At 36.7% G+C, this 53,778-nt stretch overlaps 4 protein-coding genes across 4 annotated transcripts; all 4 read left to right on the forward strand.

Annotated features, from left to right (window-relative positions):
* The first annotated feature begins 625 nt into the window (after window positions 1-625).
* Window positions 626-18,457, forward strand: pias1b (protein inhibitor of activated STAT, 1b). The gene is made up of 14 exons (XM_056254414.1): window positions 626-733; window positions 8,255-8,699; window positions 11,168-11,252; window positions 11,573-11,620; window positions 11,995-12,085; window positions 12,549-12,683; window positions 12,792-12,897; window positions 13,473-13,546; window positions 13,919-14,079; window positions 14,812-14,942; window positions 15,105-15,285; window positions 15,526-15,665; window positions 16,962-17,002; window positions 17,191-18,457. The coding sequence occupies exons 1-14, from the start codon at window positions 710-712 to the stop codon at window positions 17,506-17,508; spliced, it is 1,980 nt and encodes a 659-aa protein (XP_056110389.1). The 5' UTR covers window positions 626-709; the 3' UTR covers window positions 17,509-18,457.
* A 4,546-nt stretch (window positions 18,458-23,003) lies between these two features.
* rxfp3.3a3 (relaxin family peptide receptor 3.3a3) lies at window positions 23,004-24,104 on the forward strand. Its single transcript, XM_056256539.1, has one exon. It carries the CDS (start codon window positions 23,020-23,022, stop codon window positions 24,061-24,063), a length of 1,044 nt encoding a protein of 347 aa, XP_056112514.1. The 5' UTR covers window positions 23,004-23,019; the 3' UTR covers window positions 24,064-24,104.
* Window positions 24,105-26,427: 2,323 nt separating this feature from the next.
* morf4l1 (mortality factor 4 like 1) lies at window positions 26,428-32,352 on the forward strand. The gene is made up of 12 exons (XM_056254464.1): window positions 26,428-26,586; window positions 27,399-27,445; window positions 28,169-28,236; window positions 28,389-28,475; window positions 28,640-28,720; window positions 28,846-28,871; window positions 29,128-29,216; window positions 29,339-29,440; window positions 30,695-30,783; window positions 30,946-31,118; window positions 31,755-31,839; window positions 31,924-32,352. Exons 1-12 carry the CDS (start codon window positions 26,547-26,549, stop codon window positions 32,006-32,008), a joined length of 972 nt encoding a protein of 323 aa, XP_056110439.1. The 5' UTR covers window positions 26,428-26,546; the 3' UTR covers window positions 32,009-32,352.
* Window positions 32,353-34,165: 1,813 nt separating this feature from the next.
* uacaa (uveal autoantigen with coiled-coil domains and ankyrin repeats a) lies at window positions 34,166-48,783 on the forward strand. The gene is made up of 16 exons (XM_056254478.1): window positions 34,166-34,490; window positions 35,558-35,685; window positions 38,444-38,532; window positions 39,429-39,493; window positions 40,209-40,266; window positions 41,442-41,512; window positions 41,639-41,745; window positions 42,420-42,601; window positions 43,168-43,205; window positions 43,765-43,833; window positions 43,948-43,975; window positions 44,093-44,133; window positions 44,642-45,832; window positions 46,388-46,516; window positions 48,125-48,190; window positions 48,292-48,783. Exons 1-16 carry the CDS (start codon window positions 34,455-34,457, stop codon window positions 48,352-48,354), a joined length of 2,361 nt encoding a protein of 786 aa, XP_056110453.1. The 5' UTR covers window positions 34,166-34,454; the 3' UTR covers window positions 48,355-48,783.
* Window positions 48,784-53,778: the final 4,995 nt, after the last annotated feature.

Consider the following 53,778-nt stretch of genomic DNA (forward strand, 5'->3'; position numbering starts at 1 on the left):
AATGGGATGAAATGGGATAAGAAGTATACAATTAAGTAGCCAATAGCAGAACCGTTACGAATAACTTTCTTGCCTATATTAGGCCTACGTCTTGATTTACAACATATGATTTTTTTTATTTTTTTTAACTCAGCCAAAAGGTGTAAACGATTTAAGCATCGTTTAATATGAATGCTTATATTTGGGCTCAACATTGCAAGGTGAATCATGGCTGCAACAACTAACTTAGACACGACATAGCTATGCAATTACAACACTAAAGGAAAATGCTTACAGCATGTAACAGGACTATAACACGTTGGAATGCCAGAGTGCACGTAATTACAAATGTAAAAACGCGAACACATGACACAATCTGATTTGTTTACTCTTGTTTATTGAAACAAATTGTTCGAAAGAACCGATTCTTGGAAATGACTCATCAGCTGACAATTTTTCTGGGAAATGTAACGTTAGCTGATATACCATTTTGTTTAGTCAATAAACACATTTACGAATTGTATTGATTGATAAATCAACCAAGCGAGTGCGTTTCGTTCCAGGAGATCTTGTCGCTGATGTGTGATGCCATGTATTCCATTCAAGCAGCGTGAAATCCCGTAATCCTCGCGCTAATTTTTAAACTACAGAGGGATTCCTCAGCATTTGAACAAACACACGTTCTGGTCACGTGCCAAGGCTCAGATCACGCTTGCGCCAGAGAAACAAGATGGCGGAGAGTGCGGAATTGAAGGTAAAGTGTAACCCACAAATTACTGTCAATTAAGCCTTTATAAAAGACCTGTTCGGCGATGCTTTCCGTCTGACCTGTTCCTGTGATTGACTTTTGTACGAGGCGTCGTTCGGTATTTGATTTAGAAAGCGCTTTATGAGCAGTTTTGAGCCCGGTTAAAGGAACAGTGTTATTGTTGTGATGGATCCAGCTAGCTGCCAGCTAACCCGCACAGCTGTCTGCCTGCTGGTGTGAAATTACCCCCCTTCCACCTGAATTGATATATTAATACGATTAATTGTTCTTTTAACGTTTAAATGAGGTGTAAAATAATCCATGGGCCGTCAGAGGAGTCGGTCGTAAGTGTGAAGCAGCATGTGGGTGGTGCGTAGGCTGCTAACAGGCTGGAGATTCGGTACTTTGACAGTTAGGACTTCTGCTAACCCGCTGCATTTATAAAAACAGAATTACTGCTTAGTCTCATAACATAGATAGCTGACAACCAAGACTAAATTTTGGGCATCATAGAAACGTTTGAATATTTGTGTTGAGTCTGTGACGTCCAGAATGCTCTGTGTGTTTACAGAACACAAGATTTTGAGACCCAACCATCGACCATGGCCTGTTACTTTTAGTTTCTGGATGTTTTAGTAGGAAGTTCGTGTAACGTTATGTTTAGCTAGCTAGTACTTACATGAGTGATGTCTTAGGTTTGAGATGTCCTGCATTGAGACAAGACATGAAGACATTTAATTGTGAAATCTGTTATTGTTGTTAATTTTGATGTTATTGTTTCCCCCACCTGTGTAGTCTTGTTTTAATCACGATATGGATTGCTAGTGATCGGTCAGTTGTTATACTGTAGTGTTACTTATGGAGAGGTCTAAACTGACTGTGACTTAGACAAAATACTGTCAAAAGTAGTTGGTGGTTATTTTTAAGGTTTTCCGAAACAGATAAAATGGGCTCTTGTCTTGTGTACTGTGTGTAGTAGAAGTTTCCTTCACAAAAGCTTTATTTGGTAATAGGACATTGTACCTTGATACTCTTGTTGGCAATAAAAAATAGTAATTTAGCAGGGAGAAAAACAGGACGATAAGCATTATTGTTATGTTTTATGTTTATTAAAGTAGATTTAAGCTGTACATTTTAGGTGTGTGTCAGTAGAGGAGGCATTTCCTGGGGTTTTGCCATTTAAGACATGTATTTGGAGGACAAGCTTGCTACATTAGAAAAAGGACAATTTGCTGCTAAAAGGCAAATATACAATATTTAATGGTAACAGGCAGTATTAGCATTAACTGAAAATAATTATTTTTGAATCAAGTTGATATGAATTATTCTTTTTTTAATTAGTTTTTAAATAAATATCAATTTGCTATCTTGGATAGTCTTTTAACTTCTAGAATCCTATAACACTGTTAGTCTTGCCAATGTTGTAGGCTAGGCTATATATTTAAACCAGAAACAAGCTTAAAAAGAAATGTATGTTTTTTGTCTTCATCGCTGATTAAAATCAAGAATGTTTTATTTGCTTTCAACGGTCACCGTCTGAAATAACTCATCAAATGAAATCCAATTTTGAGTTGTTTAAGGATTTAATGATAAAACATACACTTGTAATACTTCTAATATAATATGTTTTTGTGAAATTTTAATTCTAGCTTTGACAATTGCATTGGAGACCTGCATCCTTTGTTAAGGGTAGCGGTCAAAACAAAAGGTTCACAATTTACACCAGATAAACCACTTCCTGATGGTTTTAAAACATAAATTAAAAATTTCTATTGTTTGTGTAATTATTGGGGATGGGGAGGTAGTTTATTATCAAGAACTCTGCCTAATTTTAATTCGTTATCAATTATTATAATTAGATTTATTTTAATGTTATTGAGCATCAATGCATTTGTGGGTTATGCAGATCGGAAACTTGCTTTACGCAGTTACCAAAATGACATCCTTTCAGAGAAGTGCTTCCTTTAGATTATGTCTTTGTCATAAATGAGTCAAGGCTTATGACAATAACCACACTCATTACAACGAAATAAACTAAATCAGTAACCACATTGTTGATTCAAGCAGTTGTTTTATTAAATGCACCTTTTTCTGTATAGCCTACTATTCAGTCTGTTCTCAGCTCTTTGCAAGGAGATCAGACCATAGAACAGAGCCTATTATTGTCTTGCTTTGATGTTTTTGGAAGTAGTGCTGGAATTATCTGAGGGCCTAAAGAGATGATCTGTCGTCATTTACTCACCCTCATGTTGTTCTAAACCTGTATACAGTTTTTCTTTTTAAAAGAAAAATTCTGAAGTCTGCGATGGTCGCTCATTTTCCAATCCAGTCATAATAAATGTGTGCTGAAGCTTTCTAGCTTAAACAGCTAGAAACCAACCTGCAGGGTTTCCTCGGTCATGTAAAGCCATGAAATAGCAGGAAACTTAAAAATTGTGAAATGCTAATACAATCTTAAAAGGGTGGTGACATGAGAAATCAAATTTTTGGACATATAAGGCTATTTTTTACCTTTGAAGCAACATTATTTAGGGTTAAAAGTTTATAAAAAAGCATTTATGTAACCAAGCTTCAAAAACGGTTTGTTTAGATGATGTGGGACGGTCCTGTGACGTCAGGTCACACAGGCAAATGACACATTTGCATATGACTGCCACTAGAGCATGACATCAACAAACAAGGCCATTGGCGTTCAGTCACTTAACGGGCCTTGTGTCAAAAGCAAATAGAACCCATTATAATCACTGAAGCTGTCTACAGTATACAAATGCCTGTTCAATTTCTGATGTACCCCATTGTGCTTGAGTCTGCTGACAACAGGACAAATTGGAGAATAAAAGAACATTTGCTTTGACTAGTCTTGTTTAAACAGCTTGTTTGAGTCTCTTGCTGACAAGCCTTAAAGGAGCCTCCCCTTAATAACCAATCATTTCAGAGAGAGGGTTAGAATGAGGGTTGAAAATAAGAATTTTTCCACATATATTTGCTTTTTTGCGCAAAAAAAACTGACATCAAATGAACCTCAAGGAACAAAGTAAAATAATAGAAAAAAGCCATGTCGTGACAAAGGTCGTGTGAATTTTTACAAGTTAAGTCAAGTCACCTTTATTTAAATATGAACTTTATACTACAGATTGTACAGCTATACAGTAATAGAAGGGCTTTTTTCATCACCTGTAGTACTTGTGTCTTGCTGCTTGTGTAGATAACCTGTGTGCAGCATCCTGTGGTTTGCAGTGTATATTTATTAAATGTGTGTGCTTACAGACACAAGAGCCCATTTCCCAAAGGGTATATTATCAGTATCATTGAGAGATTACATTGGTCAGTTTGAAAGAAATGAATCAATTTGACCAAAAGTAACAGTGAAGACATGTTACAAAAGATTTTTTAATTTTTTTTCCAATTAAATGCTGTTCTTTTGGACTTTCTATTTATCAAAAAATCCTGAAAATCTCATGATTTATATATATATATATATATATATATATATATATATATATATATATATATATATAACGTTAAGTAGCACAGCTGTTTTCAATGTTATTTTTAATAATAAAAAATGTTTCTTGAGCATATTAGAGTGATATCTGAAGGATCATGTTACACTGGACTGAAGGCTGGAGTAATAGCTGCTGACAGTTATTCTAAATTATTTCACAGTATTACTGTTTTGACTATTTTTGATCAAATAAATGCAGTGCCAGTGAGGATAAGAGACTTCTCATTTTTTGCAGAGCACTGCATGCAAACTGTCAATCACGCCGTCACACACACACCGATGCAAATCAGTAAATATTGCTTTTCTTAAAACTCTGCCATTCTTAAAGTACCGGTACTAGAAAAGTAAGAAAGTATGATAACATCAGAATTTTCGTTAACATTGCTGCTGCTTCTCCAACTGGGTGCATGTACAGAGATAAACAAGGATCGTCTGCTGTTGGTACGGCTAATTCCTGTAGCCGACACCACCATCTAGCAGTGTGGTTGTGTCCTTGTAGAACGAGACAGGCAACAAACCCTGTGCATTAGCTGATGTTATCACTCCGAATGTCTATTTAATGCTTGTTTTCTTTGCAAAACAGATAATCCATATGTGTTGTTAGAACTAAGATTAATCGTGTTTTTTATTATTATTTATTTTATGTATTTATTTTTTTACAGAGAACTGTTACACCCCTAGTTTTTACACAGCTCAAGGTCCACTTATTCCTTTGTCGTCACAGGGTTATAGGGCCCTCAGGAGGATGAGCTAATCCTAATAACAGTTTAAACTAGGAGTGTTTGCTCCCTTCACTCTGCTCTCTGCTGGCTGTTGACTGAGGATTTCAACTGTTGAACTTGACAAAGAGTATAGGGTTGCACGGTATACCGGTACTATATTGCAATACTAAAGCTTCAAAATACTGGCGACGCCATTGTGTTTTTGAAACGGTAGTATCGTCAATACGATAGTACAGTAAGGAATATTGTATGTGTGGCAGGTACACTATTTAAAAGTTCATTTGAACACACATGCCTGGAAAAACATTGACGACAGGGTTTTTTTGAGTGCTGTTGCTAAATGCTGTGTAGAATTAGCGCCTTTATGTGTGGTTTCAGGCTTTCAAGCCTTTAGCAAAAAATAAAAAATAATAAAGTTAAATGCTTTATTGTGTGTGATTTGCATGTTTAATTTATTTTAAGACATTGAATGTACTGGAGCAGTGCAGTTAGCAGACCAATAGCTGAAGATCTAAAATAAATTAAAATGGTTGGTTCAACTCATTTAATTGTCTTATTTTTATATACAAATGAGCTTAAATGTTAAGTTAACAGAACTAAGATTTGTTTTGATCTCACATGGCCTGCACTGTGTTGGATTTACTTAAAATGTATATGCACCATTTTTGCATCATACTTTTTAAGTAATCCCAACTTGGAATAATTTTACATAAAATACCGGTAAACAAGAAAAATATTTAAGTACATATAACAAAGGTTGAGTTCACGCAACATTCTTTACTTAAAAATATATGCATATATTTTTAAGTAAAGAATGTTGCGTGAACTCAAATATTTAAGTACATATAACAAAGGTTGAGTTCACGCAACATTCTTTACTTAAAAATATATGCATATATTTTTAAGTAAAGAATGTTGCGTGAACTCAAATATTTAAGTACATATAACAAAGGTTTTCTTGTTAATTTTAAGTAAAATTATTCCAAGTTGGGATTACTTAAAATATATATGCACCATTTTTGCATCATACTTTTTAAGTAAATCCAACACATCATTTTGCCGTGTTCAGACCCGGAACGCGCGCTGTGTGAACAAAAGCCAGAACCAATGCCGTATAAGGGGTGTGTCGTAGTGATGATTCATGAGCCTTTGCAATGACGTAGTTATCGTGCGACTCAGTTACTCTAGAAGAAAGTTTGTGTTCGTCATCGATACAAGAAAGAACGAAAAAATGTCTGCAAACTGGACTGAAGTAGAGACCCGTCACATCCAACGTCACGCGTCTTTCCGGAACATACACGGGTTGTGTGTGAACGCGCTCTCTGATTCCGGCAAATCACTGGCAGTGTGAATGAAGCAAAATCAAACGAACCCGGGTCACTTTATCCGTGTATTTTCCGGAATCTCTGTGTGAAAGGGGCTTTTGAAAGTTTGGTTTATTTTGCAGATTTGCATGGTAGCGCAATACTACTTTGTATGGTGATACTTCAGCTGGTATAGTATTGTAAGACATTTTTTATGGTGTAATGACAACCCTACAAGAGTATACTTTTAGGGATGTTCATTTGATCTTACAAGTATAAAAGGAAAAAACTTTCTGAAATCATGCTGACTAGCTATATGATTTACCAGAAAGTTCAGGCTTTCCCATGGGTTCTTTTTGAATCACCAAACTTCTGATCGCTCTAGGTTTACATTGGGGGCCGTTCCTCACTACGATAGGACGAGCAAGAGTCTCATCATCTGGCTATACCGGCAGTGAAGCCGTTTATTTGTGTTGGGCGGTGGGGGGGGGGGGGGGGTGGAAATTAATAAAGAGTGTTTGTGTAAGTATTTGTGTGAACAGTCCAGTTGGCACTTGGCAGTAAACTGGGGAGGGGACTGTGGTCTCTCCGAGGTGAAGAAATATGAGCTTTCGCTGGTCTGTGGTTCTCTTGTTTTCCCTGGAGCTGTTCTCCACTGCTTTTGTTATGAAAACTCACTGGCCCAGGCTCAGGCTTGATTTTCCCTTCCCCCACTATCTCAGCCTCTTCACCACTCTGCCTGCCCATAGATTTTAATAGAATCCAAATGCCGGTACCACCAACACAGCCCTTTATAGTCTCAGAATATCCAAGAATGACAGGGGAGGTAAAGTCTGCTGTTCTGCACATGAGAAGTGGCTTTGATCCCACACATGTAGGTGTTAACGTTTGCACATGTGCTCAAACTTCGTACATGGGGGTCATCACAATTACATGTCTGCACCAGAAACTAAACAACACAATACAGACGTTACAGCCTAAAAATCTGATATGATCTGCGTTTGGCAAACCGAACTGATTGTATTCTCACTGACAGGCCTTTTGGCCAACATAACAATGTAGCCTATGACTTATGGCTTATAATGAATGCTCGTCCAAGACTGAGCCTGAAGCTAATTTAGTCCTAGCCGGCCTACATGTAAGTGTATGTGTAAGACGTAGAAATCAGCTCTTGCCATACAGACTGGATAACCATTTTAAACCACCCTCATTAAAAGTGAGGCACCTAAACACTAGTTAACCTGAGTTAGGTTGACAAATGTTTAAATAGAAAATAAACGATGACTTGGAACTGCCTACTGTTAGTCAGTAATTGCAACATGAAGAAATGGGTTGGAAAATCTATTAAAAAATACACTAGTGATCAATAGCTTTTTTTTTTTAAATGAATACTTTTATTCTGCAAGGATGTATTAAATTGATAAAAAGACATTTATAATGTTTTACATTCTTTCTATTTCAAATATGTGCTGTTCTTTGTAACTTTCTGTTTATCAAAAAATCCTGAAAAAAAAATCAGTTTCCACAAAAATATTAAGCAGCACAACCATTTTCAACATTGATAATATAATAATAAATGTTTGACAGCTGAAAATTCAGCTGTCATCACAGGAATAAATTGCATTTTAAAATATATTAAAATAGAAAACTTGTATTTGTAATAATATTTCACACTGTTTTTACTGTATTTTTTTAACAAATAAATGCAGCCTTGGTGAGCATAAAAGACTTTTTTCAAAAACCAACCCCAAAGTTTGAACGGAAGTGTGTTTTAACTATTTATTATTACAATTTCAATGCTTAAGAGCATTGTTTGAATTTTAAAAGTTTAATTTTCATTTATTTACTCAACCTTAGGCTGTACCAAGCGTGTATGCTGTCTTCATTGATCATCATTTTGGGGTGAACTATTCCTTTAACCTAGTTAAATGCTCTCTGAATTATTTGTTTTGGCAATTGCATAATTTCTCTGCTGTTTCCTCTCTTTTAAAAACAGCAAATGGTGATGAGCCTCCGTGTCTCAGAGCTTCAGGTTCTTCTGGGATATGCAGGCCGCAACAAACATGGAAGGAAGCACGAACTCTTGACCAAAGCATTACATTTGTTGAAAGCCGGCTGCAGCCCTGCCGTGCAGATGAAGATCAAGGAGCTTTACCGCCGCCGCTTCCCCACAAAGATGGTGTCCCCGACAGACCTGTCCCTCCCTGGCATACACTCCACCTCTGGAGGAGCTCACGCAGGCCTGCCCACCAGCCTAACACAGCTGGGATTTGATGGGCACGGTTCACCGTCTCTACTACCTGTCGCACTGCTTGGGCCAAAGCATGAGCTGGGCCTGCCCCACCTGCCCTCCGCCCTTCACCCAGTCCATCCAGACGTCAAGCTACAGAGGCTGCCCTTCTACGATCTACTTGATGAGCTTATCAAACCCACCAGTTTAGGTGAGTATGAGGAATGATCTCTAACAGTCGTCAACGAGTTGATTAAGGTTAAATTGTGCTTCTACAGTAATGAATTTAGAAACGTAGCTTGTCAGAGAGTGTTTTTTTGGACATTAAAGCCCTTTCCAAGAAGTTTTCTCTAAATTCATCTCTTCTCAAACATAATTCTTCGTCCTGGTTGCACATAAACAGTTTTGAGCAATTTCAACTGCAGCCGTTTTAAGATATTTAGCCCAGGGGTTTTTAAACTTTCTAGAATAACCCACAAATATGGTGCACCCCTAAAATATAAACTTAGCTCCATATTTTTGTGTGTTATTTATACTGTGTGAAATAAATATTTTTTATGGTTATGCTTTAAGGTTACGTTGTTACAGTGTAATTACACAAATAAGTACTGACTAATATTAATTAACTGCGTTCACTTATAGGGTTACTGTTAGACTTAGGGTTAGTTACTTGTAATTATGCATCATTTATTGTTATTACTATAGTAAGTACATGTAACGTTACGTGTAACAACGTTACCTTTAATAAAGTGTTATCTTAATTATTATATTTTAAAAACAACAACATAGTTTTGATTTAATAATTCACTTTTATATTTATGTTTGCATCAATATATTGCTAAGAAAAGCATCTGTTCGGAGCTTGTGGACATGATGCTGCCTTAAAATTAACTAGACATTCGGACAACCCACTGACTAATCAATTTTGCAAATCTTTAGATTTGTACAACCCTTATGGGATGTATGGGCCTCTCTTGAAGACTTCTCCTCCCCCACTGATACAAACATAAAGGTGCTCTTCAAGTGATTTATGGCTAATCAGATTGAACAGAGGCCACCTGTGCTATATTTAGTCATCCAGCTCAAGCTAAGAATAAAAGGCCAATATGGAAAGGAAGTTTCATTAAGCCCGAAGGCTGTGTGTTACTGCCTTTGTCCTTTGATGGTTTAGGTGTTATATTTTTTCTCTGGTTTTGGTCTTTGAGATGTTTAGAGAACTAGTCTTAGTGATCTCACTTTGGGGATTTTTCAAATCCAAGCCTGTCATTGTATTCTTTCAATGGAAATGACTGCCAAAGTGGGTCCTCAAAATCAATGTATGGAGCCAGTCAGGCCAAACTCCATCAAAAATTGAGTTGCAATGATTCCGTTGCTGAGCAGATGGCAGCTTGAATCAAATCTAGGTCCTTAACCAATGCTTAACTGCTCATTTTGGAGTGCGGAAGCATGCTACCTTATTTCAAGTTTCATTTTCTTACAAGGACTCTTATAGAGTTCATTTTGAGTGCAAATTGCTAAATAATAACTGCTTTTTGCTGTGCAATGCAAAGGACCCTGGAACATTAAATTGCTTCTCAAGCAACTTCCAGGAAACTAGATGGTCCTTCTTCCATATTGAGTTGAAGCCCCTCGGACTGAATATTCTTTCTAGGTCAATGTGATGAATTTTGAGTTGTTTGAGCTGAGAGTGCAACCAGTGTTGATGGAGCTTTAACACAGCCGAGAACTGAGTACAGATTAATCATCTGCCAGCATCTCACTGTTAAACTCTCTCCACTTCAATTGCAATAGATTTTCCTCTTCACATGACTGCTCAAGGAAAGCACACCTCTCATTTCAGTCTCGTTCATTGAGTTCAGCCACCTATGTGTGCCTGTAAAGGAGCTGATAGAGCTTCCTCTTATCTCTCTCACTCTCTCTTGCTTCTGAAACCCTTGCTTCATTTAAGGAGATTGGGTTATGTAACCCGGGTTATTTTTGGATCTGTTGTGTAGAGTTTGGCTTTGAACTAAACTGCAACAGTGTTTAAAAGTGGTTCCACTGGAAAGGACCAGCAACCTTGTGTCTGAAACTGAGATGCTGCTTTGCTATCAGTTCGCGATAATTCACTTTACGTACTGTTGGATTTTTCTTCATGATGTTAACTGAAGTTCACTTTCAAATACTATTGTTCGCTGCTCGGTCAGGGATGCTGTCACAAAATGAGCAAATATATATATTATAAATAACCAAAAGTATGTGGACCAGCAAAAACCATTACAAGGAAGTTGGTCCTCCCTAACAGTTTCCTTTTGAGTAAACACCCCAGACTTACTGAAGCATTTCTTTATGGACTGTACGATACAGAAAAGGCCCTCTCCAAATATTTGCTAACTTGGAAGCACACAATTCTCTAAAATCATATTATAGAATAAGACTATTCTTTGTGTTGCCTGATCTGTGCTGTTTTGTAATAGAGAGTCATATTTGAATGTTTAACATGATTAAATTCCTTAAATATTTTTTTTATGTTTTAAAAGAATTTAATTGTAGAAATATATTTTTTACATTTTTGTATCAATATTATTATTTTGATTTTATTACTTTTGATAGTAAGTGTCTTCTCTCTGTTTTTTTATCGATGGTGATGTGGTGGTTTCTCCATCTTCTATAATAGTCTCCTCTCTTATTGTTTTACAGCCTCAGACAGCAGTCAGAGGTTTCAGGAAACATGTTTTGCGTTTGCACTAACGCCTCAGCAAGTTCAACAGATCAGCAGCTCAATGTAAGTGTGTGTGTGGAGGGGGATATCAAATTACATGGTCGGACAAGATAACATGGTGCAAGTGTTTGAAATGCCTTAACTAATTTTGTGCTTCTAATAAATTTTAAATAGTTATTTCAGCCAGAACTGAAAACCAGTTGAATTTAAAAGCGGTTGTGCCGTTTACCTGGTCTTGTTAGATATCTTCATCTTGTAGTTACATAGCCGGCGATAGTGCTTATCAGACGTGCCAAGCGAGCGGTCCTGTAGAATGTTTGGTATGCTTTTCTCTCCTACGCTCTATCACACATTCCTTTACTCCCACCCTCTTGTCTCGACAGGGACATTTCTGGGACCAAATGTGACTTCACCGTGCAAGTACAGCTAAGGTATGATAAAACAAGTTTCCAACTAAAGATCTATAAAACTCAACTGGATCTTTTTGACAAACTGGAAACATGCTGCTAAATAATTACTTGGTGTCATTTTTCTTGCCACTATTGTTTGTTAATGTTTTGTGTTATCACAAAATCTTATGATAATGTGAATTGTTGTATTTCACATTAAAAATAGCTAATTCTTTGCTATTTAAAGTGCTGTGCAGTTGAATATTGTGTATTTTAATGTGATGTCTACTTTTTGATTTTCTCTTTCGAGGCTAACATACTCCCATCTTCAGAGCTTTCTTTTGTTTGGATTTCTGAGAGAGTCTTGGAAATCTTTCCCACACATTCCTAAAAGAATCTCAACACATATTTTTCAGGTTTTGCTTATCAGAGACAAGTTGTCCTCAGGAAGATCATTTCCCACCCAACCTTTGTGTAAAAGTGAATGGAAAACCCTGTAACCTCCCTGTGAGTCTGGCTTTATTTTTGGTCACAAATCAGCAAGAATAGTTCAGTCCTTCTGCCAATGACAGACAAATTGTTTGAAACAATGATTAACACATGTATGTTAACAAGTAGATTTAAAGGGATAGTTCACCCAAAAATGAAAATTCTGTCAGCATTTACTCACCCTCATGTTGTTCTAAACTGATAATATTTATATTAATCTTCGGAACACAAATAAAGATATTTTAAATGAAATCTGAGAGATTTCTGTCCATCCATTGAAGTCTGTTAACCCAAAACTGACACTTAAAAACATTCAAAAGGAGATCATAAAACCAACACAAATACAAAGATTACATATATTTTTTTTACTTCTTTAACATCTTTATTGTCAACATCTTTGACTCTTATAACAAATTAAGGATTCATATACAAACTTTTGTGCAGGCTGTTTAACTGAATGTCTTTTTGTGGTTGTCCTCAGGGATATCTTCCTCCAACCAAAAATGGAGTGGAGCCAAAGCGACCGAGCAGACCCATCAACATTACCTCCCTGGTTAGGTTGTCTACAACAGTTCCCAACACCATTGTTGTGTCATGGACGTCAGAAATCGGAAGGGTAATGAAAGTGCAATCTGTTTGAAATTGTTTCTTGATTGGTCTGAAATTGAAACACCACTGTCATGTTGCTCAGAATGTGTTTCTAAAAGCTGTGTTGTCCATACAGAGCTACTCCATGGCAGTGTACTTGGTCCGACAGCAGTCCTCCTCAGTTTTGCTACAGAGACTACGATCAAAAGGCATTAGAAACCCAGACCACTCAAGAGCACTCAGTAAGTTTACTCTGAACCCAAATGGTTGAATTCGAGTTATGTGTAACAAACTTCCGTATTTTTAAAAACAGGTTGCATCGCTTCCCGTTCAGGTCTTTTGTATGTGCTTCATTAAATATAGAGATGTTTTCCTCTAGATGCCTTCAGAGGAGCTACCAAAGATGTCCATCGCATATGCAGAAAATTCTTCTCAAAATCAAATAAAACGCCAACAATAAAAATAACTACTTTAGGTTAGCTGATTACCTTAAAAGTCTATAGATGTAGTTGTCAGTTCATATTGGTGTAACACTTTCTCAGACAAGCGGATGCAATAATTCCTGTTTGTTCTTGTGACGTTCGAGATAAAGCCTATTAAACCTTTACATTCTGAATATAACACAAATGCGAATTTTTGGCATGTTTTCTTTGGATTTTCCGACCTTCACTTACCAATGATCCAATTTAACATTGGCAACTATTGTTTTAATAAAGTGATGACCAAAATAAGTCTTATTTAAGCTGCCTGTTCACTGTAAGAGAATATTGCCTGTAAAAAAGACTGATTGGTTTTGCGTTCTGTGCCCTCTCTTCAGTCAAAGAAAAGCTTACCGCCGACCCTGACAGTGAGATTGCCACCACCAGCCTGCGAGTCTCCTTACTCTGTCCGGTATGTAATGGACCCTCAACCCTCAATAAAGTTTTTATTCCTCTTAAGGGATTCTGGTGAACCTTGTGACATTCCTTTGGACACAATTGCATTAACCATTTTGTTAATAAGAAATAAGAAATAAGTTTGCAATAAGAAAAAACTGCTTCCTTTCACCAAGACCACCAAGCCCTGCTTATGACTCTCTGACCTTCCATATAGTGTTCGTTTTCATTTTAATAATTTTGAGTGTTGGAGAATAAACAACAAGCCAGCAGTTTAGGAACAAGATAGAACTGTATAATCATAATTCAGTTATAAAGTTTGAAAGCAATATGTGGCCATTTAATGTATTCTAACATAATGTGTGTCCATCTGTGTGTAAATGAACAGCTCGGAAAGATGCGGTTGACGATTCCCTGTCGAGCGCTCACCTGCTCGCACCTACAGTGCTTTGATGCTACGCTCTACATCCAAATGAATGAGAAGAAACCCACCTGGGTGTGTCCGGTCTGCGACAAGAAAGCTCCATACGAGCACCTTATTATTGACGGGTCAGTACTGGTCTCACCTTTCACACCTGTGATTGTGGGCCATCTAAAATCTACAAAAACTCTTTGTTTTGCTTTAATGTACCAGTCATTGCCTAATGTGTATGAGCATCTATACACAACTGTTCAAAAGGCTGTTCAAAAACTGTTAAAGGTTGGTAATAGTTTTGGTAATAGTTTTTGAAAGTCTCTGAGGCTTACCAAGGCTGCATTTATTTGGTCAAAAAACAGTAAAAAAAAAAAAACTGCACTATTGTGAAATGTTATTACAATTTGAAATGTTCTTTTTTCTATTTCTAATAATATTTTCAAATGTAATTTATTCCTGTGGTTCTTTTTTCTAGCAGCCATTACTCTAGTCTAGTTTATCCAGTGTCACATGATCCTTCAGGAATCATTCTTATATGCTGATTTGCTGCTCAAGAAACATTTATAATTTTTAATGTTGAAAACAGTTTAAGTTCTTAATATTTTCATGGAAACTAATTTTTTTTCAGGATTGTTTTGATGAATAGAAAGAAACTCTTTTGCAACATTCTAAATATCTTTACTGCCACTTTTGATCAATGTGCCATTGCTTTATGAAAGTATTATTTTCCTCTTCTTCAAAAAAAAGTAATCTTACTGACCCTAAGTTTTTGAACAGCAGTGTGTGTTGTCAAAATTGAAGTATCTGCAATGTTGTTGTTGTTGTTTTTGTATTGTATTTTAAGTTTTTTTGTTGTTGTTGTACAGGTTGTTCATGGAGATTCTGAGCAGTTGTGTGGACTGTGATGAGATTCAGTTTAAAGAAGATGGCAATTGGGCTCCTATGAGATCCAAGAGAGTGGTACAGGAAGTGTCAGCATCGTCAAACGGCATTGATGGTATTACCACAAAGACTGTTATATATGTTATGAGTAATGGAGACAATAGACAGTTGTGTCTCAGTCCTGTAGTAACATGTGTAGATATTTGCAGGGTACCGTACTAAACATAAAATGAGATAGTCTTGACTTGCTTTTTGAAGATGACTTACTCTCTTGTAGACTCGTGTCGGTCGGTTGTATCGGACCACAGAAACAGTTCGTCCCATAGCAGTAAGAAAGTGGAGGTAATTGACTTGACACTGGACAGCTCCTCGGATGATGATGAAGATGATAACGACGAGCCTCCACCTAAAAGACCCTGTCCATCTCTATCTCCCACCTCCCCACCTGCCAACAAAGGGTGAGAATTTATATTTCAGCATGTCTATTGAATTATCATTTAAAACCCAACAAAAGTTTTGGTGAAACATCTTAAAGCATTTTTTGAAAAGTGTGCTATTTATTTCTTATAAATTGGCACTTGGATTCATATTTTGTCGTATAATGCGAAGATGTTCAGACATTTTGAAATGTGGTTTAAATGTCTAGATCATTTTAAAACCTTTGTATGTTACTTTTATTTATTTATTTTTTGCTGTAGAGTGTTAAATCTACATCATCAGACGTCTCCTCTGGCACGGGCTCCCAGCATGCCGGCAATGGAGACAAACTACATCCCTCCCCCTCCTCCTCTCATCCAGGATTATCGTCACTATTACCACACAGCCAATGACCTGTCAGGTACCGCTTCATTCCACTGATGGAATATTTTTCATTTTTAATACGAGCGTGCCTACTAGCTCAAACGGCACAGTTCATCTTGACCTCCTCGTTTGTTCGTGCTCAGTTGAATTGGTTGTCATTCAGCTACACTTCTGTTCAAAGGTTGGGGTTGGTAAGATATGAAAACAATTGAAAAGTTCTCTTATGCTCCCACTGCTGCATTTAAAAAAAAAAAAATCAAAAATACAGTAAAAACAGTAATATTACTGTAATATAACAGTAATATAAAACAATTAATTTCTATTTTATATATATATATATATATTAAGATCTAATTGATTTCTGTGATGGCAGAAATCATTCTAATATGCTGATTTGGTGCTCAAGAAACATTTACTATTATCATGAACTTTGTGTGTAAACCGTGAAAAAAAAAAGGTTATTTGATGAAAAGAAAGTTCAGAAGAGCAGCATGCATTTGAAATGAAAATTTGATTACATTTTAAATAGAGCTGCATGATTCATGATTTTTTTGTTTAAAATGATCATGATTCTCCCATGATTCTGAGCAGACAACTAAACAAAATAACATGTCATTTTCTAGAGGTTCTTAAAAAAGGTTAATTGCTGCAGTCTATTAAAAATATTTAATTAATTTGTATTGTTTTTTAAACTGTTTGAATGAATAATTCAATGACTTGATCTAAAAGACGTCACTTGTTTCATTATTGGATGAATCAGCGTTTTTGAATGAATCTCTTGAATTAATGATTCAGTGACATACATTTTTGGTGTAACGATGTAATTGATACAATCTTTATTTGATGCTTCAAGTTATTTTCCAAAGATGATTTACTCTATTTAGATCATCACTACCGTAGTTTATATCTGTACAAAAAACTTTTATCCCAGTACTTCTGTGATAATTTGAATTATTTTAAGATACTATGTAGTTGAGACTGTGAAGCCTTTTCATACATGACAACTGCTCTCTCTAGATCAGCGACAGCGCCAACGCAAATCTGAATGTTCACTGTGGACAAAGGTTTAATTGACACAGGCGAATCGTTGTCATTTAGGAATGCGATTTCATTGTTTCTGAATCAAGATTGTGATCTTTCAATGATTAATCGCGCATCTCTAATTATAAATATAGTTTAGCAAAATAATCTTTGTATGTACATTAAATCTGGGATTTCTTTTTATTTAATCCAGTGAACAAAGTTTTAGGATTTTAAAATGTTGTCTTAAAATTAAAAAACAACAAAATTCTAGGCACATTTATCCCAAGCAACTTTTTTTCTTGTTCTACAGATCTGAATTTCTTCTCATTTTTACAAGGGGACAATCACCAGGTAGGTTCACTCTCTGAAACAGCAGCACATCACAGCTAGAGGGCAGCATTGTTCTTAAACAAACGTCTATGTTTGACCACATCTGGTGCCGAATTACATGGATTGAGGACCCAGAGCTGACTGAGAGAATTAAAATACAAACTTTTAATATTAAACATCAACATAATCTAAAGTTTTTGTTGTTGCAGCATTACAACATGGTCATGGCCGCTGCAGCCGCCGCCTCGGCCTCTGCGTCAGCATCAGAAGACCATGAGCTGCTGCTGAACCGTTTCATGCCCTATGGTTCGTCACAGCTCTTCCTGGAGCAGTCGGGGACGTCGGCGAACAGCTCGCTAGTGCCTGCCAACGGCAGCGGGGGCAGCAGCAGTGGAAGCAGCAGCAGTCTGGTGTCCTCCAGCAGTCTGAGAGACAGCCACACACACACCAGCGCCTCCCGCTCGCGCTCCGACGCCGCCGCCTCCGTAATATACGGCTCCATCCCCGATGTCATATCACTGGACTGACCACACTGGGGCGCCCTGCAAACGGACAAGCTTTTATCACAAACAGCTGGAGGGCGGAGAAGGAGCTTTGTGCACTCGTGATAGGATTTAGACATGAACGGGATCGAAAGTTTGGATGGAAAAAAAGAGAGAACAAAGACTTTTGTAAAGAGAAGAATAAAATTGCTGTGTACAGAGAAGAAAAATCTATTTTCAGTTTTACTTTTGTATATAAACAATAGGACGCTGCCTACCCAGTGAGTGACTTCAGTTGGTATTTTCTCCATGGATACTGAAGATGTTTTTCACTGCTCTGTGTGTTGTTCCTTGATTATCTTATTCTGTACCTTTTATACTTTTTTGCTATTTTATTTCACTTTAAATAATTATTTTAGTCACAGTAATAGAATGGCAGTCATCTTCATCGTTTTTATTTCTAAGACTCTTTCCCTCAGCCATTGTTTGATCAGTGAGGGAACATCACATTATTTAATGCCATTATCCTGTGCAGGTAATTTATTATTGCTTTAAGTTATGTAGGATGTATGCTGTACAGAAGCATTCCCTTATGCCAATACAGAATCTAGCCACGACATGCTTGAACAGTCGACAGAGGTCACATCTTATTCCAGTTGCACACTCTTTCTCATTCATCACCACATTAATTATGTAAGAAGCGGAGTTTAAAGACATCAGTGCCCCGATTTGCTAGTTAGTAAACTCTTGTACTTTTATTCACCGTCTTATATCCTTTGATGATTTTTTTTTTTCTGAACTAAACCTCAAAAGATGAGGTGAGGTTTGCAAAAACAGCGCTGAGGGTATCAGACACTTTAGTATACCTCATTTAGTGTGTTGCAAAGATGACTGAAAAATAACCAGAAGGATGTTGCAGTAGCCGTAGTGCAGACGAGTAATTATTTCCTTAAGACATGTGATTTCCCATACTTAGCAAACCTATCAAATGGCAATTGATAGCTTTCTGTAAAAATGGCTAAACGCACTTGGCACATTTTAAAGGTCGAGAACACCATGTATGAAACGACATTTTCTCAAAGTCTGTGTTGTTTTGGGCTACAATTAAAATTGGAACCAACCGTTCCAATGCAACCATTATCTAGTTCTAGCTTTATAGGTTTTGAAAGTGTGCTTGGAATTGCAACATAATCTGTGCTGTCTATTTTCATCCGTGTAAAACTGAATTTATTTATTTTATCTATATATTATATTTTTACTATTTGTTTGATCATGCATTTCTTTCGTGATTATTTCAAGAGCTCTTAACACTTGCTTTGCATCGTACAAGTAGCTAATTACGTGTCCTTGTCTCTTCTTCTCTCATATTTGTACTATATATGAGACTTCTTCTGAGGCATTAATTCCACAATCGTACTCGCTGTGTCAGATTCAACTTTGGTTGAAATGAAACTGTTTAAAGGATAAAAGCCAGCTGCGTGTGCACACCCTCTGGCTTAGTTGTGAAGTGACAGCTGTTTTGGATTTGTCATTGATAGTCCTGCATTAAAGAAAAGGTTGTGGAACAGCTAATGTTGGCCCTGGAACGTTAGCACATGCTTTTAATCACTCGATGACAGCCAGTGCACAGTTCGCTAACCTTTCTGAATGAGTGATTTTTGTATTCAAAGTGTTGAAAATTAACAATTGGATCGATGAACCCATGCTTGTTTAATTTATATATTTTTACATTTGCACTGAGTTACATAATAGCACACAAAATTGAGACGGCCATCATTCTACACAAATCTCCCATTTGACATTGCACTGAAATCATACATTTCATGTGCCCACTGAACCGCTACGTCCTTGAAGTAAACCACTAGACAGTCAGTCTGTTATAGCTGTACCAATAACTGGCAAGTATGAACTCTCTGCCTTAAGTTCTTCTCTTACTGTATGGTACGCTATGAGAGAAACCATTATGTACAGGAAACCAATACCAGTTTGTACAAAATATTATATGAATTATTTATTATTTGAATTGGGATACATTGTTTACTTAATGAATGTTACTTGTTTATGTAGAGAGCGGTTTAGCTGTAATAAAACAAATACATTAAATCTTTTCTATTTCTGTCTTATCTGTATTTTGGTCTTTATTTGACCTCTGGTTGCAGAATGCTTAATCCCTATATCACACTCATGAGGTGACTAGAAATTGTCTGTATTTTTTATTTTTTTATTACAGAGCAACAACAACAAAAAAAGAGTTAAACTTCACTTTTGTTTTAGAATTTGATTTACAAAGAGCTGGTCTGATATATTATTATTACTAGTATTTTTTATCACAAGTGAATGCAAAAAATACTCAGAGTTTAAATACATTACAGTTTATGGATTAACGGCAGGGTAGGTTATTTGTTGCAGAAACATTTTTTGTTATGCTGGTTGAAAGTCTCTTAACATCCTTATAACAATCAATAGGTTAAATGGCCTAAATGCATTTATATGTACGTAAACATCATCTGTGGAAGGTGTAGGACCATAAAATGTTCATCCAATCAATGGTCCAATGTCCTATCTGCCTGTCAACGTGTGTATTTCTACCTACACAACACACCTTCATGCTATGCAGAGTTAGACAGACGTCAGTCACAGAGTACAGCAACAGAAACAGCCGCCGCCTTTTACAGTTCCTCCTGAACCAAAACAACGAGTTTATGCTGCTTTCACGCCATAACTACTGTAATTTGGAAGAGATTGGAGAAAAGGAAGTTGCATATATGTGTTATGCTGTGGATGACTAAGCCTTGTGTTTTGAACTTTATCCTTCTTCATTGTCTGTCTGAGTGACACTTGATGACAATAGGGTGATGTAGGCCCAAAAACATTTGAAAAAAATCTTTTTGTTTAAGCTTGGGTAATAAATATAACCATTTATTAAACAAAATAATTACAAAAATCTCCACCCTAGGGACAAATGAACAACAGTTTCAAATACTTTCTAATTGCTGTGAACATTATCTTAGACAACTCATGCACCGTTGTCCCTTTAAAAGCTTATCAGTTAATAAATTATCAGGAAATATAAATATTGAGATTGTACTTTCTCACAAACACATCATTTTACATTTTTCGTTTTTGGATACAAATGCCTTTAAGGCATTTTTGTTTACTTTTTAAAGTACTGCATTATTGATACTTCAGTCAATTTTAATTGTCACTGAATTATTAGTATGTTATTTTTGCTGATTTTAAAAAGAAATGCTTAACAGGGTGGACAAGTGGTATAAAGAATGGATGGATGGATGATTTCCTATCTCTCAAATACAACCACCTTATTACTTTAGTTAACTGGATTTAGATGGGAAACAATATGTAAAACATTGTCAAAGAACTTAAAATACACAATTCTTCAACTTGAAACATAAATTACTTTCACAATCACTATATGTTCACTCTCAGTGTCCACTGATTTAATAGGGTGGATTCTAACAGAGTAGACGTCCTGACCTAAAATCAGCCACTGTACCGTGTCTGAGCAAAAAGAAGCTATAGAAGGTTTATCTAATTAGGAATTGCATGGTCTTTAAAATTGTAATTCTAAAACTATGATTCTTCTTCTAACCTTTTTTCCCTTAACATTTAACTTAAGTGAAATTTAAAAAAAAGTGAGAAGTGTAAGTTTATTATGAAAAATCCACAAAATGCTATTTTCAAATTTTATATATGAAATATACTATATTGCCAAAAGTATTGGGACATCCCTCCAAATCATTGAATTCAGGTGTTTCAATCAAGCACCTAGGCATGCAGACTGCTTCAAAAAACATTTGTGAACAATTGGGTCGCTCTTAGAAGCTCAGTGAATTCAAGTGTGGTATGTGATAGGTTGCCACCTGTGCAATAAGTCCATTCGTGAAATTTCCTCACTACTAAATATTCCAAGGTCAACTGTTAGTGGTATTATAACAGAGTGGAAGCAATTGGGAACAACAGCAACTCAGCCACGTAAAATCATGCTGAGGCGCACAGTGCGCATAAGTCGCCAACTTTCTGCAGAGTCAATAGCTACAGACCAGCAATGGCCTTCAGATTAGCTCAAGTTAGCTTGTAGAGAGCTTCATGGAATGGGTTTCCATGGTCGAGCAGCTGCATCCAAGCCTTACATCACCAAGTGCAATGCAAAGCGTCAGATGCAGTGGAGTAAAGCATGCCACTGGACTCTAGAGCAGTGGAGACATGTTTTCTGGAGTGACGAATCACGCTTCTCTTCTGGCAATCCGATGGACGAGTCTGGGTTTGGTGGTTGCCAGGAGAACGGAACTTGGCTGACTGCATTGTGCCAAGTGTAAAGTTTGGTGGAGGGGGGATTATGGTGTGGGGTTGTTTTTCAGGGGTTGGGCTTGGACCCTTAGTTCCAATGAAAGGAACTCTTAATGCTTCAGCATACCAAGACATTTTGGACAATTTCATGCTCCCAACTTTGTGGGAAAAGTTTGGGGATGTCCCCTTCCTGTTCCAACATGACTGCGCACCAGTGCACAAAGCAAAGTCCATAAAGACACGGATGAGCGAGTTTGGTGTGGAGGAACTTGACTGGCTTGCACAGAGTTCTGACCTCAACCCGATAGAAGACCTTTGGGATGAATTAGAGAGGAGACTGTGAGCCAGGCCTTCTCATCCAACATCAGTGCCTGACCTCACAAATGCGCTTCTAGAAGAATTGTCAAAAATTACATTAAGCACCCCTAAACCTTGTGGAAAGCCTTCCCAGAAGAGTTGAAGCTGTTATAGCTGCAAAGGGTGGGCCAACTCCATGGATTAAGCCCAATGGATTAAAAATGGGATGTCATAAAGTTCATGTGCATGTAAAGGCGGACGTCCCAAAACCTTTGGAAATATCTAAAAATGTTTTGCTTTTAATAAGATTTTGGGCGCAGTTCCAAACGCTCATTTTTGATGCAGGAGTAGCTACAAGTATGACTATTTTGGGGAATTGGGAGATATGAACTCGCAATTGCGAGAAAAAAAGTCAGAATTGTTAGCCTATATGTTGTTAAAAATGTTATATGTAAATGTTATATTTAATGCTGTAAATACAGGGCTAAAACATTATTATGTCCCCAATGAATTGCATATGTGAATATTATTGTTATATATTATTACATTTTATTAATATTATTAAACCTATTGTTTACATCAAATTCATCCTTTCATAGTCGACTAATCATCCCAGGTTTCATAAGTATGTCCGTTTAGGCTTGCAAGTTGCAACCAAACGTCGGTTGGCATTCACGATTCCCGCGTTACCAAGGGATCAAACCCCAATCATTCCCACCCTGGGTGACTGAGCCGCAGTCATAGGCTACATGTCTCTAGCCAATCTTTGCCCCGCATGGGCGGGTAATACTAATGCGCGTGTACATCTGGATATATTAGATTAGAAGAAGCTCACGGCTGGTGGTCAAACCGCTGAGAGAACCTCTTCAACACAACTCAAGTAGCCTAAACACTGGCTGAGCGCAGCGCGCGCGCATGTCGCAGGTGGGACGCGCCATTGGATGCTTAACTATGGGTGACCCTTTCAACAGCAGCAGCAGGGTGTTTAACCGAACCCTTCAGGGTCATGTCACATTTGGAAATCTGGAGGACATTGACGTGACTGCGGACAGGAGTCCGGTCTTGAGGATCATGATCTCCGTGGTGTACATTCTCGTGTGCGCAATAGGCTTAGTTGGGAATTCGCTCGTCCTTCTCATCATGAGGGTGAAACACTGCAAACAGAGGACCACCATTAATGTGTTCATCATTAACTTAGCTGTCACAGACATCCAGTTCGTTCTGACATTACCGTTTTGGGCGGTGGATACCGCTCTGGATTTCAGCTGGCCGTTTGGAGACGCCATGTGCAAGATCATACTCTCCGTCACTGTGATGAACATGTACGCCAGCGTCTTCTTCCTCACTGCTATGAGCATCACTCGATACTACTCCGTTGCCTCAGCCACCAAGAGCAGAGTCCGTCCACCAGCATCATGCTCTGTCAAGTGGGTTTGCGCGTTATTGTGGGTCGTTGCTACAGTCGCCACCGCGCCAACATCCATTTTCTCCACTGTGACAAACGTGGCTGGAGAGAAGCTCTGTTTACTAAAGTTTCCCGCCGGACACTACTGGCTAGCATTTTATCATTTGCAAAAAATTATGATCGCTTTTATTCTGCCCATGTTGATCATTTCCGTGTCCTATTTGTTGCTTCTGAGATTTGTGAGAAAACGAAATCTGAATAACACTCATTCAAACCGCAAGATTCATGTTACCAAATCTATCACAGTTGTGGTTCTTTCATTCTTTCTTTGCTGGATGCCGAACCACGCAATTACATTTTGGGGTGTGCTGGTCAAGCTGAACGTGATTCACTGGGATGAGGCTTATTATATTGTCCATACTTATGTATTCCCTGTTACTGTTTGCTTAGCTCACACTAATAGTTCCTTAAATCCTTTTATATATTGTCTTACAAGAAAGGAATTGAGAAAGAAACTGAAAAATTGTCTGTCAAATATTGCCCCTTGGTTATTAAAAAGGTCCCTTCAGAAATCTAGGAGGCCTGCGTGAACCGAGATGCGGCACAAACGCATGGAAATTAAAATTGCAGATCGACTAATAATATTTTATGCTGATGCAACGTTTAATTTGTAATGTTTAATTGACACAATTATTGTAAAATCATTATCATAAAACAATGAAATATTAACCTATTATTATTATTATTATTACCAATAATATATTATTATTAAGTTTAGTTGAACATAATAATTATTGTTGGGTGCTATTTTTTAGAGACCACACTGTATTGCTTTAAAAACAATATCGATTAAGCTGAAAAGTGAATATTGGTTTAAAAAATGGTCAAACTAATGATTGCTATCTGTAATTTAAACAATGTCGCCCTTTGTTAAACTGAGAAGTTCAAAAAAGCATGCATGATTGAATATGACTATTAAAACAACAACAGGCTAGTGCTAGTCTGTCTTTACAAATATTAAATCATATCAATTGTAAACATAAGCAACCTTACCCTGTTGTGATTAAGGTTGACATAATATGAATAAATCATTATTGATGTAAACAGTACACTTCTGACCACAATTTCAATTTCGTACTGATTACAAATTACATGACTAGTTAGTAATCATGGCTACTCATTTTAGGTGATGTATTCTGACTACTTTTTGATTACTTTTAAATGACTTTTGACCTAACTTGTTTATGATTTAGATTTGAATGAGAATTTTGAATTTTGAAGCCCTGCATCCATCCATCAGAAGAGTAATCCATACTCCAGGGGGTTAATAAAGCCAGAACTAGACTCAAGTACAGCCGTTACCGGACGCCAGTGATTAGAGAATATATATTTGAATGAGATTACCATTTATACATGTATATGGTACACGCAGGGCTTCAAAATCTATGGTACCATTCACTCTCATTATAAAGCGTGGAAGAGCCAGGATATTTTGATATAACTCCGATTGTGTTTGGCTGAAATAAGAAAGTCATATACCTAGGATGGCTTATAGGGAGTAAATTATGGGATAATGTTTGGGTGAACTAATCCTTTAAGCATTACATTATGCCAGGATTTCCTCAATTTATTTCTCCAAAAAAAAAAACTGCAGGTGGATTGAGTTGATGAAAAGATAATGATGAATTCATTTAAATCATAAAAAAATCAGAATAAAATGAATAAATGATTTGAAAATAAAAACAATCAACATAACCGATTGAACACTAAAAATATTTATATTTTATTTGTTCACCTGCATGTCAATGTGACCATTATCCGACATCAGAGAACTGTGAAGCCTACATGTGTTATTAACCCTTAATGCACACATAGAGGTCTCTACAGTGGACAGCTATTCTAAAAGCAGTTTCTTATATGCATGGGTTTTGATGGCTAAGTTGCACATCAACCTATACAGTGGACAACTATACATTGCCCATTCAAGTTTTTTTTTTTCAAACCAAGGTGGCCGAGAGCCAGTCAGAAATGCCTCTGGAATATCCATTCATTCCTTTTATCCTAAGAGACTCTAGCAGGTAAAAAAAAAAAAAAAAAAAAAGTAGCATCAATCAAGTAACATCTGACTCATTGTTAATTTTTCCATGTGCTGATTTTAGATTGGGACGGAATTCTGATTAATCATCTTTCCACTAAATAGGACATTATGCATCACCTGCTATATTTCAGCTACAATTCATACTACTGACTGTTGTTCTTGATAATATATACTTCATCTGCAGTAACTTTTTTGGCTGTAAATAAATGTATTTGTGTTATTAGAATGTAATTTGCAGTTACATCAAAAAAGTAATGTGATTCATTTTATTCATTGGTTTGTTAAATACACACAATATTGCTGTGTTACTGTGTTGTGTTTAATACAGCATCTCCTCAGTTAAAACCAAAAATGCACCGTCCACTCAAGTTGACATCTGAAAATCTATCTGAAATATTTGTGTAAAAAAACAAAAAAAAAACAATAAAAGTTCAAATCTTGTTTTTCATGCCATAATACTTACATTTTTTCCCAAACTCTTGTCCAGATCACTAATTAGTAAAGATGGATGATGAAAACAAAGTTTCAGAAAGGTTTAGTAACAAAATTATTCATCTTGATACATAGTGTATTTGGGAGATGCCTTTGAGTGTAAAAACACTCATGTCCGTTTTTTTCAAAGCGCATACAAACAAAAATTACAATAAAAATACCAACAACCTACTTTATTACAACTGTAAGTATTTCTTTTTTGCATTGCAAAATTTCAATAAGTTATAGAAGACATCTTAACATCTAAAAAACAACAACATTTTAATACTGTTTTTATACAGCGAACAAAATGTGATGCAAGAATGCGAGCTGCCAATAAAAAAGAAAAAGAAGAAGAAATTGTGATGCTCTAGTCACCTGACAGGGGCGCCAAAAAAGTGCGTCATAGAAACGCAGCGCGACGCCTTCACCCTGTGTGAATTAAATCGGAGCTGGCAATGCCTGGATTTGATTTTCCAGCTATTTTTATTGTTTAATCTGTGAATGGCGCCTAAACAGGACCCTAAACCTAAATTTCAAGAAGGTAAGATGCCCTATAGGATAGCTTTGTATCCTCCAATGGAGTCATCAGTTGTTCGGTGTATCCTCTCATTCAGCCGTGCAAAGGAAGCGGGCGCTGCCACTGCACAATGGCGCGTGTGCACAGCGAGATGTGTATAGAAAAGCAGTTTTTTTTTAGCTGAGCACTTCTAATTGCTTATTTTAAAATGTGCAGAATTGTTTATAAGCAATCAAGTGCATACATAATTGCACGTTAATGCTTCCCGTCATATGTAACAGCCTCTATACATGCACGCGCCCCGGGTCTCTGTAACAAAACATTAGCTGTTGTCTATGTTAGCCCATTAGCTTCCAGCAGGCCTTGTTTACAGGAAGCCCCAGTTATAGCATTGAAGTCCTCCTGGCGGGAATTATTTTGTATCGTTATTCTTAACATAATGTTAGGAGTGTTGTCGTTATCGTTTCGTTTCGACTTAATTTGGTTAATTAAATTAAATTAATTAGGTTCTAAGTACCGGTACATTTGTTTTAATGAGCTGATTCAGGCTGTAATACTCACTGCTCCGAGCATGGGTTACCATCACTGATCTGGTTACCATACTTGGCCTTCACGTCACGTCAATTATTAAACTGAAATTGAAAATATTGCAATAAACTCATATATACTTTTAAAATTGATCATGTGTGTTGTGACTTGTTCTGAATGCATTTATGAAAGTATACATAATAAACAATTGCTCCTGTGCTCATACACGTTTTAATTAAATGCTTCTCCTTTATTTGTTAGCCTACCAGTGGACGCCATTACACGTTAATGTTTCTGATGTATTTCAGGTGAACGAGTGCTGTGCTTTCATGGGCCATTGCTATACGAAGCTAAGGTATCTGTTTGAATCATTCATGTCTTTATGCATCCTTCAAAAGCCTGATTGATATTTTGTTCCCCTTTTTTTAGTGTAAATGTTGTCCAAGTGTTTGATGTAGTGGTTTTGTAGATCAGGGTTATGCTTTTGATAGTTACATTCAGTGAAAGCACTTAAAAATGGACACAGTAGCCATTTAACAATTCTTTTAAAATGTCAGGGCTTAAAGCGATAGTTCACCTAAAAGTGAACATTTCCGCTATCATTTACTCACCTGAAGTTGTTCCAAACCTGTAAGAGTATCTTTGTTCTGTTGAACACAAAAGAAGGTATTTTGAAGGATGTTGGTAACCAGACAGTTGACGGCACCCATTGACTTTCATATAATTTTTTTCCTACTATGGAAGTCAATGTGTGCCGTCAACTATTTGATTACCAACATTCTTTAAAATATCTTCTTTTGTGTTCAACAGAAGAAAGAAACTCATGCAGGTTTGGAACAACTTGAGGGTGAGTAAGTCATGACAAAATATTCATTTTTGGGGGAACTATCCCTTTAAGATGTTTTGTTATCCTGGTGTGTTTTCTCATGAAGAGGCCCTTTTCCCTGGTTGTGTTGTTTGAATGTAATTTTAATGTTACAAATTATTTAAAACGTGTTAGTTATCAAATACCTTTTGAAATGTTTTCCTTTGAAAGATAATTTGGAAGTATAAACATATTTTATCTCTCTCTTCACAGTGTGTGAAAATCAATATCAAGGACAAACAAGTGAAATACTTTATTCATTACAGTGGATGGAATAAGAAGTAAGTTTATTAAAAAAAATTCAGTGCTTGTTAGGACACCTTTAACATCCCTATGTTTTTGTAATTTCCACCAATGACCATGCTATTATTTTTTTTTTTATTTAACGGTTTGGTCAGTTAATTCTAAAAATGTCTGTTAAATGTGTTTCTAGTTGGGACGAATGGGTTCCTGAAAGCCGTGTGCTCAAATATGTGGACAGTAACCTGCAAAAACAGAAAGAGCTTCAGAAGGCAAACCAGTGAGTAATAAAGTTTGGAAACAAGTGCCTGCTGACATAGACATATCTTTCAAAGAAATTAATTTAAAGCCAATTTAATGCACATAACACTTCCATATCCTTTTTTTCGTCATTGTTTATACAATCTGCATGAAGGATTTATTGCAGAACATACTGTTTTCCAGAGACCATTATGTTGAGGGAAGGATGAGGGGTGTCGCACCGAGCAAGAAAATCGCTGCTGTGCAGCAAAAAAATGTAGATGTGTGAGTATTACTTTGCTTGATGCAAGCACTTCAGCAGTTCATCTAGAATTTCTAAAATGATCTATCAGAACTGCAAACTTATGCTTACTGGTGCATATTTAACCATGGGCTTTCTATCTCACTAGAAAAACAAAGAAGAACAAGCAAAAGAGTAAGTTCCATTTCCCTATGCAAATACTGATGTATTTTGACCTGTCGAAACTGTTTGATTGTGTTAATGTAATTAAAAAGCCATTGAAAGAGTTTCACAGTTGGCTTACAAATCTGTCATGCTGTTCTCCCATTAGTATTTGTCAGAAGTTTAATATCAGGAAATTATTAAATGTGGCTTGGGGCCATTCTTTATTGTTACTGATAAAAAAAAAAAAAGATAAAAAAAAAAAACCTCTACCTTGTTAACTTCTCAGCGCCAGGGTCTGGAGAGGGCACTAGCACTGGGGACATGCCTCACCCCCCACGCAAGAAGAGGGCACGTGTTGACCCAACTGTGGAGAGTGTATGTCAGTTCAAAGTCTGTTTAAAACAAATAGGCCAATGTTAAGAGGCTCTTTGAACGGGTGTTTTTACATAAGTAAAGAGTAAGGCTGTTTTTGACACCCAAACTGGTTTTGTGTGCAGGAGGAGACTTTCATTAACAGAGTAGAAGTAAAGGTAAAAATTCCTGAAGAGTTAAAACCGTGGCTGGTAGATGACTGGGACCTGATCACTAGACAGAAGCAGGTAACTACAAATGTCATCCCATGCTCATCCTAATCCTCCTGCAGTGCTCTTCAATCATTCAGGTGCATTGCATAATGATTATAGGTGCAGTAAGCAATTTATGAGAAACACTGTTGAAATCAGCCCTAACAAACCCCTGCACGAACAGACACGCAATGTAAGAGTGGATGTTTCTTTATCATGGCTGAAGCGAAAAATAATAATGTGAAGATGGCGAACGAGCGACGAGGAAGAGCAAAAAATGAACATTCAGTACACAATATGGGTTGAACGACTTTTTTTAGAACGAGATTTTTTTAAAGTCGACATTTGTGATTAAAGTCGAGTTGGCATCGACTAGTCGCTGATGACCTTATCAATGAACAAATAAGCCTGAACCTCCATCCAGATGAGCAGTTGAGCATCCAGATGGTATAATCAAGCATATCTTGTGGAGCGCTCTTGTACTATGCATTTATTTGTCATTTTTACTGTTGGAAACAAAGCGTAAAAGTGGACTTAAAAGATGTCTTATCTTGTTGCGCCCTCTATTGGCCGTGATGAGTGACTAGTTGCCGTCAAGCTTAAAGCGTCATCACAGAGCATTAAAATTAAATATATACAAGAAAGAGTTAGTTGTTAGTTGCCGGCAGCACACCAGCTCCAAACAAACAATGACACTGTTTGCGATTGCTAACATTACTACAACAGCAGCATATCTTGGTTCTGTGAAATGTAGCAAAACATATATGGAGCAGAAACACAACCATTTTCAGGCCTTCCCGCTTGGGTCTATAGCACTGGAAAGCTTTTCTAATATTAATGTGACTCCTAAAGCTCTTGCCTGATCCTGACCCTTCTTTTCACAGTGATATTCCTCTGAACTTTTCTCTTTTGTAATGTATTTCAGCCATTTATCTTTCCACAGTCTTTCTTCAACTCTCTATCCTGCTCACTCTCTCTCCTCCCCCATCATGTGTTGACACGCCCCCTACTGCTGATTGGCTACAAGTGTGTTGTGGTGCTCGGTCCGATCCACTTTCAACAGCGTTTCTCAGAAATCACTTGCTGCACCTTTAAACTACAGAATGCTGTCTAGAGCAGCAACTAAAACAAAGAAGAGGAAAAATATAGTTAGGTATTTGAAGTTTTACCAACGGCACATTTGCTGGATTTTGCCTTGATATCTGCTCAAATTTGTCATAAAATTTGAGTTTTGAAAGATAATATGCACTGTGAAAATATATATATTTTTTTTTTTTTTTTTTTTTTTAGCTTTTTCACTTGCCTGCAAAAAAGAATGTGGATGCTGTCCTGGAGGACTATGCGAATTACAAGAAATCAAGAGGAAACTGTGATAACAAGTATAACAACTTATCCATTTTGGTGAAATCACTGTTGTAATATTAATTTGTTGTGCAAATCATCCAGTTAATTGAATTCACCCTGTTTATAAAAATTCATAAACAACAGGATGTAGAGAGAGATTCTGAAGAGATACTCATACACACTTGATCTTTACTCAGGGAATTTGCTGTGAATGAGGTGGTTGCTGGAATCCGTGAGTACTTCAATGTCATGTTGGGCACTCAGCTCCTCTACAAGTTTGAGAGGCCGCAGTATGCAGAGATCCTAGCAAACCATCCAGATACGTCCATGTCTCAGATTTACGGGGCGCCGCACCTGCTGAGGCTTTTTGGTATGAACTTAGTCACCATGAAATCAAAATGGACAATTCTTCTTTTTTTTTAATGGAAAATTTTAGTATATATTCATTTTGTTTTGTCATGTGCCCTCGTAATCTTTAATCAAAATAACTTCCTCTTGCCACAACATCTCTTCTCTGATGATGTCATGAGGGCGGGACAACCTGTCACTCACATGAGATCATAGCAATAGCAAACCACACCCATCCAATCAATTACCAGTGGACAAAATCAAGTCCCACCCTACATTTTTCTTGGTCGGGAAGCTGTTTCACTTGGATAAACTGTAGGTCACAATAGGGAAGATTGGTCATTTCATGCCAACTTTAAATGCTAATTGTGTTTTGAAACCTAATTGTACCATTATAAAAGCAAATTAAACTTGAATATGAGCTTTGAATGCTACAAACTTTTAATAATCCATGGCCATCCTCATAAATTCATCCTCAAAGCTTAATGTAATCATGGAAATACAGCAAAGAACATGTAATTGAGTTCTGAAAAGAGCCATATCACAGAGAATGTTTTCATTACATTATTGGTAATGACATTCTTCCCAGTATTTTGGGTTTTTGTTAACGTTTAATTGTAGCATTTGTTGATATGGCCTCTTGTGTGTCCTTTGACAGTGAGAATTGGAGCAATGCTGGCCTACACACCTCTGGATGAGAAGAGTCTAGCCCTGCTTCTCAGCTACCTGCAAGATTTTTTAAAGTAAGTAGAAATTGGTTTTAATATATTTTTTTTACTTGCAGGCAGTAACTTACTGAAATGTGAAACATTTTGTGCTTGCTTTAGGTATTTGGTGAAGAATTCGTCATGTCTGTTCTGTGCAAGTGATTATGAGGTTGCACCTCCGGAATATCATCGCAAAGCTGTCTGAGGGCAAAGCCAGCGAGGATGTTTGGTGCTACGTTCTGATCATCATTTTATTTTTATTATTTAAAATCCATTCATCAGTCTTGTGGAAGATTTTAGTGCTCACAACATCAGTCGATATTGGTTCAGGACTCTAAGGATAATGTCTGGTATTCCAGATAAGGAATTAAATTAAATTTCTTTAAAAAGCTGCTGGTAATTGCTCTAATTTTATTGATCCATATTTTGGTTTTTGTAATATTGATAAACAGAACCTGGTCATGTATAGTTGAAATGCTGCATTATTTGTTTTAAATTTTTTTTTTTTTTTTTTTGAAAAACATGTCAGTCAATAAATTGCCCTTCCCAGCTGTGGCTCAGTCTCATTGTTCCAACTTCAGATAAACTCTTGCCAATTTTCATAGAAGAGTTAAATATCTTTAAAGCGGAATCATATATTGATGTTAAGAACAGTAAAGGTTATGTAATAGAAATTCAATGGTATGTGGCCATGTGAAAGCAGATGCTGTTGGCCTGGGTCAAATTTGAAAATGTATAGTTTGATTAAAATAGCAAAGTTCAAGTCTCTATTTTTTCTACATTGCTTGCTTCAAGATAATGTAGATTTAGGGGATTTGCAGTTGTAATTTGAGTGTGTGGTCTTAAATATACTGTGAAATTTAAAGAGCATGTTGACTGTACAGTTGGATTGTATGACATTTTTCAGCAGACTGCAAAGGTTTAGAAACCACACATCACCACTGTCTAAAGTGTAGCTCAGCTTCATGTAACAAATTGCAGCAATGACAGTTAAAACACTTGTATAACTGCTTTTTTTATATACTTTTGGCACACGGCCATGAATACACTCTATTTGGGAGGCTGCTGTTACATATTTTAAAGGCAGAATGAATGAGGTCTTTCAAGAAGCTCATGTTTGAAACTGGTTTGTCTACTGGATTTGGCGAGTTCCCAGACTTGAGCTAGAGCCATTCAAACATCATAAAATGGCAGACTTGGTCCCTCAGGAAAGAACAACCCTGTTTGATGCCTTTTTTTATTATATCAGAAGTAGTATCAGCATCATTATTATTGTTCAGTTTTTTTTTTTTGTACTATACAAAGAAATGAGACTCCTTTTGTTTATATTTAGAGGGCTGTGACATGATACCACAAAGAGGATGTGATTCACATTACGCTCGAGTGGCTCTTTAGTAAAGAAGCTGTAAAACGCTTAAGGTCATCATTATTTTTCTGCCCTAAAACTCTTTATGCTTCAGAGACCGTAAATCAAAGACCAACTGCAAATCAAACGTACGTAGACACACTTCCTTCAGACACTAGGTGGCGCTATACAAAGATAATTTATAGGTAACACTTTATTTTAAGGTGCTTGTAATAAGCAGTAACTAACAGTTAATAAGACACTTATAAGACCTTATAAGATGCATATGAACATTAACTACTTCATATAAGGGTTAATTAAAGGTCCAGGCCCTGAAGAGATCAGGGAAATTACTCCCTCTTGGGAAGGTCAATTTTTAAGGGACTGGGAGTTTGTGTTACCATTTATGTTTGTTCGGCTGTTCTAAAAGTGCAATGTATTGATACTTGCGAAATTTATTATTTTATTTAATTTATTTATTATTATTAGTTAATGCTTATATGCATCTTATATGCATCTTATAAGGTCTTATAAGTGTCTTATTAACTGTTAATTACTGCTTATTACAAGCACCTTAAAATAAAGTGTTACCAATTTATATTTTCACTTAACGCTTGAACTGGTACAAAACATGGTACAACAGGATTTTAAAGACAATATTGTTGAGAATTGCTACTATAGCCAAAGGCCCTTTGAGCTGTGTTAAGGCTACTAAAATGTGGCTATTTTTGTCATTTTCTGCTTTGCCAAACTTCTTTGACCCAGATAATTGTCTGATAACATTGCACATAATGATATGAATAATCTCATAAACATGTAAAATAATAAAATTTGCCATCTAAATAAGCTAGGCTACATGAACATCAATCCAGTTTCTACAAAAGGTGTATCTTTAATAATCAAATACGCATATTTCTAACCAGCCACTGATGACGCAACTGTGTTTACAAGTTTACAAACAGGACAAGCCTGCTGACAATATTACTCGAAGCTGTATCCAAAACAAACACTCATTGTCGAGCTTCTTTTGAAGGCATCTACAGTGTGTGGAATCTGCAGCCCACCAAATCATGTGAACCAGCTTTTCCACGGCTGACTTTCATACGGAGACTCCCTGTCCACGCCGATTGGCTCATTGTTACACATTTTTCCTGACGATTGGTTCATGGGAGTGCGTCAGGTCTCAATGGAGCCTGAACCTTGTAACCAAGGGGTGGAATAAAGTTTACAGGCAAACTTTGACAAGAGACGCACATTTGGACACCTGGACAAGTGCACTGGGCTTAGTTACTGTTATACTGGAACTATGAAAAGTTTTAAACAACGACTTAAGAAAAACGAGGTAAACATTATTGACTAGATACACATTTTACTCTTTCGAATAGCTTGTCAAGACTTTGGACCAAGCCCATAACATGTCCTGAAACTGAGTGTGTGTGTGCGCGCGCGTGTGTGTGTGTGATAGAATTGGGACTGTGGGTGGTCAGTCGGCGTGGTTGTAAGTTGCATATTGTTTTGCTGAACTCCAGGAATGAATTGTTGTTTATGGCTAAAGTGATAAGAACCATGCGTCTGTCTCGCAATTGTATCTAAGATTTTATCGCTGGATTTCACCGTGGTTGACACTTTTAGGCTACGCCTACTTTGCGCTTGAGCGATTGAGACAAGCAGAGATTGTTTATTGTATTGTTGCAAATTTAAACAACTGTACAACATTTCACAGATATTCTTTGTAATTTAATCCTAGTTGCTTGACCAATTTTTTTATTTTTCTGGTTCCTTTCCTGTGATAGACTGTAAGACTATTTGAAATAACTTGGGGAAATGCAATTGTAATGCGGTCAACAGACCTGGAACCACAGTGCTGTTATTGAAAAATAATCGATAGTTTAGAACGTCTGTGAGGCCATCAAAATCAAGAATTCAGCATCACCTCGCCATAAATTACATTATAAAAAGGATGGTTCTAGTCCTGGATGCTGATTGTTTCATACACTTTATTACAGCCGGTTGTATTTCACAATGTTCACTATATCACTGTTCATAATAGCAGAGTCATTATTTTAGTTTTTTTTGCATAGCAACTCTGTTATTTCAGGAGGAAATATATAATACATCGCCTTAATTAACTTTGCTTGATAAAATAAGGGTTTAATGGCAATTGCTAGTGCTATACTGAACTATAGTGAAGGTTTCACATTAAAATATGATTTGTTTCTTTTAGAAATGGAAATAAAGAAAGTTTTAGGATTTTCAAAAAGAAAGTGTTCAGTAGCAGAGCCAAACCAGACAATGGTAAAAGTGATGGCAGTTTCAGTGATGGCTCTGTAGAGCCGTAAGAGAGTAGGTTGTGAAATTGATGGTATGATTATTGCTTTTTCCGATGTCTTATTTTTGCCTCTCTCTCAGAGTACAGAATGGGGAAAGTATGATGAGCGTCTCATGAAGGCGGCAGAGAATGGAGATATAGAGAAACTCACAGCCACACTCAAGAAAGGAGCCAACCCCACCAAACTAGACTCAGAGGGCCATTCTGCGTAAGTGCCACTTTTAACATGATGCTTCTGTGATGCTAAATAAAATAGTGTCCAATGTACAAATAGCAGGTTTTTTTTAAAAATTGTATTTACTTGAATTTTACTGAGAATAATTCTCCACCTAAGTATACTCTATATTTTATTCTATGTTTATGCAAAAAAAGCAACAACTGACTGACACAACATTTTTACAAAGACAACTCATTTTACAGTAAGTTGCTGTCCTCTATGGTTCTGTGCACTACTGAGCTCATTCCCGCATTATGTTTTAAAGTGGAAGCTGAACCCCTCTATGAAAGGCTCTGGGATCAAGTGGTCTTGCGCTCTTTGATTGGACGTAAATCTCAAAAACAGTTCTCTATCCTCCCTGCTGGGACTCCTGTGTTTACTTCTGTATGCATTTCATCACTTGTCTCTTGCCACAAAATAGCTTTTTAATAAAAGTGCGAATGTCCAGCCAGGGGAGGAGGGAAGAAATTTTGATAGCCCAATTTTTTTCTGCCCTCATCCTCCTCTGCAGTGCACAATGCATTGATTGTTGAATTTATTTCCAGTAGCAGCTTCTGAATGAAAAGTCTGAAGCACTGAAGCACTTTTGTAGTGTTTTTCTTCTTCTGTGTTAGAATTGCCTGGATGATGACTGGCACATTCACACTAAGTTTTTACTGCTAAACCAATTTTGAGGCAATTTCACCCTTAATGCTATTTAAATCTTTCTTCAGCATTGGATTACTCTTCTTATATTTTACCCTCAAGGATAAGCTACCTCGAATGCCCTGTTTGCTTTGTGGAGGGTTTTGTATTCATTTATTGCATAATTGACAGAGCTATAGTACTGCTTCCACAATCTGTAATAAGATATTTCTTCCATGGACCTGCATCACACTTCTCATGATAAATACTGGTATGTGTAAACAAGGAAAAACTAAGCACAGAAATAAATGTTGAAACGTGAACCTCCAAGATGATTAGTATACTTTCTGATTAAGCAGTTTAAAGGTACACAATAGGTACACAAAAACTCATTTTAAAGCTCTGAGTTTTCTCCTATAATGCCCGATGAGTTTGGAGAACATCTGACAAGAGATCAGAGATCATTCCTTTATACAGAATCTCTCCAGATCCTTCAGATTCCCAGATCCATGTTGGTGCTTCTTCTCTTCAGTTCAGCCCACTCATTGTCTATAGGGTTTTTGTGTTGATTCTGATGTTTGTTTTGGATCGTTGTACTGATGGAAGATCCAACCACGGTCCATTATAAGATTTCTAGCAGAGGCCGTCAGGTTTTGATTTATCTGTTGGTATTTGCTAGAATCCAGGATGCCATGTATCTGAACAAGATGTCCTCTGGCAGGAAATTAGGCCCACAGCATTAAAGATCCAGCAGTATATTTAACTGTGGGCATGGGGCACTTTTTATCCCTGTTTGCACCAAACCCATCTGGTAGGTTTGCTGCCAAAAAGCACTTGTTTAGTTTCATCTGACCATAGAACCAGGACCCTTTTGAAGTTCCAGTCGTGTCTGACAACTGAATTTGGCCTTTGTGTTTACTCATATTTATATTCCTGTGAAACAAGAAGTCATAGCTTGACAATTTCATGTTCCTAGTCACCCTGGTGTGCTAAATATGTAAATATTAATGGGAATATACTTCAGTACTAAAATTCTAGGGGTGTCAATAATTCTGGCCAACTTGTTTTGCTTTTTTTTTTTTTTTTTTTATGAAAGATCAAAAGGATGAACAATGCAGATTTATGTTTACAGCCATCTTCAATCATATTTACCAGGAGTGCCAATAATTCTGACCACAACTGTAAATAAGGCATGAAAGAAGTTCCGAAACAGGAACATGAGAAGCATAGAAGTTGTTCCAGAGAGTAAATGTCATCATAAAGCTTATCATAAACGCATCAAAGGTGTTTAACTAAATCATAAATGTGTGGCACAGCAGTGCTCTGGTAATATGTTTATGGGAGGGTATTAAATATGGTGTGCAGTGTTATGTAGCCTATAATTTTCCTATGTTTCTTCTTTTATCTCTTCCGGTCAGCTGTTTTTAAAGGTGGTTGTATTAGGTGTGTCGGGCCTCATGCCAGGATTTTAGTCGTGTTCTGTTGTTGTTAAATATTTCCTACCTTCCAATGTTTTTCTGTCAAATAGAATATGTATTTCCTTGCCTTAACCTTGTCAGTAAACATGATGGAATAAAGAAATGTCATAATTTTCTTTTATATTTAGCTCCTGTGCATTTTACTTTAATTCCTTTTTCAAATAGATGTTAAAAAGATTTTTTTTCTCCCTTTATTTTCTGCTACAAAACATGTTTATACCCACATCCTACATCTTGTTGATCTTTCTTTTGTCCTCTAACTATTTCAACGTACAAGCTTCAACAGTCCTGGTGATCTAATTACCTCAGATGTATCATGCCTGCTTTGTGACTATAGGCTCAAGGAGGGGTTGTGCCTATTTTCTGTTGAAACAGGCCTCGGCTGCTATGTTGTTGCATGTTTTTTTTTTTTATGTTTCTTGGCTCTTTATACATAATCATAATCACTGGTAAACTCACATATGTTGTAAAAGCATATTTTGATCTCCATGGAAGTATGATAGGCTATATATTAACCTGTGCAAATATCTGCATTAAATATACTTTATTCATGTTGTAAAATAAAATTATTGACATTGAAATTAATGAACAATATTATTGATTGCTTACAATTAATACATTTACTTGTATTTTTTATTTTTTTTAAGGTTTCATGTTGCTGCTAGCAAAGGCCTCATAAACAGCCTAAATGTTTTCCTGGAGAACGGTGTCAACTTGAAGGCTTTAGATGCTGCCGGTAAGACTTTCTGAAGTAATCACATTTCATGAACCATTTAAGTCATAATTCATTCCTCTATCTGAAGACCTGACCCTCCTGCTGTGGATAATCAACCAATGCATTTTGTTTAAATGTTGTGCGGTCGGTGGTTCGTGCATTAGCCTAAAGACAAGCTTCATTTAGCAAAACAAGACATTACGAGATTTTCTATTGTATTTGTCCTATTTGTCCTAACTCGGTAACTCGAAGCCCAAGCCGAGCAAGGACAGCAAACCAAGTTAGTTTACTATTAACCTTTAAGGCTGAACCGGCAGGCGAACTAGTGAATACTAGTTAGCCATAGTGTTCTGCTGTGGTATCGAAATTGGAATCGAGAATTGAGAAATTTCACTGGTATCTAAAATTAAGATGTCATAGCAATCTTATTTCCAACAAATATTTAGGCCTACTTGATCTATATCGCGATCGTTAAAAAAATTACTCATGTTAGGTTTTGGCCATAATTGTGTTAAATAATCTTGTTAAAAAACATTCAATATTGTCAATAGTGACAAAATAATCATGATTATGATTTTTGACATGATTTCTGAGCTCACATTGAAAAACTGGGATTCAAAATCTACTTAACCTAAGAAATAAACAGAAAGGATAAGATTTTGAAAAATGTGAAGCAAAGAAGACGTAAAATGAATAGTATTCTGCGCTATTTGTAAGTCACTAAACGAACAATTAAATAAGCAAATTTGTGAAATTGATCATGAGATTCCTTCATACAGATGACCAGAATCATGAAGAACATGATCAGTTTGAACTCAAACTTCTGGAGTTCAAGCAGCTCAAGTGCTGCTGCCATTAAAGCAAACAAAGTTTCTGACTTTTAAACCTCACTGTATGTATGTTGTTCCTCTCTGCAGGTAAAACCGCTTTGCATCTGTCTGCCGCAGGCGGTCATCCCATGTGTGTGCAGAGGCTGCTGCAGGTACTGTCCACTAACAATCACAGGAAGACAGACTAATGAGAAACCGCATTGGAATGTCAGTGTTGACGTATAACCAACCCCTTTAGCTATTGCTCTGCCAAAGACAGCTCAATGCTTTCTTTTTTTCATACCCTGTTTTATGTTTAAAGCCCTTGTTTAGTTTTTTTTTCTGGACTTTCCTTTGCTTTTGATCTCCACTGGAGCAATTTACTCCAGTTTTTTGTATTATAAAGCAACCATTCTTTTGCTCACAAACGCACCGTTAAGAATGCGAGGTGTGTTATCTGGTGCGGGAATGTGAATTTTCTTTCGTAAAGCTTTGATGTGAATGCAGCTATAATTAAATGCAAGTGAAAACGAAGGAGACGAATGCACATGAGTTTCAATTGGCAGTCAATTGCATTAAAGTAGTGCAAAAGCAAAATAATTATAAACCATGAACAATTTAAAGCATTAAAAAAATAAACTTATGTTTGAGCCAAATTCTAAATATATATTTGCATTTATGATGAGCGTGTGCTGAGAGGCATTTGTGCAATTTACATTCTGTTCAATGTTTTTTATTTTTGTTCAGTTTTCTTAGCTTGTTGAGCAGAGGAATATGTAAATGAACTTAAGTTGTAAAATAAATCATTGAAGATTTGAAAACACATTTCATTTTTTTTTCAGAATGTATATTGCCCATATGTATGTTAAATATTTTATTTTCCAACAGTGTAAATGTCCTGTTGACAGCGCAGACCTGCAGGGCCGTACAGCTTTGCATGATGCAGGTGTGTGGATTTTTCTTTTTTAAAATTATATTTATTTTATTAATATTCCATGTGTAAAGTCTGAGCCTCGTGGGCAAGTGCGCCGACATGTGCCTCTGTTGCGCTTCGGGCGACCTGTGTTGGAGTCCCGACTCGTGGACCTTTCCCGATCCAGTCCCCACTCTCTCTCTCTCTCTCTCTCTCTCTCTCTCTCTCTCTCTCTCTCTCTCTCTCTCTCTCTCTCTCTCTCTCTCTCTCTCTCTCTCTCTCTCTCTCTCTCTCTCTCTCTCTCTCTCCCCCACCTCACTTCCTGTCTAGCTACTGTCCTATCTAATAAAAGGCAAAAACGCCAAAAAATATATATATTCCATTTAAAATGTTAGTAATTTTTTTCCCCCATAATTTATAATTCTACATTTGCTTTTGTTTCACTGACTAATCGACAACAATGTTTAATTTAAAGAATTTAATTTAATTTAATTAAAAAAATCTTTTTTCCATGTTCAACAGAAGAAAGAAAATCATACAGGTTTGGAAAAACTTGAGGCTGAGTAAATTATGACAGAATTGTAATTTTTGGGTGAACTATCCCTTTAAGAACGAAACTTTGCTCTGTGTCGCTGGGAGACCTTGCATTTCTGCTATGTTTGGAACTATATTTGTTACAAAAGCGGTCAAAATGTACAAGATTGTGTCTAAAAATTGTCAATTCATATAATCAGGTTATTGTTTATTGAACTGCTGTATAAAATGAATGTCATATTTGTAATCGTGCTGATGTGCGAGAAAATGGCACTCTTGCTTGTGTAATATTGATGAACTATTATGTTATAATCTCAAAATACAAGAACTCATGCAAGGCAATTCATATCTTGAATTTTGGGGGCATTATTATTATTATTATTATTATTTTATTGACATTTCCGACCTTGCACGACACTATTTTACATCAACACCAGACTAGCTTGCTTGTTGTTAAGCTTAATGGAGGACATACCACAATTTTGTGTGTTGCATGCTCAGATGCATTTTGGGTGTGTGTGTGTCAGATTTATTATCATCATTCTTTTCAGGCAGATCTTTCATTATGAATTCTTCAACTGCTGCATGAGGATGCATCGAGGACCGATATAATGTCTAGCTGTCAGAGTTGATTGGAAAAGTATAACGTCTTGTGTCATGTTATTGTTTTTCAGCAAATGTAGGCTGTAAAGCCGCCATCAAAATGCTCTTTGACAGCGGTGCATCTATTGATGCTACTGATGCAGTAAGTAAAATGGTTTTGAAAGAACAATTAATTTTGCACACTGTGTATATATAAGAAGCGATGTGAGAAAGTGAGATAGAACATTTTATATTGATTGCAATACATGTAAATATGTCCCTTTTTCAGGATGGTAGATCACCTTTGTTGCTTGCTGCTAAGACGAGCCAACCAAGAGCATGCCAGTTGCTTGTGCAAAATGGAGCACGCACTGTTCTTCGAGACAAGCAAAGCAAGTAAGGGAAAGCATTTTAATTATCTTATTTTCTTTTGTGCATTAATAATGATCCACAAAGAGTTTGCAAAAATCAAATATTTATAAGCAAAGTATCAGCCAGAAGAGGAAGATTACGTTTTAAATTCAAATATATTTATATTCAGTTTAATTTTGTTTACTAATGTGAATCAACTTGCAAGAAAATCCATCTTCTACAAGGAAGTCACCTGTTTTCTTTCCATTGAAGTGGCACACATTTGCATGTGTACACTGCAGAAAGCAGCAATAGGAACAATGCGGAAGTGCATAGCACACTTATGTTGCATTCATTCTCAGAACTAGTGAAGCAACACTATATAGGCCTACCTTTATTTGTTATTTAAAGTGCAGCAAAAGATTTAAATCAATATGTGAACATTTTTAGGGCTGCCAAAGTCAATTCAACTCATGAGATTCATTAAATGTTGAAAAGCATTAAAATTATTTAATAAATAATTTAATGATATAGTTCAGTATAAGTCATGAACTGCTTTTGATGAGTCTTAGAAAAAGCTCATTCAAGTAAAGATACCTTTTAAGCTTTGCAGAAATAATCATAAAGTTTGTTTGACCTTGAGTTGTGCCATACCAACTGATCAATACTTGTTTCTATCTTCTGTTTTTCTGACTTGTTATTTTTTATGTTCTGTCTAGGACTGCGCTAATATTAGCTTGTGAGAACTCCTGTAAAGAAGTGGTGGAGATTCTCCTGAAGACTAAGGCAGATGTTTCTGCAGTGGACATTTATGGCCATGACGCTTACCACTATGCCAAACTAAGTCAGAATCAAGACTTGATCACTCTTGTACAACATGCCTTGGAAACAACCACTAAAGGTAATATAACACCATGTAATCTTGTGACCAGCAGTGCCTTTTTGATCCAGCAAGGCAGTGCAAAGTGACAGTCTTGTTATCATTACATGTTGAAATTGCTGCACCTGCTCATGCAGGCAGCAAGTCAGTCAAGTTTTAAATTTAGATCCCATATCAGCCATCACACTGTCATTACTGGGTAATGTCATGTAATTTAAGAGAAGTGTCTGAAAGATCCAGATCCAGCTGTGCTCGCATAGACTTCTCAGATACTAACTCTAAAAGCATCAATTTCTAGAGTGGACCGGTCTGTATTCCTTTTCCAAGAACTGTCTTATTTAAAGAGAGAGGCTTATTCCAAGCAAACCAGCCTCTTATTATAAGAAGATCACTTGGGTCCCTGAAAGATGCTTTTCATGTAAAATCTGCCATATCACCAGATTAAAATTAAATGCAACAATTAGTTAATAAAGTGATTGCCATGTAAATCAGTGCACATTCATGGCATATTAAAACGCTTTTCTGAAATGTGCAAAAGGAACAGAAACATCATGTGTTATAACAACCCCCCCACTTTTTGTTTCCAGCCAAAGAGACTGCCAATGTTTCACAGAAGATTCAACAGGTAACATTGACTTTTTGCTGACAATTTAACTCTTTGACGCATTTTCATTCGGATTCACAGTCAAGTTCAAATATTTGTAATCCAAGACAGGAAAGGCAGTAACAGCAGGTCATGAGTTTGCTCCATCTATTTATTGATCTTACTGCCATCTAGAGTCTTAAATGCTAATCGCAGTGCACTTTAATTAGAGCCATCCTAATCTGCAGTCACTTGAGAATGATGATGGTGTGCTATGTATGTCCATCTCTGCAATGATGGAAATCAGTTGGATGGAATTCAATGTTCTTCTGCAGCTGTCGATGGAGATGAATACTGATTCTCATGCTCATGTGAAGATTTCAGCCATACATGTGTAAATCTATAGTTTCTTACTTTTAACACATCTATTATAGATCCAGCCTTCAGGATATGGTTTAATTATTTACTGTAGGGAGATGCATGTATTATTAAAGAATTGTTAGAGAATTTATTATGGAAATATAGATTTCTTTCTATCTAAAGACCATGTCATCAGAGATTTTTGATAAGAATTGAAAGAATTTTGTTTTTCTTTCTGAAGGCACAGGCTAAACCCTGGACCAAAGCAGGATCAGTAAAGACGGAGAAAGCTGTGTCAGAGCCACTAACAGTGAGTTTCTTTAGAGGATGGAAGTCTGTGCTATCAGGCAGTCATTTTGCTTTGCTGTAGCTGATTGTGGTCAGTTGTGAATGTCATCAATAAAGGGTTGTGTCTGAATTACAGAAGGAACATGGCAGTCACTCCACTGAAGGTAACTTGGAATGTGTTTATATATAATGGCAGAACATCAGGATTGCAATCAGTCATATCACAAAAGCTTTCCAGGTCTGGGCTCTGATGTTTTAAACATACTTTCTGCTTCCTGAAGGAAAAGGTGCCAAACAAGGTCATAATCTGGATTCTACACAGGTATCCTGCCTAACCTGACTAACCTGATCTGTGTCTGAAGAGTTTGCTTTATGACAGTGTCATTAAGTATTTTTAGGTTTAGTTAACTCCTTATTTTTGAAGTATGTGATCTGGATATCTTGCTCACTGTTTGTCCTTTTATCAGCCATTTAGATTAAATTTTAAATTAAGGTCTTCACCACAAAATCAATCAATTTTAGTGTTTTGCTAAAAAAAATGATGTATGTGACCTTGATATCTTGCTCATAGTCCTTTTATCAGGCAGTTAAATTAAACTTTCCATTAACTATTATATTATATATAATGCAGTCAACCAAGTAATATAATTTGTATAATGTGAACACTTTTTTTCTGACAGAATATAGAGATTTAAGGGTTATAACTTCACTTGATATCAGACTTGATTTATATCCCATTCTCATCAAACTGAAACATTACAGCAGTTGATCTAAAATAGACAAACGAAAGAGTATTTCTTAGTTCAACATTACCCTTGTCAATTATTCAGGTCAGGCCTGCACATTCAGCTCCTGTGCCAGTGAGATCTACTCCGATGGAGTTATTGCCCGGCGAGGTGGAGGCCCTTAGGAGAGAACTACGAGATGCACGGAGGAGGCAAGAAGTAGCAGAGGCGGAGGTGCACAGGCTGGACACGGAACTGGCTCTGCGTTGTCAGGAATACGAAGGTCTGAGGAGGAGCAGCGAACAAGCTCTGCATGCGTCCCATAACCGGTCATGGGAGCTGGAGGAGGCCTTGGGTGAGGTGCAAAGAAGGATGGCCGGCTCAGAATCCCGAGTGAGACAGATGCAAGCTCATCTCGTAGCCGTCAGGGAGCACTTGGTGGAAGAGCTGAGAGTCCAGCTTCAAGAAGTCAAAGGTCAGCGGGAGGCAGCCGTAGCCGAACTGGGGAGAATGCAGAAGGAGCTCAGCCAGAGCAGGAGGGAGGTAGAGCAGCAGAAGCAGAACCAGGGCTCCTTGATGCAGGAACTTGGCCGGCTTTCCCAGGAGCTGCTCAGCAGAGAAGAGCAAATAAACACACTGAGGACGAGGTTAGCAGGAATGGAGACGCAGCAGGCTGAGACGTTGTGTAAAGAAGCTCAGACCCCATCAGAATGGTGCCCGACACATGCGAAGAGCACCACGACCGACCTCATCACGGAGACCAGCGAACCAACCGTAGATCTGGAGAACTACATCAGCAAGGGTGAGCACACAGTCATAACTAGCTCACTGAACAATGCACTGCAAAATGCCGAAACCAAAGCTGACGAGGCTCTACAGAAGTACCAGTGCGCCCAGGAAGAGAACCAGAGCCTGCTGAGAGAACTTCAAGAGCAAAAGACAGAGCTGGACACAATCCAGGAGGCTCTGAAGTCCAAGTTTGCTCCTGTTGTCTTAGTGGAGGAAAAGGAGAACGAGGTGGAACGACTCAAACTAGCCCTTGAAGAGATGGAGAAGAGACAATACCAGGCCAGTTTGAGCATCTCAAACACAAAAGAGGAGGGTGTTCAGACAGAAGAACACAGGCAGCCATGCGCAAGTGAAGTACAGCATAACCAAGTCTCTTCTACAGGGAGTGACAGAGCAGAATGTGAAGTCACTAGAATTGCAGCGGAAAACGTGCAGTCAAGTGGAATAGAGAGCAAAAGTAGCACAACTGAGGACCAGGGGAGGACATCACCAGATCAAGTTGTCAAGGTTAATAATTATTGCTTGTATATTTATTATATTCATGATACATTTTTTTTCTCACAGATCATCAATGCATTGAGATTGTCCCAAAATCCATATATCAATGCAGATTCTATTAATAAACGTTTAATGTATCATTTTGTCATTTACAAGCATATTATTTAAATGTTTTGGAATGCACCTATACTAAAATTCGAATGAATTCATAAATGGCTGATATTCAAATTCTATACGTTTGTGTCTAAATGAATTAAGAAATAAAAACTAAAAACAAAAATTAGTCATTTTAAATGCTACAATTCCTACATTTAGGCATCACAACTTTATAATGTACACAGTATAAAAAAATTATTCATTTTGAGATTTGCCATAGATGACATTTATATAAGTGTAATTAAATTGTTAATGTTTAAAAAAAAAATCAACTTTAAGTGAGCATTAGATGGCAGCGAAGGTAATCAAAATATAAAAAATATGGGAAATGAGCATGAAATATCTCTAATATCAGCAAATGGCCTAAACAAATTGTAAAAATCTGATTACATGTGTTCTCTATCTCAGTCATCAGTGAAGCATGAGGGACAGAGGTTGGCTCAGGTCAACATATCAGAACCCGTCGGCTCCTGTGAACCATCACAATCAGACAGCTCCCTCCAGGCTCAGGTCTACAGCCTACAACAGCAGCTAGAGGTTAGTTACTCACAGCTCGCTCTATTCTTTAGGGCTGTTTTTGAGAGTCTGCTTTGTTTAAGCTTTGTTAAACTTGAGAGGTCAGTGCTTTTAGTGCGGGACAGATAGCAGCAGCTTGTTTATTTGCAGCAATCTTTGTAAATATCAACGCATAATATACTACGTTGACTACATTTATGTTAGCATTTTTTCTTAATGGAGAGTTAATGGAGAACCAGCATTAATCAGTTGTGTTTCACTTTGGAGGGAAGGTGGATTGTTTCCATAACTCCCATAATATAAGCTCTTATAATATAGAATACATTTACAGTATGAATGCATTCACATTTTTCTCATGCTTTTATGGTCATATTTATATTTTTATATTAAGAAATACACACAAGCACACACAGCAAATAAAAGTCAACAACTTCTCAATTCAACCCAAGAAAGAAGTTTGGTGGTGCAAAATAAACAAGGCAACCAATTCACTTAACAACACATTTTATTACATAATACATCCAGGGAGAGGGTAGATAAGTGGTTCCTTCAGTCGGCACTCATTCTGGGTTTAATAGTTGGTTTAGTTTAAGTAGGAGAATTTTTCCCAAACCATAAAGGAAACACTTAATCTTTCAGTTTATCATAAACGTTCATTTTATTAAATCATCACATTTGGAGATGCGTGGTTTTCACTGGACAGAAGTGGTATGAAAAATTGCACACTGAAAATGAACTACTGTAGTAACTAAAGCCCAAAGTATACTTCGGCTGGTTGCGTTTAACGACGGCCCGTGCACTGTCCACATGACGTAATTTTCATCATCAGGAGGGTCCGCGAACGTTTGTGTACAGCCCAATATTTGAGTCCATGCGGAGGGTTTGTGTACAACAGCACGTGCGAGTGACTTGAGCACTTGAAAACAAAGTCCACTGGATAGTGTGCATACGCAGAACGCTTCTTTTTTCACTCACAGCCAAAGGAGTATACTTTGAAAGGCTTGTGCACTCAACTGTGAGATGAAGCAGAACACAGAAAATAAAGTGTGCGTGGGCCTTAAAGCTGGCAAAAAAGTGTAGTGGAGTAAAAGGTACAATATATGACTCTGAGATATGGAGTAAAAGCATAAAGTTACATTAGATGGAAATGCTTAAGAAAAGTTCAGTTCTTGTGTAAATGTACTTTTGTTACGTTTTACCACTGGAAATAGACCATGTCATAGGCCCCAGAGGAGACTGGATCTTGAGTTGAGTCAAGCCTGTTGCTGTTGGAGAGAACTGGGAGTAGTAAGGAAAAATGAAACTGATGTGTCATTTCCACTGCTCATACAGTGCTGGTAACTTCACAGAAGCAATTTTTGCACTCCCACAGAGTAGTCACTCTCAGGAGACATCTTAACTTTCATTAAAGTACTCGCTCCCCCCCCCCCCAATTCTTTTACTGTATTCCAGCACTTTGACATGTATTGTACATTTCTAAATTATACATTTAATTTAGAAATGTACAATACATGTCAAAGTTGCTGGATTACAGTAAAAGCATTGGGGTTTAAGCATGAATCATTTTTCTTTTGTAACTGGTGTGCTAACCAATGCATTATGAACTTGTTCTCTTACTTTTATTGCCAGAATTCGGAAAAGCATTACAAACATGTGCTTTCAATATACCGAACACGGTTGCTCAGTGCAGCACAGGTAACATTTTATTATTTTATGATGTACATTTTCTTATTTTCAAAGTAAACCTATGAAAATAGCAGTGTTTGTGTTCTAGAAGCTGTGGTCTTCTTTTGCAGGGTTTCATGGACGAAGAGGCCAGAGTGGCTCTGCTTCAGATTGCCAAGATGAGAGAGTGCTGAGCGTTCATGTGCATATCCATATATGTATCGACTTTACTGTTCAAAAGTTTGGGGTTGGAAAGATTTTTGTAATGTTTTTGAAAGAAGTTTCATATGTTAACCATGGCTGCCTTTATTTGATCAATTGTGAAATGTTGTTAGAATTTAAAAGAACTGCTTTCTATTTAAACATGTCGTCATATTTTAAAAACGTTTTTCTGTAATGGCACAGCTGAATTATCAGCAGCCATTACTCCAGTCTTCAGTGTCTCATGATCCTTCAGAAATCATTCCAATATGCTGATTTGAAGAAACATTTCTTATTATTGCCAATGTTGAAAACAGTTGTGCTGCTTAATGTTTTTGTGGAAAGCGTGATACATGTTTTTCATGATTTTTTGATGAATAGAAATAAAATTCTAAATGTCTTTACTGTCACTTTTGATCAATTTAAAGGAAGGGTAGGCGATTAGTTCCAGAAACTTTTTTTTTGTTATGCCGGTTGAAAGTCTCTTCACATCCTAGCATTCACTAAGTTAATTAAGTGGTCTAAATCCATTTATATGTATGTTGTCTGTGGAAGGCTTAGGACCATAAAAGGATCATCCAATCATTGCATTCGGTCCGATGTCCTATCTGCCTGTCAATCTACTGTATTTCCATACCTCCGCGCACCTTGTTCGTACAGACATCACACGTCATCAGAGCGTTTCATGCAGAATTAGACAGACGTCAGTCACAGAGCACCGCAACAGAAACAGCAGCCGCCTTTTACAGTTCCTCCTGAACCAAAACAATGAGCTCATGCTGCGTTCACGCCATAACTACTGTAATTTGGAAGAGATGGAAACCCGTGACGTTATACTCGGAGTGGGTCGTGACTCTAATTTATGCTTTTCAATGGCAACACTATCAGTGCTGTTTAAGTTGTTTATGTTTATTATTGTAGTGTAATGTGCTTTGAGACATGAGGTCATTTAACGCCGTCTCTCGTGACACTTTGCTCCCTGCTGTACGCGTTCATGTTTTGGAGGAGGTGTGGCTTTGTAGACGCTCTGAGGGTCTGGTGGGATGGTGGGATCTTATGCTTTCAAAGCTAGTTAGCTATTGCTAGCCTCTCTGAAAACTACCTTTAATACATTTTTACTGAATAAAAGTGTTCATATATTTCTGTAAAAAATACATTGCTGACCCTAAACTTTTGAAACGTAGAGTAAATGTAGACATTACACTGTGTCTACAATGGACACGACGAAGGGACCATTGCAAATCCATTGAGGTCCAGCTTTCTGGACCTAATCGGTGGAGCTATATCCTAAACCGGTTGTGTCCGGTGTAGACACGGTGTTAATCACTAGTTCTTTAACAGAAAACAGAATCAAATTTGGTGTAATTTAGGTTTATTTATGTCCCCCTTTCATTAATCAATGTCTCTGTGCAAATTAACTGTGGCTCTTTGTAACGAACTACAATTAAACATGTTCAAATATATGCACTGTAAAAAATCTCAACTCATATTTTGTTTTCTTTTTTTACTTGTGTATTTGTGTATTTGTTTTTGGTTATTTATTAACCCTCTGGGGTTCCTCATTTTAGACTCACACTCAGGACCTTCGGGTCAAAAATGACCCGGAGGGCGGCATTAAGATACATTTTATTTGAGTAAAATCAATGAAATATATTTTTGTTCAATAATATTTTTTCTTTTCTTTTTTGGTGTTTTTATTTATGCAATAATTTATTTATGCAATAATAATATTTATGCAATAATTAAGACCCATTTTTTTCCATTGAATATAATAGAAAATTTATATATATATATATATATAATTAAAAAAAATTATTAAAGCTGTATTTCATTTTAGAGTCAAGTCTAGACCTCATGAAAGCAATTTTTGAAATGAGATCGGAGCCATCTGGTGGACACACTGAGCATTTTTATCACGCAATAGCACATTTTTACCACTAGTGGATTTACAGCTCTCTGTAGAAACCTATGGTAGAAACACTCTAGTGATTTTTTCACATATTGTTTAATTTTTTCAGGTTTTTGATTTGAATATATAATAACAGATTCTCAAAGACTATATTTGTCATTTTTTTTAATTAAAAAAAAAACATTATTTTTTTGGTTGGTTTAAATGGTAATTTTAAGTGGCAGTTTTACTTTATAATACAGTCAAACCTGAACATTGCATTATAAAGAGAACAAATGGAAAAAATTTTGTCACCCATTGTTTTAAGAGATTCACCCCTTCACTGTTGTGTGCTTTTTTTCTGCATCGTGGCTGTTTTGTAGATTGTATGCACACAAAAACTCTGTATTTTCACATTTTTGCCAATTTCCCATTCATTTCCTATGGGGGTCATTTTTGACCCGAAGACCCTGAGTGTGACTATTTTTTTTACGACCACTTAGACTTTTAAAATCCTTTCCCCAATTTTTTTGGGTGTTCATATACCAAGTACCAAAAAGTCACCAAGTTTTGGACCATTCCGATGAAGCTACGATTTAAAAAAAAAATTTATTTAAACGCTTCGGGTCATTTTTGACCCGAAGAACCCCAGAGGGTTAAGGGTGTAACAATACATCGATATGAATGGGTTGATACATCGATCAAATGGCTAATGATACAATGCATCGATGCAACGCGCCTTTATTTTAACACTCCACATTTTCACCCAATGTCCATCTATGCAAGGCTCGACAATAAGGATTATTGTATAAGGACCTTACAAAAATCTCAAATGTTTGCAATGACTTAACTCATTTTTAGGGATTTATCATGCTTTTCACTTTAGAATACTGTTCCAAATAATTTGTACTTAATTCTGAAAGATTTGATATGCTAATACTTGAGTCATTAGTGGGTTACCATGATCTTCACTTTAGAATTAATTATACATTATGCCATATTCACATTAATTCTGAACCTGTATAGTAGTTCTTAGTAGTCCTCTGGGAGGTATGAAAAAAAATAGTAGTTATTGATTAGCTAATAGTGAACTACCGCATTCAACTAGCTCCATTTCTTACTTATTCGTTAATCAGAGTTTCTTGTTATTCAATAGTAGTTACTAGAATGTTAATATTGCGTAGTTCATTAAAGGGATAGTTCACCCAAAAATGAAAATTCTGTCATTACTCACTCACCCTCAAGTTGTTATGAACCTGTATGAGTTTCTTTCCTCTGTTGGACATAAAAATAGATATTTTGAAGAATGTTGGTATCCAAACAGTTGCAGTCAGACCTTTTACAAAGCGGCACGCCGTGCTTAGACTGCCCTCTTGTGTTCTGTGCACACGGTTGCCTTTTGATGAAAATGCTAGGGGATTTTGTGTTCCCTATAAATATTTAGCTGTGAGAATGAATGTAGAGTGATGAGTAGTATGGAAGCTCCGCCGTAAGGGTTGTTTCACTACATTAGTTCAGGCTGCAGGATTGCCGAACGACTAAAGAAACGTTATCAGTATGATTGTGGAAAACTGTAAATTTCTTGTCTATTACCACCCATTGCTACTTATATACCAACAACGGAAATAAGTGCATTTGGAATAGCAAAAATATGTGGGAAAGTTACACTTAATTAATACTGGATCAACTTAATGGAACTTAATTAATACTGAATCAAAGCTAGTTAGTGCATCGTTTGTGATTGAAAGGATTTAATGACAAAATCTGGTTATGGTTACACTTGAAATAGTTACACAATAGATGTATGAGATGATAAAATCTTATGCCATTAATTGTACCCACGTATGTAAAATGTTATCTGAAAGATTGAAAGTGTAGAGAGAAAGAGAAAGGCAGAGCTCAGGTAGAGAAGAAGAGCAAACACCCCCCAAAAGAAGAGACAAAGAAAAGATAGAAAAGCCCAGAGAAAAGAAGCGCCAGAGCAACAGTTCCAATCTTCTTTTATTCCTTCCTTGACCATGTGACTGAAACCATAATGTGAGACATTCAAACTGATCAATCAGCAGATCACAGCTTCCCCTGCCATACTAAAGGTGTGACAGTTAGCAGACCACCGATGTACACACACCTGGCCCACAGGCCAAGATCACTATCAGCACCTCTTTGCTTTTATTTTAAATGGCCCTTAGAGGGGGTTGGGACAGGAAAGCAAAAGTCTTTTGTTTAATTTCATCCTTACACAAACACATAAAAAAGAGGGTAACTGGGATTTTTTTTATTTATTTTTTTTATCTCACAATTCAAATTTGATAAAATCGTGAGTTCACATTTTGCAATTCTGACTTTTTTCCTCAAAACTGTTAGATATAAACTCGCAATTGCGAGTTATAGGCCTGGTTACTTATTGGTGACTTATAGATAGCGGTAACACTTTATAATAACTGCACACTATAAATAATTAGTTAAGCATTAGTAAACAGTTAATATAAAACATTTATAAAGCATTAGACATTAACTGACCACACTACTAAATGCTTTATAACTACCTGAATTAACCATGAATTACAGTAATACATGTTAAAAGCATTTATTAACACACTAAGTAACTATTACAATATGTCTGAATAATAAAATGTATGAATGTAAAAAGTTTATTAATCATTTACTTCACTTAGAAAGTGTATCTTATGAACCACTGACAACTCCTAAATAACTGGTTTGTAATGCAATACTTCATTTAGAAATGATAAATGATCATTAATAAAGTATGAAAATACTAAACACATTATAGATATGCTTATAAATTAAGAATAAAGCATTTATAGCTGTATTTATAAACTGCTTATTAACTATTTTTGTGAGCGCATCTAAAGTGAGGACTGTTTATGCCTTAAAAATGAACGCCTATGAGATTTAAAGGCTCAGTTATCTTAACAGAAAAAGAACATATAAATATTTAAGATGTATGAATGTACATTTAAATAGTGTATGCCTTCAAGTTCTGATATTTTCTCGCAATTGCAAGTGTGTGTGTGTGTGTGTGTATATATATATATATATATATATATATATATATATATATATATATATATATATATATATATCAGTTCAGACTTTATAAATCACAATTGTGAGTTTATATCTTGCAGTTTGGAATTTATCCCCCGGTTTCACAGACGAGGCTTAAGCTCGCCCCAGACTAAAATGCATGTTTGAGCTGTTTAACCTGAAAGCAACTTGCACTGGCATATCTTAAAGGAGAACTCCGGCGCAAAATGAACCTTTGGTCTAATAAAACATTGGTACCTAGTCAACCGTTCTCTGAGATTTGTTTTCATGATAATCGAATGTAAAGAGTTTTATCTCTAAAAACTGTTTAGCGTATAACGCTAGTAATGGGGGCATATAATAAGTAAAAAGAAATCGCTAGTTAATAACCACTAACAAGCCTCAAAATAGCCCCACACGAACACAGTAACATAATGAGGGTCCCACATGCAAAACGAAGCATTGAGAACTTTGTAAGTGT

Source organism: Rhinichthys klamathensis, unplaced genomic scaffold (assembly GCF_029890125.1).
Source record: "Rhinichthys klamathensis goyatoka isolate OS25496 unplaced genomic scaffold, OSU_Roscu_1.1 h1tg000005l_1, whole genome shotgun sequence".
NCBI classification, from domain to species: domain Eukaryota; kingdom Metazoa; phylum Chordata; class Actinopteri; order Cypriniformes; family Leuciscidae; genus Rhinichthys; species Rhinichthys klamathensis.

Excerpts from the sequence above, each read along its gene's own strand:
- morf4l1 (XM_056254464.1), top strand. The coding sequence starts at position 26,547 with ATGGCGCCTAAACAGGACCCTAAACCTAAATTTCAAGAAG. Across the intron at positions 26,587-27,398 it reads TAAACCTAAATTTCAAGAAG|GTGAACGAGTGCTGTGCTTT; the intron begins GTAAGATGCCCT and ends GATGTATTTCAG. Across the intron at positions 28,721-28,845 it reads CAGCAAAAAAATGTAGATGT|AAAAACAAAGAAGAACAAGC; the intron begins GTGAGTATTACT and ends CTATCTCACTAG.
- pias1b (XM_056254414.1), top strand. The coding sequence starts at position 710 with ATGGCGGAGAGTGCGGAATTGAAG. Across the intron at positions 11,621-11,994 it reads ACCGTGCAAGTACAGCTAAG|GTTTTGCTTATCAGAGACAA; the intron begins GTATGATAAAAC and ends CATATTTTTCAG. Across the intron at positions 13,547-13,918 it reads GAGTCTCCTTACTCTGTCCG|CTCGGAAAGATGCGGTTGAC; the intron begins GTATGTAATGGA and ends GTAAATGAACAG.
- rxfp3.3a3 (XM_056256539.1), top strand. The coding sequence starts at position 23,020 with ATGGGTGACCCTTTCAACAGCAGCAGCAGGGTGTTTAACCGAACCCTT.
- uacaa (XM_056254478.1), top strand. The coding sequence starts at position 34,455 with ATGAAAAGTTTTAAACAACGACTTAAGAAAAACGAG. Across the intron at positions 35,686-38,443 it reads GACTCAGAGGGCCATTCTGC|GTTTCATGTTGCTGCTAGCA; the intron begins GTAAGTGCCACT and ends ATTTTTTTTAAG. Across the intron at positions 43,834-43,947 it reads CTGTGTCAGAGCCACTAACA|AAGGAACATGGCAGTCACTC; the intron begins GTGAGTTTCTTT and ends TCTGAATTACAG.